This window comes from Musa acuminata, chromosome BXJ1-1 (assembly GCF_036884655.1).
Source record: "Musa acuminata AAA Group cultivar baxijiao chromosome BXJ1-1, Cavendish_Baxijiao_AAA, whole genome shotgun sequence".
Taxonomy (NCBI): Eukaryota; Viridiplantae; Streptophyta; class Magnoliopsida; order Zingiberales; family Musaceae; genus Musa; species Musa acuminata.
The window spans coordinates 19,803,978-19,876,066 of record NC_088327.1 but is presented as its reverse complement, the minus strand read 5'-3'; the positions used below and the strand labels follow the sequence as shown (position 1 = coordinate 19,876,066).

The window sequence follows — 72,089 nt, the reverse complement described above, 5'->3', positions numbered from 1 at the left end:
CTCTTAAACGTCCATCGAGCTCGACTCTGGTATCCTTGCTTTATGTTTTCTGGTTATCGTAGTTAATCCTGCACACTTAACTCAATAATATGGATTAGATCAATTAACCCACCAATTGATTATATCATCAAAATATTTCAGAAAAATATTTTTCACATATAAGTGTATGAGAAAATTCGATTTTTAGGATACCAATTGTTAAGCGATTCCAAACATGAAATGAACACTTTCATGCATTCGGACAAGATTATGCTACAGATTTTCAAATACAATCATGAAGACAAAACATGCTTATTATTATGGAAATTTTTGTATTCAGCACATGATTTCCAATATGTTATTTTGGCATGTAATGGCAATTAAGTGATTTGATCATTCAATAAAGTTCGAAAGATAATTGTAACTAGTTTATGTACTCGGACACATCAACATTCCTAATTCTCTTCTTATGAAATCAAATTGTTCTTCACTTAGAGGTTTTGTAAAAATATCAGCTAGTTGATGTTTAATATAACATGACGCATCAACTGCATTGGTATATCATTTTCACAAATCATATTTATCATAGAAATCAAGACACAAGGTTTTCAAAAAATATTTAGTTTCGATGTAAAATCCGATAGTGAGTAACGAGATTAAACAATGAGTGATGTTTGTAACTCTGCTCACAAATAAATACATCAGGTAACCAGATCAAGGATCAAGGCACAAGGCATTGTGATCATAGTGAGTAACATAAAGAGTTTACAATACACATACAAGCTCATTCAGGAGGTGAAAAATTAAAATGCCTAAATAAGGAGTCAAATTGTCGATGAATTTGCTGCAGCTCAGATAGGATTTGATCTTGTCGATGTTCAAGTCGTTCTTGTCTTTGTTCAAATCGGTCCATCCGAATCCCAATATCTTCGACAGATGATGTATGAGCTGGCTCAAATGAATGTGTTTCCTCAAAGGGACAGATCGGAGGAGATTGAGTACCCCTAAAGACTGGTGTTTCCGGTTCTGGTTCAGGTTGAGGGGGATCGGTTCTTCTAGGCATTCTAACCCAGTTACCGTTTCTATAAACACATCTTAATCGATGAAGTAGATTTTTATTTATTATGCTAAACCTATCTACTTTTATTACTTCTTCTTCCGGTGGTATTAGAATATCGTAGGCTTTCAGTATTCTAGTGATTATACCACCATATGGAAGCATCATGTCTTTCTTAGATAGTTCTAACATGTTTTGCTGGATAAGATAACCAAGACAGATGTCATGTTCTTTCATGATCAAATACATAGTTCCTAATTCTAATTGGCTTACTTCATCATGATGGTATTGTTTAGGGAGAATGATGCTAGTTAGGATATGATGAAGTACCTTAGTGTTTAGTGGCAGTAGATGTTCACAACTTTTAGGAACAAATGTTAAGTTCGGATTGGTGAAAATAGTTGCTAAGGCTTCAACATATGTTGTCCCAACAGTTTCATCATCCCATGATCCTCTAAAGTAAAGTCCTCTACTTTTTATGGGAATGCCTATCATGTCGCAAATGAATTTATCCGTAATGGAGATGTGTTGTCCTAAGAGATACATAGACATTCTTTCTTCTTCATCTACTTGTATGTTGTTGTAAAACAATCTAACAAGTCTTGGATAGATGGGTTCATTAATTTGTAAAATAGGAAGTAGATCTAAGTTTGCAAACCATTGGATTGTCTCTAAGTCTCTTAGTTCATTTAAATCAACATGTTTTTCCTTATTGACACTCCTAAGTTCGAAAGAGGAAAACTTTTCAGCATGATATTTTGAATCGAAAAGGGTAAGATCAAAATCTTCCACTAATCTCCTCTTCCTTTTGTCCCTTGAGGATCTTCTAAACCCCATAACTACTGCTGTTTAGGAGGATAGTAATGAGCAAGAGTAAATGAATCAAAAATAGAATTTAAGGGCTTCTTAGAGAATACCTTAGTGAGATCTTCAAGAGGGGGAAAGATTGTTGATCTTTTACTTCGAAATGAGGAGTATTTGGTATGCTATGAGGGGAGCAATAGAGGTGGAGAAGCTTTGGAAGAGTAACGAGGGGAAGGGAGTGAGTTGGAGTCGGTTCCACCGCCGGCCCTAGCTCGGGTTAAAAAGGGCATAGTTGCGGGCAGTTGCACCTCTGGCTGGGGCGGTGCAATCGCTTGCAACACGTGACAGTCGGAGGTGCTACCTCCAGCTGGGGCGGTGAGCACTTGTTCTGACCGCAGTGTGATCTGATTTGAGAGTTTTTATCTTGAGAAGAATTTTCATTCAGAGCAATCAACTTTACTTACGTAATTGCGTAAGAGTTTTCATTTTAAGATAAGAACTTTTGCACGATCAAGATAGATCTTTTGAGGTGCATACTCTCAATGTCGTACACATGTTTGTGACAGTTTGTTCAAGTTGGTAAGTCTTGTAAGTTCATGACAAACTTAGTCAGTTCATGATATAGAGTTGGATTCGAAGGTTATGAACGGATGAAATCGATGGGTTCGAAAATCCAGAGGATATGTGAATTGAGAATCATGGGTTTCCAATTCTGAGAAATCAAATAGGATTGTATATAAATCGCATTTGTGATTTTAAATTTCTAATCTTCATCTGTTATTTAGGCTAGAGAGCATCGCGAGTTCTTTTTGGATTTCGGGTCATGAATATCGAGAATCCAAGGAGCAGGATATTATTTCTTGCTCCAGCTTATATTTTTTATGTCTTTACAGGAAAGGATGATTTTTAGGTACTCATTTGCTTTTGGGTGTCTCAAAAATAGATCTACATTGTTTATCATGTTGCATAGAATCTATCATGGTTCCTTTAGGAACCCAAATTAATTTGTTTGGACTAATTTTCTTGAATGGATAATAATGCGTTTTGTATCCAAGTTTGCAACAAAAGTTGCATTTGCTTTGGTGTCGAACATGTAAGATGGGGCCTTTTATGAAGATGGTTGGATTTTGGTGAGGACTTCTCACAAATCCGATTCCACTTCTTTTGGGAACGTGGCCCTTGTTTACAAGGATCATGTTCAATAACTTGCTACTAACCTCGAATTTCTTCAAGGTGTCTTTAAGTAGTAAGTTTTCCTTTTGGAGAGTTTCTAGATCATGGCACTTTAAGCATGAACTTAAACTATCATGATATTCAGTTTTTAACTTATCGAAATTATAAGTAAGACTATCATGCTCCTTTTTTAGCAATTTGTATTTTTTACTAATAATCTTGCATTCATCAAATAAGTCATGGAAAGCATTTAATAATTCATCAAATAATAAATCTGCATCTATTAAATTTGTTACCTCCTCTCCGATGGACATTAAGGCGTAATGAGCAACTTGCTCGGTGTTGGACTCCTCTTCTTCGGACGCGCTCGAGTCATCCTATGTTGCTTTGAGCGCCTTCTTCTTTGATGTTCTCTTCTTGACTTGGGGACAATCACTCTTGTAGTGTCCCGGCTTCTTGCACTCATAGCAAATAACTTGTCCTTCTTGGGTTCAAATTTATTTTTTGTTTCATTCTTAAACTTATTTCTTTTAATGAATTTTTTAAATTTTCTTGTTAGAAGTACCAAGTCATCATCACAGTCCTCATCACTTGAGTTTTCTCTCAAGTGGTCTTCTAAAATTTTAAGTGTCATATCCTTCCTGTTCTTTGGAAGGATGTCTTCTTGCTCTTCATGAGCTTTGCAAATCATCTCATAGGTCATTAATGACCCGACTAGTTCTTCAAGAGGGAAGTTATTTAGATCTTTCACCTCTTGAATAGCAGTGACTTTAGGATCCCAACTCTTAGGAAGGGATCTTAGAATCTTTTTACGAGCTCAAAATCCAAAAAACTTTTTCCGAGTCCTTTTAGACCGTTGACGACATCCGTGAAACGGGTAAACATGTCGCCAATAGTCTCACTCGGTTTTGTTGAATCTCGTATTTTGATGATGAAACTACTTGATATATGTTTATGATTTAATCTGCGTTTTGAGTGACGCAAGATGCCTCGATCAGGATGAGACAATTAAAGCAGGAAAATCATGTTGTGCCGGAGGAACATGTCAGAAGATTGGACGTCGGACCAGTGGATCGGTCGACGTATCGACAGAAGGCTTCGGGCCGTGGACTCGGGCATCGGGCCAAGAAGAGCGGGTATTGTGCCAAGGATATCGGAGTTGCGAAGCCAACTGGCCGATTGGGCAATAGGCCGCAGGAAAGGACGATGCGCCGAAGAATCGGATGAAGCGTCGAGGGACCAATGACATGCCGGACAACTTGGTTAATTGCTTAGGATTAATTGTCTCGATCGAAGTTTTGTTTATATGTGCAGGATTAACTATGATGAAAGTAAGACATGCAGTAGGAGTTGCGCCGAAGTCAAGACAATGATCACGTTGGGAGTTCGAGAGTTCGACGGAAGTTCGGACAGTCGTCGGAGGTTCTGCGGGAACAAATCCGAGAAGTCCATAAGCTTGCCAAAGAAGCTCGTCAGAACTCACCAAGTGGATCGTCGCAAGTCTAGGAGTTTGCCGGAAGTCCGTAGGAGCATCACCGAGGGTTCATCGGATGATCGACGGAAGTTCGCCGGAAACTCGCCGGAAGAAGCGATTGACGCACCGGAGCAAGCTGCAGAAATTGTCTTAGGATTTATCGTAGTTAGCACAATTATTAAGTTGGAAATGGGAGGTGATCCCATTAGCTTAATCTTGGGGCAATTGGGCCCCTGAAAAATCCAAATTGGGCCGAATGGATCTACCCATTCGGACCCTGATTGCTGTGGGAGGTGCAACCGCCCAAGCCAGGAGGTAGCACCGCCTGGGCTAAGTCTCCCAGGGAGACTGGGCGGTGCAACCACCCCAGCCAGGAGGTAGCACCGCTTGGGCTCAGTCTCCGAGCGAGACTGGGTAGTGCAACCTCTCCTGACAGGAGGTAGCACCGCTTGAGCTCAGTCTTCGAGCTCTGGCAGGCGGTGCAACCGCCCCAGTCAGGAGGTGCAACCGCCTGAGCTCGGTCTTCGAGCTCTGGCAGAGAGGTGCAACCGCCCCTGACAAAGGTGGCACCGCCCAGAGGCTCAGTCTTCGAGCTCTGCCAGGCGGTGCAACCGCCCCAGTCAGGAGGTGCAACCGCCTGATCCCGGAATTCCGGGAATTGACAGTTTTGAGCTCCAAATTTGAACTGGGTTGGGGCCTATAAATACCCCACCCATTCAGCACTGAAAGAGAACAACTAACACTCGAAATCTTGATCTTTTTCTGTGATTCTTAGAGCTCAAAATTGTTGAAAAAGCCAAAAGTTCTCCTCCCTATGTTCTTCAAGTTTTGAGTTGTAAAGAGAGGAGAGAAAATTTCTGTAAGGGTTGTCTCCTAAGCCCGTCAAAAGGAGTGAAACTGTAAAAGGGTGGTTGGCCTTCGCCTATTGAAGGAAGGCCTCTAGTTGACGTCGGTGACCTCGTCGGTGGAGGAAGCCAAAAGTGGAGTAGGTCAAGATTGACCGAACCACTCTAAATCTCGGTTTGCATTTACTTTGAGCATTTTATCTTTACTGCAAACCTCCTAAATAGCTACTGCCTTCTGCGCTTTTACGAACGAGTTTCTAAGTTCAAAACTTTCCGAATCTGCGTTTAGACGTAAATCGGCTTTTTCGTACGATCATTACATTTCAGTTTATGTTTACGTTTTGATTTCAATCATAACTGCAAACTGTCTTCTGCGCATTTATAAAACATATCTCAAAGTTCAGTATCCTCAAAATTAGCATTTAGACGTAAATCGGTTTTATCGTACGAACGTCGCATTTCAGTTTGCGCTTGCATTCTGATTTTTATCATAAACTGCAAACTGCCTTCGTAGATTTACTTTAACGTCATCTCGCTTAATCTTAAGTTAAAGTAATCTTAGAATCGGCTTTTACATCGAAATCATTTTTATCAAACGAACGTAGCTTTCGATTTTAATAGTGAAAGATTTCTGCTGCAATAATTCACCCCCCCCCCCCCCCCCCACTTAGTGCTCTTGATCCTAACAATTGGTATCAGAGCCCGGTATTTCTCATTTCATATTTACACCCGAGAGAAATGGCTCTTCAAGAGGGCTTATCGGTTGTTCGTCCACCGTTGTTTAACGGATTGGACTACACTTATTGGAAAACTCGAATGAGAGTTTTCTTGATTTCTATGAATCTGGATTTATGGAATATCATTGAAAACGGTTTTCAACTTCCCTCTAAACCGATGAACAAATGGTCGGATTTGGAGAAGAAGTATTTTTCTTTAAACGCAAAGGCTATGAATGCCTTATTTTGCGCTTTGGACAAAAATGAGTTCAATCGGATTTCTACGTGCGAAACGGCTTTTGACATTTGGCGAACACTTAAAATCACGCACGAGGGAACTAGTAGAGTCAAAGACTCGAAAGTTAACCTTTTATTGCATGATTTTGAGCGTTTTCGAATGCAACCAAGCGAGACTATAAGCGACATGTACACGCGTTTCACGGATGTCGTCAATAGTTTAAGAGCTATTGGAAAATGCTTTTCGGATTTTGAACTCGTAAACAAGATTTTGCGTTCTCTTTCTAAGAAGTGGGATTCAAAAGTAACTGCAATACAAGAAGCTAAAAACCTAAACAACTTACCACTTGAAGAATTAATTGGTTCGTTGATGACATATGAAATGGTGCACAATGCACATGATGAACATGTTGAACACAATCACCTTCCAAAGAACAGGAAGGATTTGGAACTCCGGATAAATGAATGCCTCTTGAGCGATGACTCAAGTGATGAGGACAATGATGAACTTGAACTTCAAACACTAAATCTTAATAAGTTTATTAAACAAAAATCTAAAATAGACAATGAACTTGAACGAAGGAAGAGGCCAAAGAAGAGGAAGGCAACCAAGGATGAATCAAGAACTTCCAAAGGTGAAACGGCGAATTGGGCTTTGACGGGCTTCGACTACAAGGTAAGTAACTCAACTCTCTTGAATTATTTCGAAATTACATGATGCTCTTCATAATACATTTTCTTTTTAATATAGAATTAATTTTCTTGAAAATTACATGTTAAAAAAAAATATATGATGAAAATGCAAAATTTATGATCATGCTAGTAGTTTTGAAAATAATCATGAAAAATACATATTTTATGATAAACAAACAAAATGATTTTGATTGAAAATATGAAATCATGCTTGATGATATAATGATGTTTTGATACCATGATTTTATTCTATGCATGAGATTTTAAAAATCGTGTTTATTGGTTTTATAATTATGGATGATGAATCTTGCGATTTTTTATTTTCACGGTAATGAAAGTGCCTTATTGATCTTTGTCGTAATAAAACTTGCACTTTCGATTTTAAAACATGCTACATGTTTGGCATAGATGAAATAAAATCATATGAACTAAAACAACTAAAAAGAGAAAAGTATTTTGTCTTGAAAATTTATTTTTCTCTACCGTATTGACTTTTTCACTAAGAGATCAATAAAATGATCTATGCCATTTTGAATCTCTTGAAAGTAATGTTGAGATTTTGATGATGTGTTCTTATTGAAATTTATTGAAATGAATCGTGATTTCTTGGAATTATAACTTGAGAATTCTTTTTATAAATCAAAATAACTTACCGTGATTCTTTCTTTTTGCTATTTGAGTTATCTGAAAAGAATCATAATATGTCTCTTAATATTCATAATTTGTCTACATGATTCGTAAATCTCATTACCAACTCTTCTTGATATTCCTTATGTGATGATATGAATACATGAAATATTCATTAATTTATTTTGATGTATACAAATGAAAAGTTATGATCATGCATGGTAAGATATAATTTGACAAAATTGATACCATCATGATATGAAGCATTTATTATTTGTAATGATGCATGCAATACTTGAGCTTTTTAATTATGATGTGATGTATTGCATATGATGTAAATCATGATTTAAAATGCTATGAGTTGTTACTAAAATGATGTATGTTGATTTAATGTCATGAATACTCTAAATGATGAATGTTTGGTATCATGATCAAAATGTTGATAAATAGTTAAAAATTTAAGTATCATGTATGATATGCTCATAATATTGATTGAATTATTCAGTATCATGCATGAATGAAATATAAGGTTTTTGAAATTGTGCATGTTCGAATTTGAAAATATAATGATGCACAAATAAGATTGAAACCTTCCCTTGTCATGATTTAGAAATTAATGTAAAGGGTCTTCCCTTCTCTTTCCCAATGACATAGGGGGAGAAAGAGTTGCTAATGTGCATATCTCAAAGAGAAAATTGCTAGCTTACGTATCTTAAAATGTCAAAAAATTTTGCTAGCTTGTATATTGTAAACTTGCTATCGTACTACCATGATAATGAGCATGTCTTATCTTCATGATTGTATTTGAAAAACTATGGCAAAAATACGTCCTAATGATTGAACGTGTTAAAATTATTTTTTGATTGAATGATCAAATCACTTGATTGGCATAATGATTTTACACAATTACATGTTGGAAATTATGTGCTTGAATACAAAACTTCCATGATAACAAGCATGCTTTACCTTCATGATTGTAATTGAATATCTATAGCAAAACCTTGTCCGAATGCAAGAAAGAGTCAAATTTCATTTTCGGATTCTCTTGATCCTAACAATCGGATTTTCTCGATACATTACTCTCTTCCGAACTAAACAAGCATATGTCATATCAAGTTTAATTCATATCATTGATTTTTGACATATGTAATCAACTAACAAATACATCTCTCATACACATATCATGTGAAAAATATTTTTTGAGAAATGGATTTGATGAATATGGATGAAAGTGTTTTTACTTGCAAGGATTTATTTCACATACATATCTTGATCCTTGTAAAAATGAAACATGATTTAATCTCTCATCGATTCTAACTTCACTCGAAGTAAACTCACAAATAGCATGTATCACAAATAGTCTTCCTCCTTCATGAAAAAAGATAATAACAGATAAAAAAAGGAAGAAGTTTTTCAAAGCTATCTACATGTCATGTTTTCCTTGAGATATTTGTATAATTGATATCCTATCACTCACTGTTGGAAAATGACATGAACCTAGTTATGACATGAATAATTACAAGCACTTATGCTTAAAATTTGCTTATATCGTTCTCCATTTTGTTGATAACAAAGGGGGAGAAATATATGAATTGATGCTATGAACACTGATGCTATGCTTGGATCATCAAGAGATATATGAATTGATATGATTGTCATATTTGTAATGCTTGCATCATCAAGAGATATATGAATTGATGCTATGATTGCCAAACTTGCATTATGCCATGCTTGCATCATGCTATAATTGATAAACACTTGAAATGTTTACGTTATGATATCAAAAGCTTACATCGCAATTTTACATATTGATATTTGATAATAGCAAACTTGCATGATAATAAAACTTGATATTATATTTTTCATGCAATGAGTTGAACCAATATCACAAACGCTTGATTGTGGTACTTCTCCTTTTTGTTGATGACAAAGGGGGAGAAGTATGATGTTATGCATAAGTTTATGCATAAGTTCATGATGACGTGTTGCAAGTATTCATGATGAATATTGCAATGACTTGAATTCAGTTTGAATTTAAGGTTTTATCAATATGGCATATTGATAGGGGGAGTTTGTTTAAACTCCGGGAGTTAAGTTTAACTCCGTCATCAAGTGGTTGTCATCATCAAAAAGGGGGAGATTGTTGAATCTCGTATTTTGATGATGAAACTACTTGATATATGTTTATGATTTAATCTGCGTTTTGACTGACGCAGGATGCCTTGATCAGGATGAGACAATTAAAGCAGGAAAATCATGTTGTGCCGGAGGAACATGTCAGAAGATTGGACGTCGGGCCGGTGGATCGGTCGACATATCGATAGAAGGCTTCGGGCCGTGGACTCGGGCATCGGGCCAAGAAGAGCGGGTATTGTGCCAAAGATATCGGAGTTGCGGAGCCAACTGGCCGATTGGGCAATAGGCCGTAGGAAAGGACGATGCGCCGAAGAATCGGACGAAGCGTCGAGGGACCAATGACATGCCGGACAACTTGGTTAATTGCTTAGGAATAATTGTCTCGATCGAAGTTTTGTTTATATGTGCAGGATTAACTATGATAAAAGTAAGACATGCAGTAGGAGTTGCGCCGAAGTCAAGACAATGATCACGTTGGGAGTTCGAGAGTTCGACGGAAGTTCGGACAGTCGTCGGAGGTTCTGCGGGAACAAATCCGAGAAGTCCATAAGCTTGCCAAAGAAGCTCGTTGGAACTCACCAAGTGGATCGTCGCAAGTCCAGGAGTTTGCCGGAAGTCCGCAGGAGCATCACCGAGGGTTCATCGGATGATCGACGGAAGTTCGTTGGAAACTCGCCGGAAGAAGCGATTGACGCACCGGAGCAAGCTGCAGAAATTGTCTTAGGATTTATTGTAGTTAGCACAATGATTAAGTTGGAAATGGGAGGTGATCCCATTAGCTTAATCTTGGGGCAATTGGGCCCCTGAAAAACTCAAATTGGGTCGAATGGATCTACCCATTCGGACCCTGATTGTTGTGGGAGGTGCAACCGCCCAAGCCAGGAGGTAGCACCACCTGGGCTAAGTCTCCCAAGGAGACTGGGCGGTGCAACCGCCCTAGCCAGGAGGTAGCACCGCCTGGGCTTAGTCTCCGAGCGAGACTGGGCGGTGCAACCTCTCCTGACAGGAGGTAGCACCGCTTGAGCTCAGTCTTCGAGCTCTGGCAGGCGGTGCAACCACCCCAGTCAAGAGGTGCAACCGCCTGAGATCGGTCTTCGAGCTCTGGCAGAGAGGTGCAACCGCCCCTGACAAAGGTGGCACCGCCCAGAGGCTCAGTCTTCGAGCTCTGCCAGGCGGTGCAACCGCCCCAGTTAGGAGGTGCAACCGTCTGATCCCGAAATTCCGGGAATTGACAGTTTTGAGCTCCAAATTTGAACTGGGTTGGGGCCTATAAATACCCCACCCATTCAGCACTGAAAGAGAACAACTAACACTCGAAATCTTTATCTTTTTCTGTGATTCTTAGAACTCAAAATTGTTGAAAAAGCCAAAAGTTCTCCTCCCTCTGTTCTTCAAGTTTTGAGTTGTAAAGATAGGAGAGAAATTTTCTGTAAGGGTTGTCTCCTAAGCCTGTCGAAAGGAGTGAAACTGTAAAAGGGTGGTTAGCCTTCGCCTATTGAAGGAAGGCCTCTAGTTGACGTCGGTGACCTCGTCGGTGGAGGAAGCCAAAAGTGGAGTAGGTCAAGATTGACCGAACCACTCTAAATCTCGGTTTGCATTTACTTTGAGCATTTTATCTTTACTGCAAACCTCCTAAATAGCTACTACCTTCTGCGCTTTTATGAACGAGTTTCTAAGTTCAGAACTTTCCGAATCTGCGTTTAGATGTAAATCGACTTTTTCGTACGATCATTACATTTCAGTTTACGTTTACGTTTTGATTTCAATCATAACTACAAACTGCCTTCTGCGCATTTATAAAACGTATCTCAAAGTTCAGTATCCTCAAAATTGGCATTTAGACGTAAACCGGTTTTATCGTACGAACGTCGCATTTCAGTTTGCGCTTGCATTCTGATTTTTATCATAAACTGCAAACTGCCTTCGTAGATTTACTTTAACATCATCTTGCTTAATCTTAAGTTAAAGTAATCTTAGAATCGGCTTTTACATCGAAATCGTTTTTATCAAACGAACGCAGCTTTCGATTTTAATAGTGAAAGATTTCCGCTGCACTAATTCACCCCCCCCCCCTCTTAGTGCTCTTGATCCTAACAGGTTTCATCCGGAAAAGTTCGAAAGAGTGTAGCAAAATGTTGATTTTTGACTCTTTCACTCTACTTGTGCCTTCGTGAGTCACTTCGAGTGTGTGCCAAATATCAAATGCGGTTTCACAAATCGAAACACGGTTGAACTCATTTTTATCAAGTGCACAAAATAAGGCATTCATAGCCTTTGCATTAAGAGCGAAAGTCTTCTTCTCCAATTCATTCCAATCGATCATTGGAAGAGAAGACTTCGAAAATCCATTTTCGACAAGATTCCAAAGTTTAAAATCCATAGAAATAAGAAAGATCCTCATTCGGGTCTTCCAAAAGGTGTAGTCCGTCCCATTAAACATGGGTGGACGTGTAATAGAGTGGCCCTCTTGGTTTCCGGCGTATGTCATCTCTCTTGGGTTTTAATCCATTTGAGAGTTAACCCCGCTCTGATACCAATTGTTAGGATCAAGAGCACTAAGAGGGGGGGGGGGGTGAATTAGTGTAGCGGAAATCTTTTCGATGATAAAAAAAAACGTTCGAACGATAAAAACGATTTTGGTGTGAAAGCCGATTCTAAGATTACTTTAACTTAAGATCAAGCAATATGACGTTAAAGTCAATCTATGAAGGCAGTTTGCAGTTATGATGAAAACCAGAATATAAGCGCAAACTGAAATATGACGTTCGTACGAAGAAACTGATTTACGTCTAAATGCTGATTCGTAAATCACTTGATTAGGCGAGATGTAGCTTAAGCAAGGATATAAAGGCAGTTTGCAGTTAAGATAGAAATCAAAACGTAAACGCAAACTGAAATATGATGATCGTACGAAAAAAACATATTTACGTCTAAACGCTGATTCGAAAAGTGCAAAGCTTGAAACCCAATCGTATATGCACAGAAAGCAATAAGCTTTAGAGGAGGTTTGTAGTAAAGATAATATGCTCAAAGTAAATGCAAACCGAGATTTAGAGTGGTTCGGTCAATCTTGACTTACTCCACTTTTGGCTTCCTCCACCGACGAGGTCACCGATGTCAACTAGGGGCCTTCCTTCAATAGGCGAAGGCCAACCACCCTTTTACAGTTTCACTCCTTTTGACGGGCTTAGGAGACAACCCTTACAGAATTTTCTCTCCTCTCTTTACAGCTCAGAACTTGGAAGAAAAGAGGGAGAAGAACTTTTGGCCTTTACAACAATTTTGAGCTCTAAAAATCATAGAACAAGATCAAGATTTTGGAGTGTATTCTGTGCCCTTTCAGTGCTGAATGGATGGGGTATTTATAGGCCCCAACCCAGTTCAAATTTGGAGCTCAAAACTGTCAATTCCTAGAATTCCGGGATCAGGCGGTTGCACCTCCTGACTGGGGCGGTTGCACCGCCTGGCAGAGCTCGAAGATTGAGCCTCTGGGCGGTGCCACCTCCTACCAGAGCTCGAAGACCGAGCTCAGGCGGTGCAACCTCCTGACTGAGGCGGTTGCACCGCTCAGCCAGTGCTCGAAGACCGAGCCCAAGCGGTGCCACCTCTTGTCAGGGGAGGTTGCACCGCCCAGTCTCGCTCGGAGACTGAGCCCAAGCGGTGCCACCGCCTGGCTGGAGCGGTTGCATCTCCCAGTTTCGCTCGGAGACTGAGCCCAAGCGGTACAACCTCCTGCCTTGGGCGGTTCAACCGCCTGGCAGAAATCAGGGTCCGAATGGGTTGATCCATTCGGCCCAATTTGGGTTTTTCAGGGGCCCAATTGCCCCAAGATTAAGTTAATGGGATCATCTCCCATTTCCAACTTAATCATTGTGCTAACTACGATATTCCCTAAGACATTTACTGTAACTTGCTCCGGTGCGTCAATCGCTTCTTCCGGCGAACTTCCGTCGATCATCCGATGAACCCTCAGTGATGTTCCTGCGGACTTCCGGCAAACTCTTGGACTTGCGATGATCCACTTGGCGAGTTCAGACGAGCTTCTTTGGCAAGCTCATGGACTTCTCGGATTTGTTCCTACAGAACCTCCGACGACTGTTCGAACTTCCGTCGAACTCTCGAACTCCCAACGTGATCATTGTCTTGACTCCGGCACAGCTCCTGCTGCTTGTCTTACTTTTATCGTAGTTAATCCTGCACACTTATCTCAATATATGGATTAGATAACAAATGACAATTGACTTCATCATCAAAATCCGAGATTCAACAAGTGGAAGTTGGGAGCCTTATTGAAGAAGGCTCCGCAAGTGGATGTAGGTCATTTGACCGAACCACTTTAAATTGGTGTGTTCATTGAATCTATGAGTACTTACCTTTCTGCAATCGTTTCCGATTTTTTACTTTACTCAAGTTACAATCAAAGCGAAATCTCCTTGCATTTTATGGAATCATTTTCGAACTTACAAGTTTTAATCCGCTGCACTAATTCACCCCCCCCCCCCCCTCTTAGTGTCGCTCCGATCCTAACAATTGGTATCAGAGCGAGGCTCACTCTCATATTTGGTTTAATACCCAAGAGAGATGGCTTACTCCGGCATGCATGAGGGTCATTCTATCACACGTCCACCTATGTTTAATGGGTCGGATTACACGTATTGGAAGACCCGTATGAGGATCTTCCTCATTTCCATGGATTTTGAGCTTTGGACTATTGTCGAAAATGGATTTCAAAAATCTTCTCTTCCGATGAGCGAATGGAATGAATCGGAGAAGAAGGTTTTTGCTTTAACCACAAAGGCTATGAATGCCTTGTTTTGTGCACTAGACAAAAATGAGTTTAATCGTGTTTCAATTTGTGATTCGGCTTTTGATATTTGTAGAACTCTTGAGGTCACTCATGAAGACACTAGCCGAGTGAAAGAGTCCAAAATCAACATCCTTGTGCACTCTTATGAACTCTTCCGAATGAAACCAAGTGAGTCCATCGGAGACATGTACACCCGTTTCATAGATGTCATCAATGGACTCAAAGCTCTTAGTAAAGATTTTTCTAACTTTGAACTAGTAAATAAAATCTTAAAATCTCTTCCTAAAAGTTGGGATCCAAAAGTTATGGCCATTCAAGAGGCCAAGGACCTTAAAACATTCCCTCTTGAAGAACTTATTGGGTCTCTAATGACCTACGAAATGACGTGTCAAAATCATGACGAATTCGAGAACCCCCTTCCAAAGAACAGGAAGGATATGGCACTCACATCACAAGAAAATCACTTGAAAGGAACATCAAGTGATGAGGACAATGAAAATGAGATTGCACTTTTGACTCAAAAATGTAAAAAAATTTTAAGAAAGAACAAATTTAAAAATAACACCAAAAATAGACTTGAATATAAAGAGGACCAAGTGATATGCTATGAATGCAAGAAGCCGGGGTACTTCAAAAATGAATGCTCCCAAGCCAAGAAGAAGCAATCGAAGAAGAAGAAAGCTCTAAAAGCAACTTAGGACGATTCAAGTGATTCTGAAAGTGAAGAAGCTAGCAACAAAGAGGAGGCAAACTTCGCGCTAATGGCTTTAGGAGAAGAGGTATGTGATTTAATTAATGAAGATTTATTTTTTGAAGAACTCTTTATCGCTTTTCATGAATTATTTGATGAATGTAGAATTATTAGTAAGAAGTTAAATATCTTAAAGAAAGAGCATGTCTTACTACAAAATAAGTTTGATAGTCTCCAAACTCCTCCATGCTCTAAGTGTGAGCATTTAGAAGCAATAAAAAATAAAATTTTGCTACTTAAAGAAACGTTAAACAAGTTTAAGGTCGGTAGCAAAGGATTAGACATGATCCTTGCAAACAAGGGTCACGTCGCAAATAGAAGTGGAATTGGATTTGTAAAAGGATCACATCAAAATCCTACCACTTTCATAACCTACATTGCATGTTTCATCTTATATGAAATGCAACTTTTGTTGCAAATTCGGACATATTGCCTACAAATGTCTATTTAGAAAAATTAGTCCACATAAATTAATATGGGTTCCTAAAGGAACTATAAAAAATTCAATAATGAATAACAAAATTAGTGGATCAATTTTTTAGGCACCCAAAATCAAATGAGTACCTAAAAATCATCCTCTTTTATAGACAAACCCACAAGCTAGGAGCAAGAGATGGTATCTCAATAGTGGATGCTCAAGACATATGACTGGAGATCCATCTCATTTCTCTATGCTCACTAGCAAAGAAGAAGGGTACGTCACCTTCGGAGACAACAACAAAGGCAAAATCATTGGCAAGGGAACCATCGATAACAAATTAAGTTTTTCTATTGATGATGTATTACTAGTTGATGGATTGAAACATAATCTCTTGAGTATTAGTCAATTATACGATAAAGGTTATATCGTTAGATTTGAATCAAATATGTGTATTATTGAAAAACCAAACAATAACATGACTATGATTGCATTAAAACAAAATAATGTCTACACCATCAACCTTGACGAACTAAGTAATGAAATGTGCTTCTCTGCTCTAAATGATAATGCTTGGCTTTGACATAGGAGATTAGGCAATGCAAGTATGAAACTAATATCTAAGATCTCATCTAGAGAATTAGTACGAGGGATTCCAAATATGAAGTTTATTAAGGATAAAGTATGTGATGCATGTCAACTAGGTAAACAAATAAAAACTAGTTTCAAACTAAAAAATCAAATTAGCACCACTAGACCATTACAATTGATCCATTTGGACTTATTTGGACCAATTGACACAACAAGTCTAGGAGGAAGCAAATATGCTTTTGTAATTGTTGATGACTATATTAGGTGATTGTTTTAAGTGATTGTTTTAAGTGTTTCTCAAAATTTTGTAATCTCACTCAAAACGAAAAAGGCATCATGATTTCATCAATTCGGAGTGATCACGATGGCGAATTTCAAAACCGTGATTTCCAAAATCTTTGATTGTGAAGTGAATGGATACAATCACAACTTCTCCACTCCAAGAAATCCTCAACAAAATATAGTAGTTGAAAGAAAAAATAGAAACCTACAAGAAATGGCAAGAACTATGTTAAATGAAAATAGTCTACCCAAGTATTTTTGGGCCGAAGCCGTGAATACGGCTTGCTACATCATGAATAGGGTTCTAATAAGACCGTCTTCATCAAAAACTCCCTATGAATTATGGAATAAAAAAAACCAAATGTTTCTTATTTTAAAGTTTTCGGTTGCAAATGCTTTATTTTGAATGAAAAGGATGCCTTAGGAAAATTTGATGCTAAATCCGATGAAGGCATCTTTCTTGGTTACTCTTCCATTTCTAAGGCTTTTCGTGTTTTTAACAAGAGAACCTTAGTTATAGAAGAGTCTATTCATGTAGTTTTTAATGAAATTTCTGATTTAAAGAAAAATGATTTTGATGATGATCTTGGTTTTGATAATTTGAATTTAAATGAACTCCCTCCTCAAAATAGCAACTTGGATGCATCTTCTTCCGAAATTTTCTTACCCAAGGAATGGAAGTATATGGATGCTCATCCAAAGGAGCTAATTATAGGAGATACATCAAAAGGGGTTCAAACTCGTTCTTCTTTCAAGAATTTTTGTGAAAATGCATTGATGAGGCCTTAAAAGATGATTTTTGGGTATTTACAATGCAAGATGAATTGAACCAATTTGAGAGGAATGAGGTATTGAAGCTTGTTCCTAGACCTAGTGACCATTTAGTCATTGGTACTAAATGGGTCTTTCGAAACAAGCAAGACGAATGTGGTATCGTGGTTAGAAACAAGGCTAGATTAGTGGCCAAAGGTTTCAACCAAGAAGAATGTATCGACTACAAAGAAACATTCGCTCCTGTGGCAAGATTAGAAGCCATTAGGATACTCCTTGCCTATGCTAGTAGTAATAACTTTAAACTATTTCAAATGGATGTCAAAAGTGCCTTCTTTAATGGTTTTATTTCTGAATAAGTATATGTCGAACAACCTCCCGGATTTGAAAACTCTCTTCTTCCTAATCATGTATTCAAATTGACTAAGGCTCTCTATGGCTTGAAACAAGCTCCTAGAGCTTGGTATGAAAGGCTTAGTTCCTTTCTTATTTTAAATAATTTTATCAAAGGCAAGGTTGATACTACATTGTTTATCAAACACTTTGAAAATAATTTTCTTATTGTGCAAATTTATGTTGACGATATTATTTTTGGTTCTTCGGATGAATTACTATGTGAATCATTTGCCAAATGTATGAGTCACGAATTTGAAATGAGTTTAATGGGTGAATTAACTTTCTTTTTAGGATTACAAATCAAACAACTTAGTGATGGTATATTTCTTAACCAATCTAAATATACATTAGAATTATTAAAACGATTTAACATGAATAATTCAAAAGCGATAAACACCCCTATGAGTACTTCGACTAAGTTAGATATGGATGAAAATAGTGAAAGTTTCAATCAAAAAAATATATAGGGGAATGATAGGTAGTCTACTCTACCTCACCGCGACTAGACCGGACATCATGTTTAGTGTAGGACTTTGCGCTAGATTTCAATCTAATCCTAAATTATCTCATCTTAAGAGTGTTAAAAGAATATTTAGATATCTTAAAGGAACTCCAAATTTAGGATTGTGGTATCCAAAATCTGATAAATTCGATTTAAGAGCTTATGCAGATGTCGATTTTAGCGGATGCAGGATAGATAGAAAAAGTACATCCGGAACATGCCAATTTTTAGGACATGCACTTGTTTCTTGGACTTCCATGAAACAAAATTCAATTGCACTATCTATGGCGGAAGCCGAATACATTGCTGCAAGTGCATGCTATGCACAAGTTGTTTGGATGAAAAATACATTAGAAGACTATGGAATTCACTTGAAAAACATTCCTATAAAATGTGATAATACAAGTGTCATATGTCTTACCAAAAATCCAATTCAGCACTCTAGAACTATGCATATAGATATTAGGCATCATTTCATATGCGATCATGTCCTTAACAATAATGTCGTTCTAGAATTTATTGACACAAAGCATCAATTAGAAGACATTTTTACAAAAGCCTTAAATGAAGACCAATTTGAATTCATTAGAAGGGAACTAGGCATGTTAAATTGTCCCTAAAAATAAGCTTGTTTGAATGTATTTTTCAAAAAATGTATCATCCTTGTTCCGTTCTTTTGTGGATTTGATTTCATCCTTCTCTTTCGATTCCAAATGATATATTAATGTATAACCCTATATCTTAACCTATCTTGAGTCAAACACCTCTAAAAAACAAAAGAGGGGAAGAAAGAATTTTTTTCTTCCGCGGCATGCCAGCGGTGGCACCACCAGAACCGACGGTAGCACTGCCTGAGCGCTCGGGTGCCAGGCGGTGGCACCGCTCGTTTTGGCGGTGGCACCACCCGAGAACCCCTTTATAAGCCGAGGGGTTAGGGCTGGCGGTGACACCGCCCCCAACCCGTGAGAAACTGGCTCAAGCTCTCCCACAACCTCTCTAAACTCTCATTCCAACATTTAGAAGCCTTGTAGAGGGATTCTTGTTGGTCTAAACTCTCCATCTTCCAAGAGATTCTCAATAAGGTAAAATCTAAAATCTTTCCTCTCTTCTCATTGTCTTACCTACTCTTTACAGTTTCATCTATCATCTTGTCTAGATAATGGCTCCTAAGAGATCAAAAGGGAAAAGGGTTGAAGGAGATTCATATGACCAAGAACTTTTTAGATCCAAAGAAGTAGCTCTTAGGTTTCCAAACTTCGAAACAAGATGTATCCATAAGGGTAAACACGTTGATCTCAATGAACTAGGAAACGTAGAACCCATTAGGTAGTTTGCACATCTAGATGCCCTACCTCTGCTACAAATAAATGAACCAATTTATCTTAGGTTAGTTAGGCTATTTTATGCAAACTTATATGTGGATAATGATAGCCTAAGTACTTACCTACTAGGAACACAAATTAGAATTTTTGACAGTACTATTTGTGAACTAATTGGAATAACTGAAAAAGATAGGGGCTATTATTTTATAGGTAAATGGGATGTCAATATAATCGAAGCAACTTACTCCAAAGCCGTCAAAACTATTTTTGCAAATCCGGACCTCGGCATAATACCCAAGAGTTGCGAGCACTTACTGCCCTTTAACTCGAAAATCCTTCATCATATCAAAACAAGCATACTATTCCCTAAGCAATTTCATCTTGATGAAATGAGTCAAATAGAAATAAGCACCATGTATTGGATTATGACTGGTCAACATAACTGTTTTGGATACTCAATCCGGCAACACATGCAGGATATTATAGCTAAAGACACTATGTTGCCATATGGAGGGTTAATCACTCGATTCCTACTTGCCCATGACATTTGTATCCCACCCGATGAAGAAACAATTCAAAGTGATCGGTATAACATCATCAATAGAAATCTGCTGAAAATACTTGGGTGCACATTTAGCAACGGTATATGGGTTAGGCAACCTAGAAGGACTGATCCAATTCCCCCACCAGTAAAACACCCTGAAACACCAATTCTTAGGGGAAATGAATCTCCTCCTCCTAGTCCCTTTGGCGCAGCACCTTCGGATCTTGTTTCATCCTCCGAAGAACTCATTATGGCAGAATTGTATCAGATCAAATCGCAGCAAGAACAAATTCAAATCCAGCAAATTGAAATTTTGAAGGAACTACGATAAATGAATCAAAAAATAGATGTCATATATCAGCACTGTGGCTTACCTCCTAAGGATTAATCGATGTAGTTTCTTATTCTGTTCTGATTACTCTCAATGTCAAGTTAGAAGTTTGTCATCTTCTTTTGAACAAAAATTGAACCTTTGTTTGAGATGTATTGTTAAATTCTGGATAATTGTTTATTTGTTTTGGAATCTGAATAAATATTTCTTACGAGATTAATTTTGAATGATGAATTTTGTATGATTAATCTTAATGCTGGATTCTTTTTCTAATGATTTTATGATCACAAACTGTGTGCTTCAAATCTCATCTCCTTTTTTGTTGATGATAAAGGGGGAGAAGTGATGACTTGTTCATATCATGACTTAATAAAAATGACTTATGTACATCGATAGCATGACTTATATGAATTGCAAAAGCTTGTCTTATATGCCTCGCAAAATCTTTGAGTATATCGCAAGTTCTCAGATTGGTTGATCATATGAAATCATGCCTCACATTTATATCATGAAATTCATGTTGAAAATTTTTATCTCTCGTCATAGTGAAAATTGTCTCTTATCATTTGACTTGAAAATGATTTTCAATAGCTGGAAATTATGAGAAATACGAAGTTTTGTATTTGATAAGATAACGATAAGTTCAACAGTTAGAACTTATCGATTCATGCTTGAATTCAAAGGGATGGAATTCAAGTGTTTTTATCTTCTCATAATATGGCATATAGATAGGGGGAGTTATGTTTAAATCCGTCATCAATTGATTGCCATCATCAAAAAGGGGGAGATTGTTGAATCTCGGATTTTGATGATGAAATCAATTGATGGGTTAATTGATCTAATCCATATTATTGAAGTTAAGTATACAGGATTAATTATGATAGCCTAAAAACATAAAGCAAGGATACCAGAGTCAAGTTCGATGGACGTTTGAGAGTCCGAAGATTCGTCGGAGATGCTGTCGGAACCAACCAAGAAAGATCGGAGACTTGTCGAAACTTTCGGAAGTCTGCCGAAAAGATCGTCAGAGGTTCACAGAGATCACCGAGAAGGCTCGGCTACTCGTTGAATTCATCACAAGATCGGGAGCCTGCTGGGAGTCCGCTGGAAGAAACCCGAGGGCGTATCGAAAGTCCGCCGGAAGATCGCCGGAAAGCTCGCCAGAACAAGACTCGACGTTTGCCAGTTAAAAACTTGCTTAGGATTATGTTTTTAGGTACGTAGTTCATATGTAATTAAGGTTAGGATTAAAGGATAATCCTATATCCTGGTTAGGGGCCAACTGGGCCCAAAAGTGACCTAGTTCGGGACGGACTTGAAGCCTAACCAGAGATCAGTAAGGATGGGCGGTGGAACCGTCGGATTGGGCGGTGGCACCACCCAGAGCCCGAAGTGTCAGGCGGTGGCACCGCCAGACTAGGCGGTGGCACCGCCCAGCACCTGAGATTAGGCAGTGGCACCGCCAATACACTATCTAGCAAACATTGATAGGCGGTGGCACTGCCAGTCTCGGAAACCCAAGAGAATTCAAAATTTGGAGCCCAAATTTGAATCCTCTTGGGGCCTATAAATACCCCTCAATTCTCAGTAGAGAACACAACTTTTGCAAAGCAATAGTTTGAGATAAGAGCCTTAGCAAAGTCTTAGCAAGTCTTATTTTCAAATTGCTTGAGTGTTCACCTCCTTCCTTCTTGTTGAAAAAAGTGTAAGAGTGTGAACCACTTGTAAAGGTTGTAAGAGGGGTATTAGTCCTTCCCCTTCAAAGTGATTTGCTAGTGGAAGTTGGGAGCCTCATTGAAGAAGGCTCCGCAAGTGGATGTAGGTCATTTGACCAAACCACTTTAAATTGGCATGTTCATTGAATCTGTGAGTACTTACTTTTCTGCAATCGTTTCCGGTTTTTTACTTTACTCAAGTTAAAATCAAAGCGAAATCTTCTTGCATTTTACGAAATCATTTTCAAACTTATAAGTTTTAATCCGCTGCACTAATTCACCCCCCCCCCCTCTTAGTGCCGCTCCGATCCTAACATCATCATAGTCAACACATTGCTTTTGACGATACCTCTTAGCCACTAGCCTTGTTTTATAGGTCTTCACCTTTCCATCTACTCCAATCTTCTTCTTGAAAATCCATTTGCAACCAATGGATATAATACCCTCGAGTGCTTCAACTAGATTTCAAACCTTATTGGAGTACATAGAATCCATCTTAGAATTTATGACCTCTTGCTACTTCCCGAAGTCTATACTCATAATAGCCTCCTCGTAGGTCTGAGGATTAATATCCTCAACATCCTCTCCTTTGATATGTCCCACTTATCTCTCAAGAGGATACTCTATTGGACATATGTAAAGTTGGAACTTGTGTGTTAAGTACTTGAATAGACTCGGGCTATGGAATGGTGCTTGAGCTAGGTTCTTCATTCTTTGATACCGAACTTACAGGTTTGAAAATTTCAGATTTGGTATAACTAATTCTCGGGAATGGTAGCCAACAAAATCTCTGGTCATGGTCATTCGGATTGAGAAAGAATGAGTTCTCTAGGAGAATCCGATTAGAGCGAGACTCGGATAGGATTCTGTATGAGTCTGACGTTACCATTCTCAATATACGGTCTCTGGGATATTAAATAGATGAGGGACTATAGATACATGGTAACTGAGGACAAACAGGTCCGATAGATTAGATCCCCTGTGTCATCTTGGGACTATGGCATAATGGCCTAGTACATCAATAGTCGATGAGTCAAGTGAATTATTATAGAGATAATAATTTACTATGTCAGAAGGAGTTTTAAGTCAGAAGGAGTCCTGATAGGATCGACTCACGGCCTGCTCGGTATCGAGCCTAGAGAGTCATACACATATGATGAATATTGTGACGAGTATAGGTGCAGATATGAGATATCCACGGAGCCCCTAGTTTGGATCCTATGGATAAGATTCAATAAGATTGGGTAATTAGATAAAGATCTAATATCCAATAAGGATATGATCCATTAAGGGTTAAGTTGCTTACACCTCTATAAATAGGAGGAACCTCACAGTTTCTAGGCTAGAACTTCTGGTGGTCGCCTCTCCTCCTCCTTTGCTCTAGTAACTTTATGGTGTGCGTGGAGAGGGAGATCCTATAGTGATCTGAGGAGCGTCGTTGCTGCGTCTGTTGTGTAGATCACCACTAGAGAGGAGTATGCGAGTTCTCCTTCATCCACTTCATTAGATCTGAAAATTTTAGGGATATATGATCTCCCTAGTAACAATTCTCATATGATATGCAAGGTTTTTAATTTTACGATTTTCTCGCACACCAATCCTCACACAATGACAAGTACTTGACTTTGGAAAATCTAGTTTTGTTTTTGTTTTTCGCTGCGCATGAGATGCCGACCTCCGATTTCCTAGCATATTGTATACCCATCTATATAATAGAGGCGGTTGGTCTCATAACTGCTCGTGTAGGGACACTAGGGATATAATATAGGTGCTCGTTGGAGAATGAGTTCACTTATTGATCCGCTCATAGAATATTGAATAGTTAATTATGTCTCATTATCGGACGGTGATTTCGTCATCCCAATGGTGTATTTGGTCCTTAGACTTGAGACACCAAGGATGTCTTATATGAGTACTCCACTCTTTAATACCAGACTTATAGGTCTGGAAGTTCTAGATCTAACACAGCTAGGCATCGAGAGTGGCAACCAATCTTAAAAGGGTTAATGAGTGTCATAGAGGATCATCTACTCTCTATGTCTTGAGAGGAATATCTCATGCGTCCTTGCTTAGGCAAATCCCTAGTCAGGGTCATTCGGATTAAGAGAGAAAGAGTTCTCCAAGAGAATTCGATTAGAGCGAGACTCAAATAGAAACCATATGGAGTTGACAGCACCATGTCCGGTATATAGTTTCTGGGATATTAGATGGATGATGGACTATAGATATATGATAACTGAGGACAGACATGTCCAAAGGATTGGATTCCCCTATATCATCTTAGGATTGTAACGTAGTAGTCTAGTACGTCCCCAATCGATGAGTCGAGTGAATTATTATGAATATAATAATTTACTAAACTAGAAGAAATTTTGATAATTATGACTCATGGCCAGCTCAATATTGGACCTAGAGGGTCACACATATAGGGTGAGTGTTGCGACGAGTAGAGGTTCGAATATGAGATATCCACTTGAGCCCCTATCTTATTGAATATCCAATAAGTCTCTGAATTATTGGATCCTATAGATGAGATCCAATAAGAGCCAATAAGAGATTATTGGGTAGAGATCCACTAATCTAAGAGGCTTGGGTAATTGGATGGAGATCTAATACCCAATAGGGTAGGATCCATTAAAGTTAAGTTAACATGGGTCTCTATAAATATGAGGGAACCAAAGGGTCATAGACTAAACCCCTTTTGGCTGCCACCTCCTATTCTCCTCTCTCCCTCTCCTCCTCAATCAACAACCCTTTGAGGCATGTGGACAGGTTTTTAGCGATATACGATCTCCCTGGATAATACATCTTTCTTATACACAGTTTTTAGATTATTTTTATGTGAAAAATATAAGATTTTTGTTTTTTTTCTCCAACTACACACTACACATGTGATTGTGATGTTGTCTTCTATCTACACTTCTTTTGGCATTAAGGAGGAAACTACGCATGTCTTATTTGAAAACCTTTATTACCCGAGCACCTTTATTACCCGAGCAGTTTAATAGAAAGCTACCAAAGTAGAATGGTTAATAAGGCTCTTAGTGGGATGAAGGGTTAGAATAGGGGATGCCTCACTCAAGTGGGTAAAATTATTTTTATAAACTCGGTTGTTAGCTCCATCCCCACACACATTTTCCTAAAATCCTGAACTTATGATAAAACCCCTAGGATCATGATCATTAGGAACCTTTTTTTGGAACGATTGTCTTGATCATAATAAATGAAAGCTCATTAGTTGTGATAAGATAATAAATGAAAGCTTATCAGTTGAGATAAGGTCATGAGCCCTAAATGTAAGGGTGGCCTTGGCATTTATGATTTAACCTTGGTCAAATAAATTATCAAGCATATCCTGTCCACTCCTAAACCAAGAGGACAAGTTATAGATTCAAATCCAACATGCCAAATATAGAGAATTAAAACCTTGGGAGCCCCACGATCCCTCTAGAGTATCCTAAGCTTAGAGAAGCTTATCATTACTCCTCTTGAATCTTTGGGTTGGGTTTTGCAAAATCATAAATAGTGGGTTTGGTATCAAATTTTGGATTGACTCGTGGGTAAGTAATTGTCCTCTTAATCACTGGCCTACCTTTATTGTATCTGATTATCTTACTACAAGGACATAAGATTTGGTTAAGCTCAATGCAACCTTCCATCCATTGCTACTTAAACGTTTTCCTGGGTCTGGACCCTCTCTTTAAGAGGATCCTTTCTTACTAGTAGTACTTATAGATACGTGAAAGACAACAAACAGGATGGGAAACAAATTTAGAGTGGTTGGGCAGTTTCCGATTGCTCCGAAGGTGAAAACTTTTATTTCAAAGCTCCTTTGGAATTGCCTCCCCACTACTGATTTATTTGCAAAACTCTTCGATGGACAGCTTGAACCTTGCTCGATCTGTCAATTATTTTTTGACTCTTCACATTTCCTTTTTAAGTGCAATTTTGCCACCTCATTCTGGAATCTGGTCTGAGACCATCTCCTGATCAACATGATGATTGGAATACCGGTTCTTGGTTGCATGAGGACCTTTATCTAGCAAAGCAGGAAAGACTTTGCTTCAGGAGGTTCATTACAAATATTTTTTGGCATCTTTGGCTAAATTGGAACGCTTGCTATCATCACAACCATCATCATCTTTCCTCTATACTGAAAGGAGTTGTAAGTGACAAATGATCTATTTAGCTTATAAGCACTTGAAGGGGTCAACTTGATGCAGCCCAACTAATAGGGGGGAAAAAGCTTAACACCGTCAGCTCCCTCGAGGGATTTGTTCTACCTATCTTGATTTTAAGACCTACTCTTTAATGATACCATAATTGAAGAAATCATGCCCTACATTAATGATCAGCATGCCCCAGTTTCCCTAGTCGTCTCCTAACAGCAGAAGTCATGTCTTTGCATTAATGACTAACAGCATAGTCAAGCTTCACTAGCCTTTCCATCCGAATAGTCGATAGAGGGACTACTCCTTGTCTAATCCAAAATGGTAAGGAAGTCAGTCCAAAGGCGTCTCAACGATCTGCCCAAGATATCAAAGGACACACACCAACAAACCAGCCTCATTAATGCCTCCACCATAAGGGGCCTTGGCTAACGCACCTTCAAACCGCTGGACGCCCAGGTATAAAAGCCAAGCCCCAGACCAAGACGAAGGGGGGAAGGAAAAAAAAACCCCTCTATTCTCTCATTTACACTGCTCATACTATTATCTTCGTCCCTCTCTATTTTTAATTGACTTAAGTATTAGAGGAGTCAAGCTAGGATGCCTCAGCATAGACCAGTTGTGCAGGACCCTCGGTGCTATTCTGAGACGCGGCCAGGAGGAGGCTCATCGGCTTGGAGAATCTAGCTCTCCTGTGTGGCTTCATCATACCAAGGCCAGACCGCTTCTAGCGAACCACCTCCCCCAGCAGGATCTCTATACTGGCTAGCCACGTCAGCTCCGCCGTCACTAAAGAAGAGTCATATGGAAGGATCTACACCTTCAGTGAACCAATTGAACCAACTTACCTGATGATCCCTATATACCAACACCAACAAAAATACAACAGCAAATATTCCATCCATTTAAGATTGGAGTGTTATGACTCAGTTGACCCCATTATTTGTGCTAGGATGGCAGTTTGGTGCTTGACGGAGGCCTTCACCGCCATGCTTCGTCGACCCTAATTGTCGAAGCCTGCACTGTGCCGGAGGGGCTCAAGCAGAAATGCCTCAATCTCCAACATATCAGTGTCTTTTTCGAATCCTCACAACTCATTAACCTCATTAACTCTCCTATTTTGTCATAATGAGCTCTTCAAACTATTGTCCTAGACATTAGGTAGATTACTAATCGGTTGAATGTAACTTACTCTAACCATTTTTATAGATCTCCTAATTTTGTTGCTCACAGCCACACTGTCTTTTTAGGGCAAGTGGTTCCCCGCTTTCGCTATTCCTACAGGCTTCCTGCTCCTTTTTTTTTAACCATGGTTAATCTAATATAGTGTTGTTCTTTCTTTAAAAAATCATAATTATTTACGGTTCGAGATGCTAGTGAAGAATTTATTTTACAATGAACAAATGTCCTTGGAATTTTGAATATATTTCCACCAATTATAATGCACGGAAGCAAAAGAGAACTGACATAATTGAATTGGAAATTAACCCCAATCTCTAAAAACAAGAGAACATAGAAGGGAGAGAGAGAGAGAGAGAGAGAGAGAGAGAGAGAGAGAGAGAGAGAGAGAGAGCATATATTTCTTGAAATTTCAAGCAGCACTTAAGCAAACATAAGAATGATAAGAATATGTATTCACAATCTCCTAGATGGTTAGCCATTAAGAACTGGGTAGTTAATTTAGTATAGGCTTCTTATGGATTTTTGCACAAGTATCAATGATATCACTACATTCACAGAATCAACGTACATTGGAAATTATAATTGCTGGTTGCACACTTTAGACATGCATAATACAGACAGAATAATTACTACCTTCTTCAGTTCAGACCAGGTTCCTGATAAAAGCTCGGCCTTGGTGTTGCCTTGAAAGTAGAACCCTTCCTTATCTTTCTCATCTCAGCCTCCTGTGATTCTCCTATAGTGTATAACTTGCTAGAGAACTTAGCTCAACAGGAAAAACATTCCAGATATATTTAATTCATAAACAAGAAAGATCTTACATTACTGATGTTGCATCAGATTTTGCTAGCAAATTATTCTTTTCTGCTTTCTTTGCATGATTCTTCTCTTCAAGCTTCATGAAAAACTGAGATAAATATTGAAATTATATATTTTCCAGATTGAGTAAGACATTGCTCTTGAAGGGAGAATAAAGAAAAATCTCAAACTATCAACAAACCTCCTTGTGTTTCTCAGCATGCTCCTCCAATCTGAAATTAAACCCAGAAATAGTGTTTCTTCTTGTATGTAGAGCAGAACCACTGAAAAAGGAAAAAAAATAAATGCAAACATAACTATATAGCAAATAAGTGTCTTCCAAGATTATACATGTAGTTAGAAAGCCGAAGGTGTACACAAGATAGTGGAATGGGCTTTATAATTATTTCCAACCGGAAACATGTGCCTCAGGGGTGTTCCATTCTTACTGCATGACTTATTATCACATGTTAATGCTTGCAGTCTAAATGAAAATGGTCTACCGAGGAAACCAGTTTGATTTGACAGTAAACTATCAACTACAGGATAGATAAAAAAGACCCAAACATTGTAGAAGCTATATGACACCAAAACAGTCACAATACTGTACAATGGAGTTATTATTGATGCCAAGTTGGTAGAGATAAAACAAAATGAAAATGTTGCATTCTCATTTTCAGGAATTCATTGCGTACTATGCTTCCTGTGAGGAGACGCATTGCTGTTATTAAATACGTCAATCCTATGTTCTCATACTGTTAATATTCAGATAAAATGCATGCCATCTTTACCTGTGTCCTATGATGAGTATGTGCAGACATCATGTAAGTATATATATACAAGCTGAAAGGTAAAAAACAACAGAACTTGAAAAATACACAAAGCTTACTTTCCAGTTCCATCAGCATACCACTAACAGCTGCACCTCTGGGCCAATCTTTATGGGTTGGTATCAAAAAAGAAAAAAAGAACTTGAAGGTCAATAAACAATACCATAGCATTGACTAAAGCACTAAACTTAAAAGAATTCTGCAGTACAATAGAAAAAATAGAAAACAAAAGACTAATGAGACTTACTAATGACCTCCTGAGAGCTAGGTGCACTAGCCAAGTAGGAGAATGACTGTAAAGAGCACAAGATTTAGCCAAGGAGGTGGGTTTTCATACAATTGATTAGAGACAAAATAAATCAAATCATTTGTAATTGTAGATGCATCTTTAGGTTGCCTAATAACTGTGGTGCTCTTTCTCAAACCACCACCAAGACTACTACCTTTAGAAGGAACTGAGAGACCGTGTGAAAGAACAGGCCTTTTCTTCTGGAGTTCATTTGATTGACCATTCTGACCACCTTGATCTTTCTGTGCTTTCTTCACTGGAATGCCTCCAACAGGTCCTGATTTCTAGACATAAGAGTGTCACCCAAACCATACTCCATAATCCCTATAGAGAAAGAGGGTGCAAAAGATAAATCAGAGCTTCAAGATCTGTAGCAACTACTGAATTGACCTTTCTAGAGGACCATCGTTGGCTTGTATAGCATCAACGCAATTGTCGCTAACTTCGTTCTCGATATTTGACCCAAGTCCATCATCCACCGAATCTTTCTCCAGAGTGCCCTTTACAAACTCCGGTTCAACTCCATTATCAGATTCCATCTTGTAGTAGAACCCCACAACCACCAAGAAGCTGAACTCTGCATCAATTCAAACCAAAAAGATATCTTTCGAGCACTTCACGAACCCTCAAATCAGGCCTTGCCGGAGTAACCCTAAGGCCCTACAAGTACAGGCCCAAATTGCACTTTATCTTGACCTACTTTTAATTACTAGTAACTGAGAACACCAGATCATTCATTGTTTCAAGCTAATCCAACAGAATTAGACCAAAGACGATAAGGACACAAGAAACATATACATTCTCTATAATCTACAAAGACCTCACTAGAACTAGATATCCACGTTTGCAGCATTGAGGTCAGGCATACAAAAGCTCATTTCCCAAATCCCACATCGGAACTCCCCAACATGGGAAACAAACAAAGCGCAAATAGATCAGGAACCAAAGAAGGAATACCCAAAGATCTTAAAGGTCAACTCTGCAGACCTGGACGCCACGGATGATCCTGGAAGCTTTGGGAGAGAGACCATGATACAATGCCACCAGAGAGATCGAGTGCCCTCAAGCCCTACCTGCCGTAAGGATCAACCGATTCCGCCGTCCAAATCGCCGAACCGCCCCCTCCGAAACCCTGGTTCCCTTCGCAGCCCACCTCCAATTAGAAACGTGATCCGACGGTAAGTCGCGCGAGGCCCAAAGAATCCAGTATGCAGGGGAACGGACGGTGGGAGGAAGTCACAGGGAGATCCGAGCCGTCCGATGCTGAGCACCCAACCACAGGAAACACGTCGACAGCTTTGACGTCGGTGCGCATCGTAGCGGCAGATTCGGATCCACCGTCACAATTCCAACAGCAGACTGCACCATTCTCCATGGCCAGCCGTTCGATTAGATATTTGAAGCCACGTGGTCTCGACACCGAAATCCAAGAGAAGCTATCTGATGCATTACACCTTTAAAATTCGTGCCACCAATAATAAGGCTATATTGAACTTTAAATCATTAAATGATGTAGGACAACTACATCAACTTTTTGGCTTGATAACAAAACCCCTTTTCTTAACTGAGTCGATCTTTCCAGTGAACAACTGTGCTAAAATTTGCTGAGGTGTTGTTGCATTACTCCAAGAAGATAGTGACTTCTCTAAGTTAGCATGGCTGATCTTTTTCTTTTTTATGTGTTTTTTTTTTCAGCGTGTCAAAATCATCGAAAGGAATTTTCTTTAATATTTTCACAATTTTACACTTAGATGTAACAAAATATGATCCATATTTGGACCATAATATATCTAAGATTATGATGTGCAGTGCTTGGTTGAAAAAGGCTATGCGCTTGATCATGATGGGGGATGCTGAGTTCCTCCATTGCATTACATTTGAGCTGCAGCAAGCAGGAACAATCCACAAAGCATGGCATAAGCCCCTTCTTCCTTTTGATCCATCAACAGCAACAAGGTTTTACAAGCAAACAATCAAATGATTGATTGATCAGATTCATCGTAAAGTGAAGAATGTTTTCCTGCACATTGTTTACTGCTTGTTTCCTTGTCTTTTTACATGGTCAGGTATTGCTTCACTGCTGGTGTGTATGTACTTCATCTGGTCGTAGGGCAGAAACAATGAACTTTTCCCTGGTGTCGATGGCCTACGTGATCTCCACAGTAGTAATGCAGGATGGTCCCTCTGCAACTCGAGTCAGTCATTATTTGATCCATGGCTCGTGGCAATCATGTCCTGTCCTTCCAATATTAATGGATCCATCAGCTCTCTCTCTCTCTCTCTCTCTCTCTCTCTCTCTCTCTCTCTCTCTCCAATAACTCAATAGTAAACAATGAAAATGATCAGAAGAGAATAAATACTTGCATAAGGAAACTAAAAAGAAGTGAAAGATGCAAAGGAATTGCACTCTGTGATCAATCAATGCTTCCCCGCACCATTATGTCTCTGTGTTAGTTCCCTGTAAAACCAATCTATAATCGTACATTTCTATGTCTTTGCTGTGCTGTTTCCCCATGATTATAAGGTGAAGAAATAAAGAAAGCTACGCTGGTTAGAGATGATGAGTCTTTTGTTTGTTGTTGGTTTCTGACGCTTACTACTTCCTTGATTTGTTCTTGATGACCGTCTTCTGAAGCTAGCCTTGTTAGCCACCGAGGTCGCCTGCCGAGAACCGGGTCTTCTCTGATGCGTTGCCGCCGGCGTGCTGTAGGCCTAGAGTGAGCGACACGTCGCCGGTGGCGCCGAGCCTCACCGGCTGGATGAGGATGCCCTCGCCGCCGCCGCTGCCACTTGACTGGCCGTGGGGCCTTACCGCTGCGTCCGGTGGCGGAATCCCCGGTGTGGTGCCGAAGTGGCGGTGCGAAGATGAGCTCGCGGACGTGCCGCCTTCCTGTTGTGGCGGTTGTGAAGACTGTGCATGGCTAGCTTCGCCCTTCACGCTTTGTCCTGCCTCCCCTTCGAACTCTTGCTGGTACATCTCCTCCACCATGGGCTTCCACAGCCTGACCCGGGCGTTGATAAACCAGTTGGAGACCTGGAATACATATCGTAATTAGATAGATGGCCTCCAATTATACGCATGATCACGTAGTGGATTACGTGATCTCCATGTTGCCATTTGCTCTATGTTCTGTTGCATCAAATGGTATCATGTGGGTGGTGTGCAGTGAGGGCATGGATCAACAGGAAGCTGGAATTTAGCATACAAGAGAGACATGAACAGTGAAGCTTCATTACTGATCATGGATTCCCAGGAAGCTGATGAATCTTTTATGGTCGAGGAGGGGAAGGAAGACAGACCTGGTTCCTGGATAAACCTGTCTGCCGTGACAACAAGAGCTTGTCTGCATCACTTGGGTACCTGAGAACATAAGAAAGATGGTGGAAATACATCAGTACTGACCAAAACACACACAGATCAGCACTGTCAATCACTCATGAACCACCAACAATTTCATTTCTTTTCTTCTTTGAAAAAGAGAAAGCACAAGAGCTACTAAAAGCTACAGTAAAGTCGACAGGGTACACTTGCAGTGGTATCCAAAGGATGGGACAAAGAGACGAGATTTCGATCAGCTTTTTCTCGTGGTAGAGAGTAAAAGGTTATGCAGTGCAGAACTACTGATTAAAGTAAAGCCTAATCATTTGGTTAAAGCAAAATGTTGATCATTGTATGATATTCATGCAGAGAGAGGAGGAGCCTAATCATTTGGTTAAAGCAAAATGTTGATCATTGTATAATATGCATGCAGAGAGAGGAGGAGGAGGACGTACGGGTGAAGGAAGTGCTCGAAGAGCCAAGCTCTCAAAATGTTCACGGAGCGCTCCGGTAAGCCGCGCTGTGGCCTCCATGCTTCCTGATCCATCATCCCCATCTGGTGGAACGCGCGCTGCTGCCGCAGGCTCTGGTCGAGCAGCCGGAGCCTCGGCGTCTCTCCCTTGGTGATGCCGGGGTTGCTCGCGACTTCCTTCTCTCCGAGGGTTTCGCATGTCTGCTTCAGCTGCGCGGCAATCGCGTCCTTGAGGCACCGGAAGTGGCGTGACATGGCCTTCTGAGCCAGAGCTGTGTACGGCGCCGCAGCTCCGAAGCCCACGACGGAATCAAAGGAGTTCACCACCACCTGCATCTGGTCGCAGTAATGAGTGTATCTTCTGTCCACCTGCCATATTACAAGGCCGAAACCACCATGTCTCGTCAATGACTTCCTCCTCCGGTGTAGCTTTTATCCGAAGTGAAAACTATATCATTGAAGATTATAGACAGATAAAAAAAGGTGGATCTGAAAAATGACAACTGCCAAAATCTAGTACAATAATTTATTCTCCCTTTTATGTGATTTGGTTGAGACAGATAGATGGGCAAGAGAAAGGAGATGAGAGAGAGAGAGAGAGAGAGAGAGGAGACTGCTAGCTCCTTTTCTTCTGGAGTGCAAGAAGAGCACAGGATTGGTGATCAGATCCAACATAAGTGGAAATCAATCATATGTTTTCTGCATGTGGGCGTCGTCTCACTGGACTAAACAGTTTCCATGCTTCCCATGAAGGAAAGGTGAGAAAGGTGAGGGAGAAATAAATATAACGTCAGGACTGCCAAAACAGTAAGATCTTTGGTGATCAAAGATGCAGAAGAAATGTAGGGTTGGACATGACGACAGTGCACCCACCGATGCAAGAGGTAAAGGCATTCGCACAGCAATGTAATGACTGCATGCTGAGTTGAGAAGAATAATGTTCATCTCGCAGGTCAACTCCCAAGAATCAATTTGGGATATATTGTGCTTCTATGATGGGCTGATCTCTTGCAACAACACAAACTAGTGATGTGTGCTGCAGGTAAAGAGGGAGATTTCTAACTAGAAACATTAACCCTAGCAGTGATCTACTCAACTTCCTGGCAATTGAGTTTTACCTGAAGTACAACAAACACTATATAGGCAAGTGTCGTTAGATATGACCGTATTGAACACACCCTACCCACTGGTGAAGAGTAGTTTTTTTGTGGGATCTACCGAGCACAGAAAGAATCTGGTGGGTCTAGAGAGAGAAGGCTTCATAAGAGTAAAACAAGAGCTAGAGATAATGAGTCGGAGAAGTAGATTAGTACATGCCTCGTCAAGCATGGAGATAAGCTTGGCCTTCCTCCTCTGGTACTCAAACTTATCAGCGGAAGACAAGGGAGTGGTGTCCAATTTGGGAGATGAAGAACATGCAGCAGCAGCTGAACTGGAACCACCGCCGCCGCTAGGATTTGCGTTGGGGTTGGAGGAGCCACCTCGTTTCCGGCCGAGCTTGGTCCCCGTCAGTTGTCCCCGCCCCACGCTGCAGAACTCCTCCAGGAGCTCCTGCGCCGCCCTCGCGTACTTGGAGTTCCTCAGCACGCTGATCGCGTCGATGGCGCCGTAGCCCATGTGGACCTGCCCGTCGTGACCGTGACCTTGCGAGTGTAATGCTGGATGCAGCTTCGGCTGCTGCTGGTTGAAGTACAACACCCCTTCCCTCACTCGTAGCTCATCGGCTTTGGCCATATCGAATTGCTGCAGAGATGAGGACAGCGACAAAGATAGACCTCGTCCTTCCACCACTCCCCCACCGAACGACGCCTCTCCAAATGATCGGAAGGCTTGACGATGGTGGTCGGGGAGTGTGGGAGGAGGAGCTTGTGAAGGTGATGATGGAGACCTCGGAGGACGCAGCTCCGGAGGTGGTGGCGTCGGTTGTGGCGGATTCGTTAGAAAGAGCTGCATCGCAGCAGCTGAGTCGTCGTTCAAGCCCATCATCGGGTGTTGTTGGGCGTCGTCCCGGTGATGCTTCGACGTCGACTCGCCAATTGAGCTCAAACTCCCAGAAGCTCCAAAGAATCCTCCATGACGGGCTCCGTACCACTCGCCGGAGAAGCCGCCCATGGCTGCTGAACTCTGCGGGAGGCGGTAGCCGCCGGATATCTGGCTAGCGAGAAGCTCGGTGGCCGAAGGTCCGGCCGCCCCGAAACCGAACATGTCCGACAGCATGTTGCTGGCTCCGACGGCAGGCGGCTCGTAGATGCCGGCCTCCTCGCCGGCCCCATCGATGGGGACGAGCGGGTTGCCTGCCGCGTCGAACCCCTGCACCCTCAGCTTATCCCTCCGGCTTTGCTGGGCGACGTGGTGCTGCTGCTGTTGGCTCGTCGGCCGGTCGAACCCATCGGAGAAGCTGAAGATGCTGTGGTGGAACCCTTGGGACATAGACGTGGGAGGAGAAATATGCCCGGGGTGGGCACTCGAGGCGGACTTCGGCAGGCAGAGGAAGGCACAGGCGGGCTGAGACGGCTGCGTCGTTATCCCCATGCCGGTGTCTCTTTCTTCTTCATGGTGGAAGCTCGATTCACCTCACGACAGCTGCACATAGCAGACACAAATCTGGATAAATTTGGAGAATTTGTCTCATGAATCAATCACAGATCACGAAAAGGAAGAAAGGAAGGAAGGAATTCACAGACAGGCTTTGCCATCCATCCTTCTTGTAGAGGCAGAGATTTGTTACCCGCAGTTTGTCGTTGGGTGGAGAGTGGAGATGAGGGCTTCAGACACAAAAGGCATCCGTGTCTTCCTCTGCGACTGAAAGCTTCTCCCACAGCTCTTCCATCTCTATCTCCCTCCTCTCTCTTTCTTCAGCTCTCTGTCTTCCCCACCCTTCCCTCCTTGAAAGAGAAGGAGGGTTAAAGAAATGGAACGGAGGCAGACAGCAGATAGACACAAGATAGAAGGTCGCTGTTCTCCTCCTTCTCTATACACAGTTCCTTATCTTTTCCTCTTCCTACATAAACACCAGTAGTTGAAGAAATAAGAAATAAGAAAAAGGGTTAGAAACGAAAAAAAGGTCTTCTCGTTTCTTCTTCTCCCACTTGACTCCACCTCCAAAACGATAAATGACCACATGAGCCCTCTCCTTTATTAGAACACCCGAGGTGGTTGGCTGCTGCTCTCCTCTCCTTTCTTTTATGGTGCTGTGACTGCAGCCATGAACGCTCCTTCCTCCTTTTCTCTTCTCTTTATTGTGCAGTGGCCATGTCGATTAGAGGAAGGGAGGGCAGTTATGCGATTTGAGCACCAAGATAAGGTGGTGTGAGTCCCAGCCATAAAGGGGGTTTGGCATGGAGCCCAAAAGACGACTCGATCTTGATCGAAGCTGTGGTGCCGTCCGATCGAGGTGGTCCTCGCCAGGTAGTAGTGTGTCGGTCGCGGGACCAAATATGTTCGGCCATGGTGATTCGGACATTGCATCGGGTCACGAACGCCTGTCTTCCTACATCGATCACGACTCGGTCGTGTCAGCGTGCACCTGCAAGTCTCCGGTCAGCCTAATCGTCGAACGGGTCATGTGCAGCCAAATCGCATGCGACTAACATGCGTTCCGAGCCTAATCCCTTGGAAATTAATCGCAGAGATCAAATTGGAAGCCAGCATTAATAATAATGTCTTGAAGCAATCATAACATCAAATATTAAGAGCTTAATCGGAGCCCTAACCGTGGTTACCTCCTTAATCCGGCATGTGAGAGGGTGGGGAGGTGGGAGATGGTAACATCCAACTGCTTGGATGTGGATGCATTCCATAATTTGTGCAGGTGTTTCACACCATAATTAAGTTCATCTACAATTTTTGTATTTTCTTTCTTTGGTACTTATCATTTTTGATGGATTTAACTTTTTGATACAACGGAAAAATTGATCCTCTGTGATCAGAGAAATCTTGATTCGAGTATTATTTGTTCATGTCCGTGGATTAAATTATATGTATAACGATTAAATCTCTCTCTCTCTCTCTCTCTCTCTCTCTCTCTCTCTCACTCACTCGTCTTTTTGGTGTATTCCTAATCTAAACACAACAATTAAACCCAAAAGAGGACCACCACAGCACTACCTCAATTTCCCACCCCCCATCACCATGATCACATCCTCCTCCCTCTAAAGCATCACATAGATCACATGCCAAAGGAACACTAATATGGACCCTCAAAAGCCCTTTTCTTTTTTTGCCCCTTGTCCGGCCGGGCTCACCTCTCCTGTTAAAATTTGATTGGTGGCAATAGTGGAGATGATTGTGTGGAGGGACCAAAATCACTAGTAATTGGCTTTACCGGCGTCCCTTTTTGTTGGGTTGTTATCTTCTCATTTAATTCTTGCAAGAAATTTTCCTTCATCAATTAATTATAAAATCGCTTCAAGATCAGTGTGATAAGAACTATGTGATGGAGAATAGTAGTAAGATTATATGGATTATTTTATAATCCAAGTTTTTTTTTTTTTTTAATTAAGAAAAAAGATAAATCTAAAAATAATAAAAGAAAAGAATCATAGTTTTTAGTGTGATCTTAGGATATGTGACTGATCTCCTCCTAGCTAGGCTAAGGTCTAAGTGCAATGTTTTTTTCATCGACAAAAAAAAGAAAAAGTTTATTGGAAAACCAACCATATTCACACAATAGAGGAAGAGTCTGAGATGTGATCTTGCAAAGATGCTACCTATAAATGACCATATATATTACTAACAAATCAATTATGTTTGCTTAAAGGTGATCTTTCGCAATCAAGTCTCATGCAACCCCATCTGATTGTACTATAAAGTCAAAGCAAAGGAGTGTACTCAAATAGCCAATTTAATTACACCATTAACTAAATTACATGCCTTTTAGTTACATGTCATTACAAAGGTGCCACATGTTTATTGACTCTAACCTCTTAATTTATCTTATCTTATGAAAAGTAATTTAATTAATTGGGTTATGCAAATTAGATGTTTGCCACTCTTTACTGCTTGTTGGTATTTGGATGGTGATTTAGAACAATAGCAGGGAGTAATGGGGAATGCCAATGTAAAGCTTGTGGTGGGATCCAAATGTTTTGGACCCATATGAGGTGCATTCATTTAAAAGGTCTACGTCAAGGTACAATGTGATCTCCAATCAGACCCATCCAACACTCCACAACAACAACAATTGGATGCCCAATTATTTGTTGATTGACAAACCACCATCAACATTAAAATTGTTACTTCGAACAACAATTCATTTTTTTTTCTTTTTTGGTATTCTAGAAATGGGTGACTAATTACGGAGGATGACATGCCAACGTTAGCCCAGTCAAGATGGTGACATCTCATCCTTTGGGATAATCACATTAAAAATGTATGCATATCCGGATTTTTTTTTTTAATCTTATGAGGTCATCTATAAATCAAAATCTTCTGAGGTCAATTGCAAAGACTTTATTACAATCAGGTTGTGTCATTGATGAGTTGATGCTGACATGATGCATACGTCTATTTTTCTTGTAGATGCATGATTCAACAAATTAGGGTTGCAAAAGGATTTTGCAATGAGAAGAGAGATACATGAAGAGGGTATTAGGAAATCATCAACAAATCATATAAGAGAGATAATAGAGAAAAATTATAGAAACTTTAAAAACTAACTAACTGGAAACTTAGTATATCTCATGTTCTTGAGTCTCCTTTATGCTTAAAGCATTATATAAACTGTTTATTTATAGAGGAGTGAATTTAAGACACCAACTACAACTATGATAAGGATTTTCTATCATGAATAAGACTCATAAATAAAAATCTTATATAATCATAAATTTTAATTTAATAATTTAATATTTTTATTTAAATTAAATTTTATAAAAAATATTATGAAAAACCTTGAAGCTTGATGCAATCTCCTTTTATTCTGTGTAGTATTTTTTGAAATATATAAACTCTTAGTCATACAATCTATTTATACGCTCGTCTATCTTATCTATCTTGATCAATAGTAAAATTTTGATTTGTTTGAAATCAATTTTGTTAGATTTCTTAAACCAATCTTCATGCACCAAAATAATCTAATCAACATAATCATATATCTAATTTCTTTATCATTGATTATTTGTTAGTATGTCTTTATAGCTTCTAGATCTTAAATAATGATGATCTTCATATTAGAGTAGCAACATTTTCTTCTGACTCTTTAGTTATTGACTCTATAAATTCTTCTTTTATATAGGAAGATAAAATATCTATTCATAGTACCTATATGGCAATCTAATTCTTACTTTTGTATGTATGATCTTAACGTCTTCAATCTGAGTAAAAATATTATTAGGGAAATCTGCCATATCTAATGAGGTCGTCTCCTTTTTCTTTTTCTATTGAGATATCTTTACTTTCTTATAGTTTTGTATTATATTATTATTTTTTATATGCTTTGAGATGATGTAGGAGGATATATATACCTTTTTCATAAGAATCTTCTAAGATGGATCAAGCTTCTCTTCTTATCTAGCTATAGAGCTATAGATATTCATGAAACAATGCTTTCATCTTATATTAATTGAAAGGTAAGCTTCAGTGCTCTTTTATTTTCTTCTTTGTTAAAAACTAATTCTTTTTTCTCATCTTAAGAGAGAAACTTAATATCTTTATGGTTTCTAACAATCGATTATTTTTTTAAGCCCTTCTACTCGAGAAAAGTTTTTATCATAACTTTTCATCTCCATTATTTTTTTCATCAAATCTAGATAATAATAAGATCCAAAATAATTCATCATCAATTTATTAATCTTTCTCTATCAACTAATCAACATCGCATTGATCTTTTCTATAGATTATCTTTCTTTTACTACAATCTATCAATTATTTTCTTAATCTTAGTATGTTATCTTATTTGATTAATTGTCATAGTTAGATCGACTCGTCGTGGGTGTTGTGAGTATTTCTTCTCACGACAAGATTTTCTCACTTCTTCCATTTTTATCTCCATAGTTATTTTCTCCTTGGATTTTCTCTCTCTATAGTTTCTCTCAATTTCTCTCTATTATTATTTTTATCTCTCTTCAAGAGCCTATTTTTCTTGCTTATCAAACCCGCTTTGATACTATGTTAGAAAATCTCTTGAGAAGATGATGAGCATCAACAAATTATATAAGAGAAACAATAGAGAATATAGAAACTTCAAAAATTAAAAATTCTTATCAAAGATGAAAACTTATAATCTATCAGTTCCTCCATCTTGAACTTTCTTTTGATCTTTATCTCTCATCCTGATTATGTATACTTAAAAGTATTAAATAAGTCTTTTATTTATAGAAGGGTGGACTTAAGACTTTGACTCTAACAATGACAGGGAACTCCAATCTTGACTTAGTCTCCTAAATAAAAATTCTATCTAATCATAAATTTTAGTTTAATATTCTAACAAAGAAAAATAAAAAGTATTATTATTTTCATGGATTTCTACACAAGTTAATTTATGGAGCAATAATATTTTGATTATGACAGATGAGGTGTAACCGTAATATATGATTGATTGAATAAGGAATTATGTTTCAAAGTAGTGATAAAATGAAGAAAAATGGATATTATGATTAAACGAAATTGTGGCAATTAATGGTAAAAAGATAGATAAAAAGAGATAAAATTATATTAAAAACTATAAATAAAGATTTAATCGATGAGGTTCTGCTCTCTCTCTCTCTCTCTCTCTCTCTCTCTCTCTCTCTCTCTCTCTCTCTCGCATGTGGCAATGACCATGGCCGCGGCTGCTGCCGTCATGATCGTCTTCCGGTTGTCGCTGTCGCCGGGGTCTGCAGCCACATGAACTGCGTCTGCTTCATCTCTTGTGAGGTTGCTGCACCTCCGGGGACCATGCAGGTGGAACAAACAAGGCAATCGCCATTAGTTCAGCTGTCTCGTTCATGGCCTACAGACGCACACATCACTGCCTGTCACTACTTTCTTGGCCTCACAAGAAGGCAAAGGCAACACCACCAGCACCAGCTACTTGCCATTCATCAGTTGTTGGTAGCTCACACTGTCCCTACCTTGAATCATAAGAACACACACCACCCTTTGCATCTCTGCCTCTTTTCTGAACTCATATCACTCACCTCCGACAAGTGTTTCGCATCATAAAAAACGATCTCCCTTCTCCTCTACTATTCTAACACAAACCCTCAGTATTTCCTCTTGCGTGAGGCCAGAATTGTCCACTGAATCAGTCCAAGATTCTTTGCTTCTTTCTTATGGTAAGCAATCAGGGCTCTTGTGTGACAACTTAGAATCAAGTGCTTGTTTGCTTGTAAGCATAACATTCCAGTACACCAAGAGGTATACTCGATGTACGTAAAATGTGGTTTTTACTTGGTTCCTAAGGCTTGTGACTTCCCTCCTCACCAAACCTCGCCTCCTTGATTCAGCCTACTCTCTCTCCTACCATTGATTGAGACATCCTTGTTGTTTAATGCCCAATCCATGGAATAGTCAAGATTAGGCGATTTGTTTAAGTGTCAAAGGTGCCAAACATATCATATGAAAGACTTGGGATGTATTCTAGGCTATGTCAGCCATCTATTTCAAAGAGAGAATTTTTCTACTTGCCTTGGTGACATCAAAAGCTTATTTTTATATCTTTTGGAAGCATTCATCAGATCATTTAGTAAGGTTAATCTATCTTCATTTTCATTTTGATCATTTAGATTATTATATATTAGGAAACATTCCAACAATATTACTGATATTAAACTACAAAGATTTACACATTTACCATCTAAAAGCTTAAACGTTATCTATGGTCTTAACAAAGAAATCAAGATCTTTCATCTTTACTTCTTCTTGCAGCTAAACATCCACGCGTTATGTCCATTTTTTTAATGTGATACAGTAGTAGTATGGATGACAAAGCACTGCCAATGATCAAAAGCCTTTCCATGCCACTAATCTATCTGCCACCTTCAGAATAGAAGACAACTAGTTATCACCTCCGCCAAGCTTTTTCACTTGGTAAAGTGAGCCCAAAGAATATGAGAGGAAAATGACTTTGAATCTGTATGTATATATATAGCTCATTCAGTGAATCTTAGTCTAATTGGTGTTGGTGATGAACAGTTTCGATCTTTTTTTCTATGGATAAAAGTCTCAATCAGAAGCTTTCATCCCACAAAAATTGAGGACTGCATGATTGATTAGTGGTTTCAACTTTAGCACTTTATCTAGTCATATCTCGCCCATTTGCCCCTCCTGTCATGGATGGGTCTACTGCACTTGATGTCATACAACACTTGAGAAGGAGAAGGGCAGGTCCATCAATGGCTGTGGTGACACCAACACCCAACTAATCATTGGGTGACTTGAAAGGCAGGTGCACTGTGATGCATGACAGGTAAGATCACATGCAATGTACTTGCATGAATGAATCACTGAGTTGAGAGGAGGTGAAAGTTTCTGAACTCATGCAGATGAGGTCTCCAATTTGGTAGATCTACAAGCTCAATAGTAAACATTACTTATTCAAGACTGTATATGTAATTCTAGTCTTAATCATCAACTGCTTTATCTCACTGGGGTTTACACTCTAAAATTGACATGTAGCAGTGTCCTTCCTAGCTAGTTAGTCACTTTCTTCCCAGAGTACCTCAAAGAGTCGAGCAACATTCTTCTGATGGATGGCCCCCTACTACCTGGTATGCTTGGTGGATTCATCAGCCCCACCCCTCTCCTTTTCATAGCCTATGGTAATAAAAGTGAAACAAAAGGAATAGTGGGGGTAAGAAAAGGAGAGAGAGAGAGAGAGAGAGAGAGAGAGAGATGAAGAATGTTCATTGGTGCAGCCAGAACTTTCATGCAATGGCTAGGTTGATAAAGACACTGGTTAATCCGTATATATTGAGTCTCACATCAAGTCCGAGGAGGATCAGGAGTGCCCTTACTAGCAAGGTCGGTTGCATCAACCTTTGGACAAGACATCTGCCATAAATGTGAAATGGTGCTGTTCGATGCTCATCTTTCAGATATCATCTTATCTTTGTCGATCTTCATGTCGTTTCTGTTCCCATGATTTTGAAAAGCCACCTACATAAATATACATCTTGTAGAACAAGCTAATTGAGTGAGGAAACACATTTAATTTTAATTTTATTTTTTTTAGGTTGCTTTAGTTCCTTTGTTAAATCTTCTCATTCCATGAGCTTGTAGGTGAAGAGATTGAATCAAATCAAACCTCAGGAGAGCAGATCTGTCAGTTGGTCCTCCATAAATATGTTAGGAGATGCCATTGCACTTTGAAGCAGGGTAGAGGAAAGCCCTTAATAGTCGTTTAAAGATGCTAAGACAACGACAGACAGTGATGTAACTCCAGCTTTCCACAGTGGAAGGGTAACTTGTCTTATGATTCTTGTCCTCCAACTCTTAATTCAGCTTTGGCACAAGGAAAGGTAATTTCAAGGGAACAATCACTTTCAAGTTTCGAGCTTTTCCCTTGTGAAGAGTTTGGAAGTTGCCGATGGATGGAATCTTTAATTTTGGTAGGTGAGGTAGGTCTGATCTTTTCTCCACAGACGCAATAAAAATTGCAGCACAGTGGCCTAATCTTGCAATGTCAATTTGTTTTGAAATGCATCGTTGTGACTTCTAAAAGAAATCATATTCACGTGTGATATGAGGATTGAGAGAGGACTAAAAATAGTAACACACCATAAAAGAATTGATAGAATCGGATAACATTTTTAGACTTTTGGGTTGCATTTGTACTGATGTTCATTAAATTCTTAATAACTTGAGTCAGTATCATCATCACCCTCTTCTTCTTATATTAGAAAGGTGGAGGGGAAATAGGAGTTCTATGGATAAGCTGTTAAACCAACATTCACATTTTAGTTTGCATCTGTTGACTAAATATGTTTAATTCGCATAGGTTCCTCAATCGAAATCTTTACAGATGATAGCTGTCTTCGTAAAATCCCATAAATTTAGCATGGATTATGAATTTTTGTATAAGAACACTGCGTAACTTGAAATCTAAGGACTTGTTTGCATGGCACTTTATTGGGTTATTCATGGGCTAGAAAAGGCCTCCAATAACATACACATCACATATAAGTGTTGTTACTGGAGACCCATTCATAAAACTTTGGTCCTTTATTTTTTGTCATGATATGCATCTTTAGTTACAATCTTGTATCTTATTTATTTTGCATTTGCATTTATCAATTCCTAAATATATATATATATATATATATATATATATATATATATGTAGACACACTCGTTCACAGACGTACACTCCACAATTCATACTATTAGTACTGTTCTCTCTCTCTCTAGCAACCACACCCACCTTCAACCCAACGCCAACCCCACGAAAGATGGCGAAGTATCTCGCAATGGCTTCTTGCTCCGAGAAGCAGAAGGCCTGCGTCGGATGGATCAACAAGTACTTCGACGATTGCGTCTGCAACTTGAGCGGCGAGATATCGTTTGGGCTGGGCATGATCAGTCTCTTCTGCTGGGGAATGGCGGAGATCCCTCAGCTCATCACCAACTTCCAAACCAAGTCCGGCCATGGAGTCTCGCTCGCCCTGCTCCTTACTTGGGTCATCGGGTGAGTTCATGTGCAGCAGGTGAGTTCATTACTGACGGACTTGAGGTGAATACTTGCTGTAAGCCTCTTTTTCTCTCCGCAGTGACGTCTTCAACTTGGTCGGTTGCCTTCTCGAACCAGTAACGGTGAGCCTGTTTAGGTTTCAGTCAGCCAGAGCTCGTTCATCTTACTTGGTGTTATCTTGCTAACTGTGGTGTGCATGGTGTTGCAGTTGCCTACCCAGTTCTACACGGCTCTGGTAAGCCATTCTGGTGGAGTGCTCTGATCTCATCAACTTCATGCAACTTAGGCGTACACCTTACATGATAATGGACCAGCTGTACACGTCCACTACCGTGGTGTTGGTGCTGCAGACGCTGTACTACGACTACGGGCTCCGATGGTGGAAGAGCATTTGCTTTGATGCACCCCTAGAAGTAAGTAATCACAAGCCCTTCTTCTATCTACTGTGGATGTTCTTATCGCACCGCTGACCTTCGTATAAGCTCATTCTTCAGGAGGAAGATAACGGGCAACCTCTGAATCCAAAGGTAGAGGATCTGAGCCGTCCCATACCCACCACTGCCGTAGCTAACGCATCACCACGCACCGATGTATACTACACGTATGTGCACATGTATCTCTCGATCAACACAACATGAATGCATGCATGGTTCTCTGAGCTGATCGGGTCGTCGTCAATCATTCACAGGTCAGCGAGGTCATTGGCCAGCAGCGGGACACCGTCGTGTGGGGGAACGTCTTATCTCGGGGTCCGGAGTGGTCCATCGGAGGGCTTGGCCTTCCATGATTCCTCCTCTGAGGACGAGGGCTCGCCAGCTCATCACCACGGGGCCGCTGCAAGGAAGAAGACGACATTCTCACGTTCAGTAAGTACTACGTGCTTATGTGTGTGGATAACGTTCTCATCCGGTTAATAGGGGAAGTGAAGCTGATCTCCTGCTGTCTGGATAAGGATAAGAAGGGGTTGATCGTGGAGGTCCCATGGATCACACCAGCCTCTGTCATTTGCGACAACTGTCCTTAGTTCTCTCTTGGAAAGGCACATATGAGGATAAGCTAACATTCCGACAGCTGAGTGGAGCTAATTGCGATAGTTAGAACCCTACTTGAGAAGATTGAAAAACAGGTTTTAACTTATGGATCTGCATAACTTTGCAATCTTAATTTCTTTTGACATGTTAAACATTATTCCACCTCCATTGATGAAGTAGATGAACTGCTTATCCATTACCTTCTCCTCTTCCTGGTAGTCAACATCTTTTATCGTGCTGTTTCTCCTTTTATCTTGCTTAACCTTTTAGATCGTGATGGCGTCAAAGAGATTCCAAGAAGTAGCATTGAGTCCATTAACAAGAAAAAGCGGCTAAGTATATTGTTTTTACACTAATATAATCAAGCACTGCATAATGCACGCATGAATGAGCTTCTTTTGGCAGGTTAGCTATGGAACATTTGTTGCAGGCTTTATCGGATTACCATATCAAACTAAAGCTTTCAGAGAAATGAACATTATATCATCTGAAAGAAGAACGTTGCAGGTATATATACCAGCAAAAAGCATATAATTACAACATTCATCCTAATTCTTCCTTTTTAATACTGCAGGATTCAGAGGTGAAGTCATTAGAAGGCAACTTTTATGGCCTTCTATTAGGTTGGATTATGGCCGCCATTTATATGGGAGGTCGTTTACCTCAAATATATCTAAATGTGAGTAATTTCACTCAACAGTAATACTAATAATTATTATTGTTATGATTGCTGATTGGAGTTCATGTATGCATGTGAAACAGATGAAGCGTGGAAGCGTCGAGGTAATTAATTAGAGTTATCAATCTTTGTTCTTAATTAGCATGTTAATTAGGTGGAGTTAGAATAACTTGTGTGGTCACTTGGATGCATGTTTTGATAGGGATTAAACCCTCTGATGTTCATGTTTGCACTCGCTGCAAATGCAACCTACGTGGGAAGGTTATCTCTAATCTTAATCATCATCAAACAAAGCAACCTATGGTAAGTAAGCTCTCGAATGGAAATCTTTGGTGTTGCAGCATACTAGTGAGAAGTGTCGAGTGGGAAAAAGTGGGACCTAATGCACCATGGCTGCTGGATGCCATAGTCTGCATTCTTCTGGACTTACTTGTATCCTTCTCTTCCTGCTTCATTATAAGTTCTTGGACGGCAACGTACTTTGTCTCTGCATGCAAACCCTAACACGTATGCCAAACAGATCATGTTGCAGTTTGCCTACTACAAGTTTCTACGAGGAAGAGATGCGTGCACAGAAGATGAACATGAAGGCTTCACACATGAGAGAAGAAAAATCCTTGTCTGAATCCATTTGTGGAGACAAACACTGTTCTACGTTGTTGTTTTTGTTGTCAGTGTGTGACGGATGAGTAACCTTATTGTCTAAGCACTTTGTTTTATGGTGGAAGCCATCTATCTTTATTAGGGCCTCCCTTTTTTCTTTCCTTTACATTGCTAGTGTAATAATGCAATCCGATTAATCTCCTTCTTAAATTTGGCTCGAATATTTATTTTTCTATATATTAATTGCACTAAAAAAATTATAGGAATTTAGCTTTTCTTGAGATGTACTTCTTTAGATTTTCCAAAGATCATCCCATATATATATATATATATATATATATCATAATTCTTGAAATATCTCTTGTCAAAGACAACTGTAAGCCTAACGGATCGATCGATAGGTGAACTTTCTTGATAATAGTATTTTTGAATAGGTTTAATATATTTCAAAACACTGTAAGCCTATTCAAAAATTTTATAGTTTATATAAAAAATTATTCTATTTGGTTATTTTATTTAAAATCTTATTTTTGCATATGAATTTATATTTATTAGATTTTGAGTCTCTTTTGCTTATGTCTTCTCAAATATACTTAATAGTATTTTGGTTGAGGTGTCAAAAATATTATAAATCCTAACACTACTGTGGTATGCATGATGGACTGGATCGGTCCATAGCATACATAGCATGGTGATAACATACTTGCTCTAGTAGTCTTCTTAGAGATATTTTTAAGATCATGATAAATAAGAACGTTTTTTGGGGAAAAAAAAAGAAAATAGGATCCAATGAATTCGCTCAAAAATATAAAAAGATAAGGGATTTATATACAAAATCGAAGAGTAGATGCAACGAATCCAAAGCGAATATATCGTTCGCGATTCCTTTGTACAAACCCGATCTCGAATGAACAGAACCATCTTCTCGTTTTAATCCTTTCTCGTCGCGTTGTCCGTGTCTTGTGCGACGTCAACGTGGCGATCGTTCCCAACATCGTCTGTTTCTTCTATAATTAGACTCCTGGATCTGTCGTTCCTCGGCTTAAAGCCTCAAAACCGAGAGCTTTGTTCCTTCTCCTCCTCCTCGTGGTGTCTGGGTTTCCGGCAATGGCGGCGGAGGGCGGAGAGTTGCCGCCGACTGGGTCCATTCCCAGAGGGAAGGAGGGGAAGGGGCGGCCGCTGTGGAGGAAAGTGAAGTACCAGCTGGTGGAGTACCATTCTCTGCCCGGCTACCTCAAGGACAATGAGTACATACTAGGGTATTACCGCGCCGAGTGGCCGCTGAAGCAAATCTTCCTCAGCATTTTTACCATCCACAACGAGACGCTCAATGTCTGGACGTAAGACTTTCCCCGATGATTCATTCCATAAAGATCTGATCTTTTCTTCCTCTCTGTCTTCGTCTCTCGTTCAATTTTGGTCGTATAGAAATAATACACCCATGCCTGAAGGTATTTTTGGTCCCATTGATCACAAACATGGAATGTGGAATAGAATTCGACTTCGTTCTGATCCTGTCTCACACAGATGATGTGTAATTTGAAGAAAAGATAGTTTGGAGTTATGAAGGACGTATTGATTGATTATTCGGTAGCAGATTAAAGCTCTCATTATTGATTCTGGACTTCCTTGAGAAACGAGTTTATCGATATTAATTCTGTCTGCGTTTGGTGAAATCATGCGAAGAGAAATTGATTAACATTGGTGAAAAGTAGCAGCACCTAACGAATTGGGTCTTATCCCAATTGATGTGATGCTATTTCGGGGTCAACTTCGTGAATCAAGTGACGTTGGCGTTTAATATAAATTGGACATTTTCCTGGCATATTAAGCTTTCGTGATTGATAATTATCCAATCGAAATATTTCTCTATTTTCGAACAACTGGTTGCTACATTAAGAGGGAATTTTGCAATTCTTTTTGTGGATTGTATTTCTGTTTGCTTATAGTGAAGGATTTTGCAATATGAACTGTAATTTTACGCTCGATCGACATTATAGGTTTGTTTTGGTGGTGCCTTTTTACAATTTCTGTTCAAGAAAATAAATGTAATAGATTCAGTCAACTTTTATTTCAAAGAAATTCCTCCATAAGAATGATCTGAATTCTTAATCTTGAAAAAGAGAGAGAAAAAAACTACATTGTTATGAAAGCCTCATTTTATAGCTGAACAAATGGTTGATTTGATATCTTGATGGTTCTATAATCCAAAATATAGCTTGACGAGACAAGCCATTAAATATATCTGGAGGTCAATATATGGTTTTGGCTATACAATGAACATTTGATCACTTTATGCTGTTGATTAAATTCATTTCGCTGCCTTCTGTTCCTTACTATTCTGTTTTGACACCTCGTGCATTAATGTTTCAGGCACTTGATTGGCTTCTTTCTTTTTCTTGCTCTGACCGTATACACCGCAATGAAAGTTCCGAAGGTTGTAGATCTTCAATCGCTGCAGCATTTGCCAGATGTACTGAAGAAAGCTGATCTGCAAAAGATTCAATCAGAACTTGTGGCCTGTCTTCCTTCACTGCCTCACCTATCTCATTTACAAAGATTAAAGAATGAAGTGAAGACATCCTTAGCTTCTCTGGACATGCTTCCATCTCTATCTCACCGGCACATACTGCAACTTCTCTCAAATTGTCTGCCTCACAGATATGCGCATGCAAATTACAGTAATGTTTCAGTTCTGGTAAATTCTCACTTCATTATCTTGAATTTGCTCACAGTCCACTGGAAATAATGTTTGTATTGGACCTAATATTATTATTGACAAGAAAACTTGCAGAATGCGTTCTCCTCTTGCCACCATTGATAGTGAGCATCAGTGTGCTTCTTTTGCAAGGATAACAGTTGTACCATAGGCACTCATCTCACATCAAAACCTCTAGTCTTGATATCAACATGCCTGTCTTAGTAGCAGTTTTTGGTATATCATCAACATGCATTAATTATGCATGCATAAGTAGTTTTCTCTTCAACAATGTCTTGCACTAATCCAAAAGAAAATTTCTATGCGAATACTCACCATAGTTACATGATATGTTGAAAATGCAGTCAGCTATGAAGGATGATGTGGCTAACATGATAGCTCCACTGGTGGTACGACCAATTTCACGGTGGCCATTTTTCGCCTTCTTAGGTGGCGCAATGTTCTGCCTTCTTGCAAGCAGCACATGTCACCTTCTGTCTTGCCACTCCCGTCGCCTTGCATACATCATGCTCCGCATTGACTATGCTGGGATTGCTGCCCTCATTTCCACATCGTTCTACCCCCCAGTGTACTACTCGTTCATGTGTAACCCATTCTTCTGCAATATCTACCTCGGCTTTATCACCACTCTTGGGATTGCCATGATCGCGGTGTCACTTTTTCCGGTGTTTCAGAGCCCCAAGTTTCGAGTTATAAGGGCAAGTCTGTTTTTCGGAATGGGGGTATCCGGGGTGATCCCTGTGTTGCACAAGTTGATTGTTTTCTGGCATCGGCCAGAGGCACTGCACACGACGGGCTATGAAATCTTGATGGGTCTGCTCTATAGCCTTGGTGCATTGGTGTATGCCACGCGAATTCCAGAACGATGGATGCCCGGAAAATTCGACATCGCCGGGCACAGTCACCAGCTCTTCCATGTGTTGGTCGTCGCTGGGGCTTACACGCATTACCATGCAGGGCTGGTGTATTTGAAGTGGAGAGATCTAGAAGGATGCTAGAATTGCCATACATGAGAAGAGCTCTGAAAACATCTGCAGCAGCATGGAGTTGAGCTCTGAACAGGTTTAAGCTTCTGAATAACCATGGCTACTGCTCATTCACCAACTAGAGGCTTTTGCCAACAGAGCAAATGTAATTTTAGCTTTTGCAAGGGAAATATGTGTTGAGAAGTGGATTTTGTTGTATAAGTTGCTTGTAATTCTATAAGCATGACTCCGGTAAATTGATTCAGATTGTGGTGTTTACTTGATCTCGTTCACTGTTTAGCAGTGCTCTATATCTATAGATCAAATAACTTTTGTTATTTTTATATAATTTTAAGAGGCTTTTTTCATTGTTATTTCTGATAGTCTTTCTTGGATGTTTCTCAGTTCCCATTTCAAGTTGAATTGGTGAGGTAGAGTATGAGTTGGAAATTAGTCATTTACTAAGAATTAATTTTTATTTTTTTGGAATTAATTGTAGGAGTATTGAAATCTGTGCTAAGAAAATTTGTGTAATCATAGAGTTGCAGAAGTGTAATCTAATCCGCTAATTTGCTCATTTCTGTTGGTTTGTTACTTTCCAGTAAATTGGATTCTAAGTTTATGAAATGTTTAATATATTGTATTCAGAATTACAGTGGAAAAGTATACATTTGTTTTATCAAAATCAATATAATACTATTTCCATATATTAATTTGCATTCCGAGTTTATCTGAGATGGTTCGACTCGACTCGCTTGTCACATAGACCGAACCGGTTAAAATCGCTAGGTTCAATCAAACAAAAAAAACGACTCGAACCGGGTGACATATATATGGGGTGGTCGGTTGGCCCGCTGGATTATACCTCCGTTCTTGATCTGGCGTGAAAGCGAGACAAAGAAGCAGTCGTCGATCGATTCCATCAGCGTTTCGCTCGCCCCGCCCACTGCTGATTCCGGGACGGAGCTCGGCATGTCATCGCCACCACTGAGCTGATGGTGAATCAAAGATGATTTTGCTATTCTTTCCCGTCTCTTCGACGCTTGATCGGTTGGCGTTCCTTCAAATTCCTCTCGTTGTGTTCGATTCGTGTACTGATCATCGCTAAATGTCTTCTCTTGTTCGGTATGTCAATCTCCCCAGCCCTAATTTTGGAATCGGGACCAAGTTGATGGGCCTCCACGTCCCGGTCCAAGAATTGAGCCGACCCAATTAACCGGATTCGATCATTCTATCTTGTAGCCCTAACAGGAGCCCTAGCTTGGTTCCTCTCCCCTCGTATCCACCTCAGGCGATCGTCGAAGCAAGTCATTGTTACTCCCATCTCCGGGAGAACGAAAAAGGTGCGTTCTTTTCTTCTTCCCGAACTTTGCCCCAAACTATGGTTCTTGTTCCGTTCTCCTCTTTGATTTCTTCGACCTTTATATCACATTTGCTTGGTGTTCTTCTTTTTGATCTGCTAATTAGTTTGGAACGGAAACGTCGTTCCCTTCTCTCTATGGATGGATGTGCGAGAAACAAAACCATTTACCATAGAATTGCAGTAGTCTTAGGTTTAATCTTCTTCTATAGTATAATTTAGCTCCTGTTTCCCCTTCCTGCATAAATTAACCTATTCGACCTTCTTATCATTTTACAATGTTGCTTGAGGGGAATGAATACATATACAACTTCAGTAATCAGATGATTGAAGATAAGAGTGACGACAAGCAAATGGGAAAAATCTGAAATTTTATGGAAAAGAAAAAGACTTTTTTGATGTGTTTGTTTATTCTTGCTGCAAGATTGTGTTGTTGTTGTTGTTGTCGACGATGGCTTCTTTTTACTTCACAGTAGAAGTTAAAAAAGACAGATTTTAAAGTGAATTTGCTGAGCTTATCCTCAGGTGCTTCATCACAACCCAGACAGTGTCACCATCACAACCATGGAGCAAACACTTGCAGATGTTTCGGACATCTTCGATTCGGTGGTGTATCTGGATGAATCCCTGCGCCAAGAGGGTTTCGAGGATGGGTACAAGGATGGTTTGGTTTCTGGCAAGGAGGAGGGGAAAGAAGTGGGGTTGAAGATGGGTTTCCAAGTTGCGGAAGAGCTGGGCTTTTATCAGGGCTGCGTTGATGTGTGGAACTCAGTGATCCAAGTTGACTCAGGAGCATTCTCATCCAGGCTCCAGAAGAGTGTCCAACAACTAGGAGATCTGCTAAGGAAGTATCCACTGTTGGACCCTGAAAATGAGCAAGTTCAGGAGGTGATGGATGGTATCAGACTAAAGTTCAGGATTATTTCGGCAAATATGGGTGTTAAGTTGGAATATAAAGGCTATACGAAATCGTCGGGGATGGAGGATATGTAGGTACTAAGCATATTATTTCCTAATACAAAGAATATTGATGGCTGGTGTCATGTTGATATTGCTTCTGCTTAATTGATGTTTGGAGATTGTGAACTAGTAGTTACCATTCTTTTTATAAGCATCAGGTGGATGATTGGATGTGACTTATTCTATCCTGTCGATTGTGCCTGGGAGATCAACATTTAAATTAGGAATTTAAATATTACGAATGACAATTTATGATATAAAATATTGCGTATTCGCGCTGTTGGCATTTGATTTTCCCTACGACTACATATAATTCCCGGAATTTCCGGTTACAGGCAACCAAGTAATAGATTCTCTCCAATTCCAATTTTCAAGTATAATCTTCGGATCTCACATCTTGACCGTTATTACCCAAGCGGCCCGATCACCTCCTCGAAAGATGGTCCGTTCGATCGGATCAATCCCCATAATGGTTGCAGAGGATCCTAACCACGAACGGCGTGCGTGCCACCCGATCCCGCTTCCTCGGTCAAGAAAGCCGCCGCCACCGTCCGCCTCGTTAACGTGCCGTAAGTGGTGACAGACGTCTCACGCACGCAAACGAAACGGCAACGGGAAGCGGGTGATGGTGACACGTCGTAGTCGTTCTTTCGATGCGTCACGTGCGGATCACGTGGTGCACGTGTTATTAGTAATACAGTTCTGGATGCTGGCGTCGGATAACCCGAGCCTGGTGGGATGATGCACATCTGATACGCGGAGACGCCTTCTGTCTCACTCCCGCCGTCATAACCGTGCTTTGATGAGGGAGCTGCTGACTCGTGCAACGTCATCCATGAATCACTTGGAAATTAATAGGACATAAAACTTCTTTCTTCATGCATCCATGTTACCGAAAATTAATAGAAATAGTTTCGTTGGGTTACGAGTTGCAGCGACTCCTATAATTAATTATATGTACTATATTTTTTTTATTTTCTAACAATTAGTAATATGATGTCCTTGAATTGTAAGTGTTTTTCATTTATACACAATTATTATGTTCGTTCATCACAAGTGTGTACGATATGAAATCGTCGCTACTCCAAATCCTTCTGTGATGACAACAGGAGCGTTGTAACGCCGAGACGGACGACTCACCTACTCGCGTTTGCTCGGCTTACCTGATAAAACAAAGGTGAGTCCCAACGTGGAGCCTAACTCTTCCATCTAATCACCACCAGGGTGTAGCCGATTGGGGTGAGTACCGGGGCGGACAAAGGATGACGTCACTGCTGCCCCCAAATAGCCGAGTCTATATATTTCGATTCCCCTCCCTAAAACGGTTTTACCAGCCGCTTCGCTTCCCTCCTCCCCTCCAAGTGCAGATGAAGAACACAGGAAACGGGAAGGAGAACGCATCGCCGCCGCCGCCATCTCCGCCCTACACCGTGCCGCTCCGCATCATCCGCCAGCCCCTGGCCAAGCCGTGGCGGCGGCCCGTGCCGCCGCCGCCGCGAGTGTATCACGTGCATCCTCGAGGCTTCCGGCAGCTGGTCCAGAGCCTCACCGGCGCCCCGCGGCCGCACTCTTCCGAGCCAGCGACCGAATCCGCGACGACGCCTTCGGCCCCTCTGATGCCAGCGTCTCCGACGCTGCTCTCACCACCGACATTCGCTGCTCTCACCAGCGTCATGGAGGACAACAGCGCAAAGCTGGAGTTCTCATTGCCTTCGCTGTATCCGGAGGCGTACACAGCGTGGAGTTCATCTCCCATCTGGGGAACGATGGTGGATGATGACGACCATGTCTACTTCTAATTAGTAGCCTCCGTCTCGGCTCCTCTGTTCTTGGATCAATCAATCACTCAGACTAGACATGCCCGAAAATAAAAGCAGAGGAACAGAGAAGTGTGTTCTGTTCATGGGTTATGAGGATTAGATATAATTACATAAAGAATAAAATATGGAAGAAAAATATAATTAGATGTCGATACAAAACAAGAAAGCCGACAATTGTGAATTAAGTTATTATACGAAATATATCATATAATATTTGATCATAAACATGACGGTCTTTTTTTTAATTTAAGCTTTTGAGATGGTTTGTATCCCCAAAAATGAATATTTATTGATGTTCATACAATGTTCATCTCCCAGTTTGATTTGCAACGTACACTATTAAGTGCAATAGTCTTTTTCCGATATGCTTTGCTATGTATTTAAGTTTAATTTAATAGTTCTTTTTTTATTTGGTTTGCTATGTATTTTGAGTTTATTTTCTTGGAGGTGAAAATGAGTGTAAGATTTCATTAAATATATCAGGTTTTTTCTTGATAGCTAAAACTTTTGGGATTACTAATATTCCAGTTAAAATTATTAGTGTAATAAAAAATAATTGTTAAATTAACTAATTCTTATAAGTTTAATATAAATGGGTATACATAGACATGATGACTCCTTAAGAGCTTAGGTTTATTTTGATCTACTACATAATTGTCCTTGTTCTTCACCTCGTTTTAACTTCTTAAGGGTGTTATGCTATATGCATTATCCTTACATAATCTATTGCGAGTGATTGCATATATATATATATATATATATATATATATATATATATATATATATAGTATCAATTATAAGATGATTATTAGGCTTAGAAATAAATATTAAAACTTTATTTCTCTTAAATTAGCTTAGTTGTTTGTGTCTAGACAAATGAATAATCTTTAATAATATCATTATTGTATTTAGGCTCAATTTGAGATAAAAATAATCTTTATATAAATATTTTTTTTAAAAAATAAGTTTAAACACCTTTTCATATATCCCAATAATTGACTCATTAGAATATGTTTCTATATACTTCTATTCCTTTGTTAAAGTTTCTATATACCTCTATTCCTTTGTTAAAGTTACTTCGGAGGAAGTAGATATATCAAAGTTATTTTTAGAATAAAATCATTATTCAAATTTAATTTTTTTAAGTTCAAAATAATCATTATCAAAATTAATTTTCTTAATTAAAGAGATACATAAAAAAAATGAATATATTTTATAACAAGTAAAGATATTTTATTAAAAAATTATAAGATTTAGAATTAAAAGAGTATTAAAAAAAATACTTTCATCAGATTTAGCATCAAAATTTTCTAAGGCATCATCAAAATTAATTTTCTTAATTGAGGAGATTCATAAAAATCAACATGAATCGATTTTTTAATAACTAAAGATCTTTTGTTGAAAATTCTATAAGCTTTAGAATAAAAAGAATATCTAATACCTTCATCGAATTTAGTATCAATTTTTTTAAAGCATCCTTATCATTCATGATAAAATATTTCTAATAAAAAATTTTAAAATATCAAATATTGATTCTTTTGTTATTCTATAACTCATAAAATGTTTTAGATAAATGCAATCTTACAAAATCTTATTTATAATTTGATAACCTATGTTAACTACTTCAATCTACAAATATTTGGGTAAGTAATGTTTATTGAGCATTGTTTATTGAGCATGGTCCTGATCATCTTTTGTAAACTCCAATTTTGTTTCTCGACAATTTTATTTTGTTATGAGTTTTTTTTGGAGTGGAGAAGTTTGGGTCATACCTATTTAAATCATAAAACTTTTAAAAATTATAATTTTTAAATTCATCACTACAAATATATAAAATCATAAAACCCTTTTCATTTAAACTTATTTATAAAACTTGATAAAATATTTAAAATAATTTTTTTTATATGTTAAGAAGTATGTGAAAGTGTTTCTAATATGATCATCAATAATCATAGATGCATAGTTACTATTTACAAAACTTGTGATATTAATAAATCCAAATAAGTTTATATGAATTAGTTGTAGTTGTCTAGTGATATTTACTTGATTTTTAGATTTAAAACTACTCTTTATATATTTTTATAATTGATATATATTTTAATTTTATTTTTAATAAATTTGATATTAGACATTTCTTTTACAAGTTTTTTAGTTTTGATTTAAAAAATTAATTTCTAGTTTCCTATACTAAAACTATGTATTATTTCAAAGTTGAAAAACAAGTTATATCATGAAAATCATTAAGATCAATACTATAAATATTATAATTATTAAATCTCAAATTTTGATGATGAAATCAATTGATGAAGTTATGATCTAATATATGTTTTGAGTAACGCATGACTAACTTCGATTAAAAAAGATAAATCGATGAAAGTAGGAGAATTAGACGTTGGGCTGAAGTGAACATTATTGAATTTCAAACTATGATGATGAAATCGATCGATGAGTTTGTGATCTAATCTGCGTTTTGAGTAACGCAGGACTAGCTTTGATCAAGGAGAGACAAATTGATTGAAGTAAGAAGAATCAGATGTTGGGTCGGAGTTGAACATGTAAGGAGATTCGACGTCGAGCCGGAGGATCGGTCGACGTGTTGGCAGAAGGACTTCGTGCCGTGAGTTCGAGCATCGAGCTGAAGGATTGGACATTACGCCAAGGAGATCGAAAGTTGTGGGAGTCAACATGCCAATTAGGCAATACGTTGAAGGAGAGGACTATGCACCGAAAGAACCAATGACATGCCAAACAATATATGATTTGTGCTTTGAAATAATTTATTTAGATTAAGTTATTCTAGATCTAATTGAGTCGGTATTGGGGTGAAACAATGCCAACTCAATTACAGGCTAATTAGGCCTGAATCATGGCTGAATTGAGCATGTTGTTTGGCCCATTCAGTGTCCTATAGTAGGATTTGGCGATGGTACCGCCTAAACACAATCTTCAATATTGTGTTAAACGGTGGTATCCCCAGACTGGGCAATGGTACTGTCCAGTGTTAGTGTGTCAGGTGATGGTACTACTAGATTAAGTGATAGTATCACCCAGTGTTAGATTGATAGGCGATGGTACCGCCCAATACTGGCGGTGGTACCGCCGGTACCTCGAAAACCCAGGATGAGATCGTTTTGACTCCAAATTTGAATCCATTTGGGGCCTATAAAAACCCCACTCATCCGTACTCGGTGAAAACATCAATTGAGAGCAAAAAGGAAGAAAAATGTTATTGTAATATTGTGAGAACTCCTCTCAAGCTCTAAGTGTTGGGTGAAGTTTAATAGAGGGGTGAGTGGTTATAAAGGTTATATCTGTGAAAAGGAGAAAATGGGTCTAAAAGGGTAGTTGGTATTCGCCCATTGAAACAAAATCAGGTAGTGAAAGTTGGTGGCCTCAAGTGAAGAGGAATCGAGAGTAGATGTAGGTCACAACGACCGAACCACTATAAACTCAATGTGCAATTTTCTTTCTGCTTTTCATTATCATTGCCATTGCTTTCTAAGTTAATTACTTAGTTCACTTACTCTAAGTCAAGCGTACTTTCATTATTGGATTTCATCGAATGAGTTTTCAAACCGACGTAATTTTTCGTAAGCACTAATTCACCCCCCACTCTCTTAGTGCCGATATGGTCCTAACAGTTGGTATTAGAGCCAGCTTTTCTTGATTAGATTGACACCTAAGAGAGATGTATTTTTTTGGCTTTCAAGAGGGTCTTTCTATTACTCGTCCTCCTATATTCAATAGGATAGACTATAGTTATTGGAAAACTCGGATGAGAGTTTTCTTGCTTTCTTTGAACTTTGATTTATAGAATATCATTGAACTTAGTTTTTAAACCCCCTCTAAACCTGTGAATGAATAGAATGACTTTGAAAAAAAATTATTTTATCTAAATGCAAAAGCTATGAATGCTTTATTTTATGCTTTGGATAAAAACGAGTTTAATTGTATTTTGACTTATGAAACTGCACATGACATTTGACACACTCTTGAAGTCACACACGAAGGTACAAGTAGGGCTAAAGATTCTAAAGTTAATTTTTTGATACATGATTTTGAATTGTTTCGTATGAAACCAAGTGAAACCATTAGAGACATGTACACCGTTTTTACGGATGTTTTCAATGGTTTAAAAGCACTTGGTAAAAGTTTTTCGAATCTTGAACTTGTGAATAAAATTTTATGTTATCTTTCTAAAAACCAGGATTCAAAAATAACTGTCATTCAAGAAGCAAAGGACCTAAATAAATTTTCACTTAAAAAACTTATCAGGTCTTTAATGACTTATGAAATAAGTTATATGGTACAAGATGAACAAGAGAATAACCTTTCAAAGTACAAGAAAAATATGATACTAAGAACCAAAGAATACCACTTGAGTGATAACTCAAAGTGATGATGATGATGACATAAAAATTTTGATGAGAAAATTTAAAAAATTCATAAAACAAGAAACTAAGAACAAAATCGAGCTCAAAAGGAACACAATAACTTGCTATGAATGCAATCGGCTGGGGCACCTCAAAAGCAAATGTCTGCAACAAAAGAAGAAGGCATTCAAGGCGACATGAGATGAATCGAGTACATTCAAAGATAAGGAGCAAACCGATAAATAAGAGGTGGCGAACTACGCCTTGGTGGCTTTCGACAATGAGGTAAGTGACTTAACCAAAACCCCTTTACTTTACTATAAAATTACTTGATGCATTTCTTGAGTTATTTTAAATTAGTATATAAAATATAAAAATAAATAAATAGGGGGATCATGCTTTTCTTTCTAGTGATTTTAAAAAATAAAAAATTGAGTATGACAATTACATGTTAACTCCTAGCACTAAGTATGAAGATTAGATTCACTTAAAAAAAGAAAAAAAAATATTATTACAATAAACAAAATAATTTTGATTGAAAATACTTTATATTTAGTGAAATCATGCTTGATGATTTAATGATGCATGATGATTTTTTTTTGTGTTATACTATTGATCTTTGTCATGATGAACTTTGCTTTTTTAGTTTTAAATGATGATGCATATTTTTATTTGACATAAAAGATAAAGACATGCTTGTATGAAATAAATAAGGAATATAATTTTCTTAAAAAATTCTCTATCTTATCAATTTTTCAAAAAGAGATTAATGAATCGATTTGTGTTATTTTTTATAAATCTCATGAACTATAAAAGTAATTTTGATGATTTGATGATTTAAATTTAAATAAAATTTTAGATTATTCGAATCATATTTAATTATTTCAGATTAAATAATTATGAGATCGAATTGGATCAAATTAAAGACATGATTCATTTGGATCTCCCTTTTAAAAAAGGAGAAAGAAATCTTATGAGATCGAATAGGAAAATCATGAATTCCGAAAAAGATATTCTCTTAAGTAAATCAAGATAATTGATTCAAATTTAAATAATCAAAAAATCTAAAAAAGATTTTATTAGCAAGAACCCCCAATTCCTTAATTATTTTTATTAGCAAGAACCCCTCATTCCTTCCTTGTCATGTACATGACCTTTATTAGCAAGAATCATATTTAATTATTTATTTTTAATTTTAATTTTTTCTAATATTTGTTGTGATAACATATTCTCCTTTTTGTATGAATCTAACTCACATTTAGTGTAAGATGTTAATAAGCATTTATCATACTCATTTTTTAATTTATCAAATTTATGAGAGAGAGATACATGATCCTTTTTTAACAATTTATATTTATTACCAACTATTTTAAGTTCATCATATAAGTCATGAAATGCATCAAATAATTTATTGTAAAGTAAAGAAGTTTTAGTTGACTCATATACCTCATTGTTGAAAGCCATCAATGTGTAGTTCGCTACTTCGTCTTCAATGGTTTGCTCTTCGTCTTCTGATGCACTTAATTCGTCCCAAGTCGTTCTGAGTGCTTTTTTCTTCTTTTGTATGAGTAGTTTCTTCTTCAGTCGTGGACACTCATTTTTGAAGTATCTCGGCTTCTTACATTCATAACGAATGATTGTGTCCTTTTTAAGTTCATTTTTAGATTCTTATTTTTGTAGAATTAGTCATATTCTTTTTTATAAACTTTTTAAATTTTCTTGTTAAAAGTTCTATGTCATCATCATCACTTAAGCTTTGGCTTGAGCGATCTTCTTTAGTTCTAAGTGTAATATCATTTCTGTTCTTTGGAAGATTGTCCTCATGTTCATCATATGTCTTCCAAGTTATTTCATAGGTCATTAATGATCCCATGAGTTCTTCAAGAGGAAAGTTGTTCAAGTCGTTTGATTCTTGAATTACAATTTCCTTTGGATCCCAACTTTTTGGAAGAGATCTTAGAATTTTATTAACAAGTTCAAGATTAGTAAAACTTTTACTAATGACTTTCAAACCATTGACAACATCCGTAAAATAGGTGTACATATCACCAATAGCTTCATTTGGTTTCATTCTAAATAATTCATAACTATGCACTAAGAGATTAATCTTATATTTTTAAACTCTACTTGTGCCTTCATGGGTAACTTCAAGTGTGTGCCAAATATCATGTATAGTTTCACATATAGAAATACGATTAAACTCATTTTATCTAAAGCATAAAACAAAGCATTCATAGCTTTAGCATTTAAGGAAAACATTTTTTTCTCAAAATCATTCTATTTATTCATTGGTTTAGAGAGTTTTTGAAAACCAAACTCAATAACGTTCTATAGATCAAATCCATAGAAAGCAAGAAAATCTACATTCATGTTTTTCAATACGTCATCCCATTGAACATAAGAGGACGAGTGATAGAGTGATCCTCTTGATTGCCAAAAAAGTCATTTAATCCCTCTTGGGTGTTAAAACCAAATGATAGAACTAGGCTCTGATACCAATTGTTAGGATCGTAAAGGCACTAAGAGGGGGGGGGGGGGGGGGTGAATTAGTATTTTCGAAAAACTTTGAAAACTTTTATTTGATAAAACCCATATCGAAAATGCATTTAACTTAAAATGTGAATAAGAATAGTGAGTAAGTAAATCAATTAATAATAGAAATAAAAATATAAAAGAAAATATAAATCAATTTATAGTGGTTCGGTCGTTCCGATCTACATCCACTCCTTAATGATCAACTAACAACTTTCACTGTCGATCTTCTTTTCAATGGGTGATGGTCAACTATCCTTGTTACAACTCTAGGAGAAAGAGACATAACACTTTAAGAGAGTATATAACGCTTTTATCCTTAAAAATTCTTTCCTATCTTTTACTTATTTTCTTGCTATCCTAAGAAAGAATAAGTGAAATATTTATAGATCCTAAATAACTTAAACAATAGAACTAAAAATTTAAATATCTAAGTTTTTGAGATATCGACGGTACCACCACCTACATTAGGCAGTACCACAACCTGATATAGTCTAAGAGACTATGTCCTAGTAGCACTACTTGTTGAATCTCGTATTTTGATGATGAAACCACTTGATATGTGTTTATGATTTAAACTGCATTTTGAGCGATGCAGGTCTACTCGATCAGGTTTAGACAGTTGATGCAGGAGGAATTGACGTTGCGCCGGAAGAGATCACGTCAGGATATTGGATGGCTGAATGCTTCGAACGTCGGGCATCGGGCCAAGGAGAGCGAAATTGCACCAAGGATATCGGGGTTGCGGAGGTCAACCGTCGATTGGGCAACAAGCCGCAAGAGAGGACGATGCACCGAAGAATCGGACGAAGCGCCAACCAATGACGTGCCGGGCAACAGAATGTCAATTCGCGTTGTAATAATTGTCTAGATCGGAGTTGAGTTTTGGTTTGTGTGTGCAGGATTAACTACGATAACGATGAAGACATAAAGCGAAACAAAGTGCTGGAGTCAAGCGCGAAGGATTTGTTGCGAGTTCGAGAGTTCGACGGAAGTCCGAAGGTTCGTCGGGAATGCTGTCGGAACTAGCCGAGAATGAGTAGGGAGCTTGCCGAAGGTTTTTCGGAAGCTCGCCGGAAGGTTCGTTGGAAGTTCGCGGAGCTCACCGAGAAAGATCGGAGCTTGCCGAAGAAGCTCGTTGGAACTCGCCAAGATCAAATCGTGAAGTCTAGGAGCTTGCCGGGAGTCCGCAGAATGGTTTTCGAGAGTTTATCGGAAGACCGTCGGAAGTTCGCCGGAAGCTCGCCGGAAGCTCGCCGGAAGAAGTCTTGACTTACGGACTTTGTAATAGCTTAGAAAATGTCTTTAAATTTGTAGTTAGCATGTTAATTAGGGTTAGGATTAGGTATTAATCTTATAACCCAAGTAGGGGCCAATTGGGCCCGAGTTCGGACTGGTTTGGGCCAAGTTTGAAGCCCAACCAGTGAGCTGAATTTGCCTAGGCGGTGGCACCGCCCAGCACCCGAGAGCTGGGCGGTGACACCTCCTGGGCTGGGCGGTTGCACCGCCCATCACCCGAGCGCTGGGCGGTGGCACCGCCAACATCGGGAACATAAGAGAATTCAAATTTTTGGAGCCCAAATTTGAATCCTCTTGAGGCCTATAAATACCCCTCAAGTCTCAGCTGAGAATACAACTTTTGTGCAGCAAGTGATTGAGAGAAAAGTCTTAGAAGAGTCTTTGCCTTTCTTGTTTTCAATTTGCTAGAGTTCTCCTCATTCTTTCTTGCTGAAAATTTGTAAGAGGTTGAACTGCTTATAAAAGGTTGTAAGAGGGGTATTTGCCCTTCCATTTCAAGAGATTTGCTAGTGGAAGGTGGGAGCCTCATCGAAGAGGGGCCTCGCAAGTGGATGTAGGTCATTTGACCGAACCACTCTAAAATCGACGTAATCTCTGGTTTGCATTTCATTATTGCTATTTACATTACTGCAAACCTTCTTACATGCTTTAGTTCCTTATTACCTTTGCTGCACAACTTTAAGAATACGCTTTCAAGTTTAGCTTTTCAAGTTCCATTCTTATCGTACGAAAGATTTATCGAAACCGAAGTTTTAATCCGCTGCATTAATTCACCCCCCCCCTCTTAGTACCGCTCCGATCCTAACAATTGGTATCAGAGCCACGTTTTTCTACCTTGGTTTAACACCCAAATAGAAATGGCTCTTTACGGCTTTCAAGATGGTCACTCTCTCATTTGTCCTCCCTTTTTCAATGGGACAGACTACACTTATTGGAAAACTCGAATGAGAGTTTTCTTACTTTCTTTGGATTTGAATTTATGGCACATAGTTGAAAATGGATTTGAAATGTCTTCTCTTCCAATGAACCATTGGAATGATTTGGAGAAGAAGATGTTTTCTTTAAACGCAAAGGCTATGAATGCCTTATTTTGTGCTTTGGATAAAAATGAGTTCAATCGGATTTCAACGTGCGAAACGGCTTTTGATATTTGGCAAAACACTTGAAATCACGCACGAGGGAACTAGTAGAGTCAAAGACTCGAAAGTTAACATTTTAATACATGATTTCGAGCTTTTTCGAATGAAGCCGAGCGAGACCATTGTTGACATGTACACCCGTTTTACGGATGTCGTCAATGGTTTACAAGCTCTTGGCAAATGTTTCTCAAATTTTGAACTTGTTAGTAAAGTTTTACGATCACTTTCTAAAGCTTGGGAATCAAAAGTAACTGCAATACAAGAAACAAAAGATTTAAATATTTTTCCACTTGAAGAACTTATCGGCTCATTGATGACATATGAAATTGTGCGCAATGCATATGATGAACACAATGAACACTTGAACCACCTTCCAAAGAATAGGAAGGATTTGGAACTCCGGACAAATGAATACCACTTGAGCGATGACTCAAGTGATGAGGACAATGATGAACTTGAACTTCGAACACTAAATATTAATAAGTTTATTAAACAAAAATCTAAAATAAACAATGAACTTGAATGGAGGAAGAGACCAAAGAAGAGGAAGGCAACCAAGGATGAATCAAAAACTTCCAAAGATGAAACGGCGAATTGGGCTTTGACGAGCTTCAACTACAAGGTAAGTAACTCAACTCTCTTGAATTGTTTTGAAATTACTTGAAGTCTTTCATGAGTGCTTACTTTAGAATAGGAAATAAAAAAATTATTTTTCAAAAATTATATCATGTTTTTCTTTTTAGCATCTTTGAAAAATTAAAAAATTTGATCATGAAAAGTATATTGCTAAGGTTTCATGCATGTTATGTTTTTGAAATGTTGAATGATGTATGCAACATTATGGATGATAGTTATATGATATGTGTTAATGCTTAGGATTAATCCATGTGTATTTTGATGATTTTATGTCATGCATGAGTTTTTTAAGTGAATATTGATTTGATACTCTCATTTTGGATTAACATGTTTTTGGTTTAATCATTTTTATGATGAATTAAGATGACATTCTCATGACATATTAAGATGACAAAGTGTATGTACATCTATGTATGAATTTCTTGATAGTCTTTTGATGATAGAAGTGATATCATGATGTTTTATTTTTGATGTGTTTGGTCTTGACGGTTTTATGACGAAACTTTTGTTTTGATTTTAAATGATGATACATGTTTTCACAAAAAGATTTGAACACCCTCACATGAAATCAATTATATGAAATGGAAATAAATTTTATATCCTATTGAGATTAATGAATTTAGTTTACCAATCTTGTGAATCTCATGAAAATAAACATGATGAATATTTTAAAAATAAATGAGTGTATCATGTATTTGGTCTTAATGATTTCTCTTAAACATATTTTTTTGAAATCATACTTGATGATGAATATCAAGATATTAAAAGGATGTTATCATGGAATTATACTTGATGATTTGTTCTATGAAATTTACCTTTCCGTCTTAAATATTGACACTTGTTTTATTAAAGGTAAAGGAATGCTTATAAGAAGCAAATCACATGAATAGAAATTTATAAAAACGAAATACGATCCTCTATCTTATCGATTTTTCAATAAATCTATGCTTGTCATGTATGAATTTATTGAATGTGATTTTGAGGATGATTTCGGATTTCACAAATGCTTGATTCATACTTATGACATGAGATACATTTTAAATATGAATCATGTTCAATGCTTCAATCATATTATATCTCCCTTAATTCATTTTGTTCTCCTAGATTTATTTACGAAAGAGGAGAATCTTTCAAAAATAAAATGATGCAAATGAATCACTTATCGATATGTCTTTTTGAAATATCTTTTTAATGTGATGTTGCTAATTTGAGATGCCTATTGGAATTCATGACATAAGATAATTGAATTCTTGACTTACTCTAGCTTGAAAATAGATGTTTAAAATCTTGCTTGATTAGCTGTTTTATAAGATTTTGCCTTTATGTCTTGAACTTTCATGCTTATCTTGATTTGGCATATAATGACTAAGGCATGCTTAGATAAAAAAGAATCACTTCAAAAATGCTTTTCCCATCGGATCAAGATTAATGATTTCATGATATTTTGTGAATCTCGAAATTGATTTTGATGACTTGATTATGAGTTTCAAGTTACCGATTTGATTTGAATAAGTTTTATTTAAATCATAATCTTGATCTTGTAAAATTGGAATCACAAATAATATCTTTTGGTATTCATGAATTGATACTCACAATATGAAAGTATTGGTATTCATGACTTGAATTTAATTGAAACATTGCATGCTTAAATTAATCATTCTCCTATGTTTCAAAAATTCCTTAAAAGCCTTATGAGATGATTGAAAATTAATTTGCTTTATGATGAATCACGAATCATGACTTGATCTATGATATTGATATATTTTAATCATGATCCTTGGTTGTATAATCCTTTTGCTCTATTAAAAGGATTTATTGAATGAATCATGTCCTTCTTGAATTTTCTTGATATCATGATATGATTTTGTAAGTTGGCTTGTATAATGATTAAAATCTTTTGGCCATCCATTTCTTCCTTCTTTTCGGTAATGACAAAGGGGGAGAAATATATGAATTGATACTATAAGTGCCATATTTAAATTTGAATTATGTTGAGATATCAAAAGAAGCTTGCATCGAAATATATGGTAAATTGATAATCGAAATGCTATGATTGCCATATGCCATATTTGCATCATATTAAGATATCAAGAACTAGCATTGTAATTTTACTTGCTGATATCTTGTCATATGATGAAATGCTACGAATTGTTGCTAAAATGATGCATGCAACACTTATGCTTTTTATGTGATGTATTGCATATGATGTGTATCATGAATGCTTTAAATGATGAATGTTTGGTATCATGATCAACATGTTGATAAATGCTTGAAAATTTTAATGTTTGAGTATCATGTATGATATGCTTATTAATGATGATTGATTTATTTTTCGGTATCGTGCATGAAAAATAAGGTTATTGAAATTGTGTATGTTTTAATTTGAATATATAATGATGCACAAATAAGAATGATACTTACCTTTGTCATAAAAATTGATATAAGGGTCTTCCCTTCTTTTTGACAATGACAAAGGGGAGCAAGAATTTCTAGCGTGGACATCATGAAAAGAGGCAAATTAACTAGCTTGCACAATTCAAGATGAAAGCAAAAATTGCACTTCTCAAAAGAGAAGATGCAAATGTAACATTTGCCAAATTGTTTGCTTGCCTCATGTAAAACATTATCTCTTGCTAGTTTGACATTTTTGCTAGCTTGTATGTTGCAAAACTTGATCACTTTTTCAAACATTTTGCTAGCTTGCATGATGTAGAACTTGCTATCTTGAACATTACCAAAAGTGCTATCTTGTATGCTATAAAGCTTGCATATCTAAAACTTGATAGCCTGAATGTCCTAAGCATGATGCAATACTTGCTAAATTTTCTAGCTTCAAAACTGCATGATGATAAAACTTGATATTATGTTTTCCATACAATGAGTTGAACTTATATTAAAAACATAAAGAATAGTTGTACTTCTCCTTTTTGTTGATGACAAAGGGGGAGAAGTATGTTGATGACATGATATGCATAAGTTTATGCATATGTTCATGATGATGTGTTGCAAGTATTCATGATGAATATTGCAATGACTTGAATTCAGTTTGAATTCAATGTTCTATCAATATGGCATATTGATAGGGGGAGTTTGTTTAAACTCCCGGAGTTAAGGTTAACTCCGTTATCAAGTGGTTGTCATCATCAAAAAGGGGGAGATTATTGAATCTCGTATTTTGATGATGAAACCACTTGATATGTGTTTATGATTTAAACTGCATTTTGAGCGATGCAGGTCTACTCGATCAGGTTTAGACAGTTGACGCAGGAGGAATTGACGTTGCGCTAGAAGAGATCACGTTAGGATATTGGATGGCTGAATGCTTCGAACGTCGGGCATCGGGCCAAGGAGAGCGAAATTGCGCCAAGGATATCGGGGTTGCGGAGGTCAACCGTCGATTGGGCAACAAGCCGCAAGAGAGGACGATGCACCGAAGAATCGGACGAAGCGCCAACCAATGACGTGCCGAGCAACAGAATGTCAATTCGCGTTGTAATAATTGTCTAGATCGGAGTTGAGTTTTGGTTTGTGTGTGCAGGATTAACTACGATAACGATGAAGACATAAAGCGAAACAAAGTGCTGGAGTCAAGCGCGAAGGATTTGTTGCGAGTTCGAGAGTTCGACGGAAGTCCGAAGGTTCGTCGGGAATGCTGTCGGAACTAGCCGAGAATGAGTAGGGAGCTTGCCAAAGGGTTTTTTGGAAGCTCGCCGGAAGGTTCGTTGGAAGTTCACGGAGCTCACCGAGAAAGATCGGAGCTTGCCGAAGAAGCTCGTTGGAACTCGCCAAGATCAAATCGTGAAGTCTAGGAGCTTGCCGGGAGTTCGCAGAATGGTTTTCGAGAGTTTATCGGAAGACCGTCGGAAGTTCGCCGGAAGCTCACCGGAAGAAGTCTTGACTTACAGACTTTGTAATAGCTTAGAAAATGTCTTTAAATTCGTAGTTAGCACGTTAATTAGGGTTAGGATTAGGTGTTAATCTTATAACCCAAGTAGGGGCCAATTGGGCCCGAGTTCGGACTGGTTTGGGCCAAGTTTGAAGCCCAACCAGTGAGCTGAATTTGCCTAGGCGGTGGCACCGCCAACATCGGGAACATAAGAGAATTCAAATTTTTAGAGCCCAAATTTGAATCCTCTTGAGGCCTATAAATACCCCTCAAGTCTCAGCTGAGAATACAACTTTTGTGCAGCAAGTGATTGAGAGAAAAGTCTTAGAAGAGTCTTTGCCTTTCTTGTTTTCAATTTGCTAGAGTTCTCCTCATTCTTTCTTGCTGAAAATTTGTAAGAGGTTGAACTGCTTGTAAAAGGTTGTAAGAGGGGTATTTGCCCTTCCATTTCAAGAGATTTGCTAGTGGAAGGTGGGAGCCTCATCGAAGAGGGGCCTCGCAAGTGGATGTAGGTCATTTGACCGAACCACTCTAAAATCGACGTAATCTCTGGTTTGTATTTCATTATTGCTATTTACATTACTGCAAACCTTCTTACATGCTTTAGTTCCTTATTACCTTTGCTGCACAACTTTAAGAATACGCTTTCAAGTTTAGCTTTTCAAGTTCCATTCTTATCGTACGAAAGATTTGTCGAAACCGAAGTTTTAATCCGCTGCACTAATTCACCCCCCCCCCCCCCCCTCTTAGTGCCGCTCCGATCCTAACACTACTACCAATTTGGGTAGTACCATTGCCTGACACTGGGTAGTACTACCGCTGACCCTGATGGTGCCACCATCGGGTTTTTCAAAAAAGTATATTTTATACTTTCCAACTTACAAGTGGTTCCACCGCTTGGCTTGGCAGTGCTACTACTTGGCCTAACTTTAGGTCACTGAAGTGGCCTTCTGATAGGCCCAATTTAACCCTAATTCAAGCTCAATGGACCCGTAATTAAGTTAGCATGATTACACCCAAAATTAACTCAATTAAAACCTAAACTACTTTTTAATCAAAACACAAATAATTACAAACATGAATATTAAATTGTCCGACATGTCATTGGTTCATCTGGTACTTCGTACGAACCTTTGGCGTATTATCCTCTCCTTCAATGTATTGCTTGATCCATTAGCATGTTGACCTTCTGTAACATTCGATCTTCTTGGCATAATACCCGATCCTTCTAGCCTGATGCTTGAACTCATGATACGAAGTCCATCTTTCGACACATCGACCAATCCTCCGGCTCGACGCCCAATCTCTAACATAATACTCTCCGGCCCAACGTTTAATTCTCCTTCTTTAATTGATTTATCTTTTCATGATCGAAGTTAGTCCTGCGTCACTCAAATGCTCATTAGATCATAAATTCATCAATTAATTTTATCATCAAAATATGAGATTCAATAATCGAAATACTATGAAATACCATATATATTTTCTCATTGATCAATTATATAATTAATAACCTTTATATGTTCCAAGACTGATTGTGCTATATTCCTTTAAAGTTTTCAAACATTTGCATTTTGTATTACTTTGTCATTCTCCTAGAAACACATGAAGCATTATGGATTGGAAGATTCAAAATTTTATGAAAAATATGATTGTTAGTTTGTATACATGTCCTTTATACAGAGTTTGTGAACTCTGAAATTGTACAAATAAAACACTATTAATTTATTATAAATGTTGTACAAATGAGAACAATTTTATACAGGTAAAGAAGAGCATATGTTGTATTGTATACATGAACAATCTGTACCATGCATTTTATAATTTCTACAAAATAGAACATTTTTTCTAAGTTACAAAGCAATTCTCCAATATGAATCCCTTTGTCTATTACGCTTTGTCGTGAAAAATAGAGTATTTTTTTTTAATTTCTCAAAGTATTTTTAATTTCCGCCGAAATATGATGGATTCATGTAATTTTTTTTATAGTTGTGCTTCTAAATAGGTGAGAAAACTATGGCAAAAATTTGATCTACAAAAGACAGGTCTTGATATATGATATAATATTTTTGCGGTTAAATAAAAAATAATATATAACATATAAGGATGGACTAAAATGCTCCAAAATTTTCTTGAAAGCTTTACATTGTCCTCAAATGGACATCTATCACACTTATTTCTAGTTTAGAGAATTTATTCGATATTTTTAAAAGATTTATTCAACATCTAAATAGTTTGTTATTTTCTTTTTTTCTCATATTTTTTCATTTCCATCAAAGTAGGATGGATCCATATAATAATTTTTAACATTTAAGCTTCTACGATTAAAAATTGGTTCAGAAAACTTTAAGTCCTAACATACGATACATTATTTTTAAGGTAAAGGAAAAAAACTATCATAGACAAGGATTGGTCCAAATCATTTAGAATTTTCATGAAAGCTTTGCATTGCACCCACATGGTATCATTTAGAATTTTCATGAATACTTTTCCTAATTTAGAGAATTTTTGATATTTTTCTGATTTATTCAACACATGAACAGTTTGTCATTTTCTAATTTTCTCCATGTTTTTTTTTCTATTTTCACCAAAATAGGATGGGTCCATATAATATTTTTTGACATTTGACCTTCTAAATAGGTGGACAACCTATAGTAAAAATTTGGTCCAAAAATCTCAAGTCTTTGTATACAATATATTATTTTTGAATCAAATATAAAATAATATATCACATAAGAAAGATTGGTCCAAATCATTAGAAATTTTTATGAAAGCTTTTCATTGCACCCAAATGAACATCTAGCATACTTTTTCTAATATAGAGATTTTTTTTGATATTTTTTTTATTCAGCAATTGAATAGTTTATTATTTTCTTTTTTTTATTTTTACTAAAATAGAATGGAACCACATAATGTTTTTTGATATTTGATCTTTTAAATAATTGGACAACCTATGATAAAATATTCATCTAGAAAACTCAAGTCTTGCTATACGATAACTATTTTTTGTGTCAAATAAAAAAATAATATATCACATATAAAAATTGGTCAAAATGCTCTAAAAATTTTATGAAAGCTTTGCATTGCGCCCACATAGACATCTAAAACACTTTTTTTTAATTTAGAGTATTTTATTTATTTATTTGGCATCTGAACAATTTATCATTTTTTTTTTGTTTCTTCCAAAATAGGATGGATCCTTGAAATGTATTTTATCATTTGAGCTTCTAAATAGGTGGACATCTAATCCTG

The 72,089-nt window shown here is 38.2% G+C and overlaps 4 protein-coding genes across 8 annotated transcripts; 3 read left to right on the top strand and 1 right to left on the bottom strand.

Moving 5' to 3' along the window:
- Window positions 1-31,778: 31,778 nt before the first annotated feature.
- On the bottom strand, window positions 31,779-36,462 carry LOC103999337 (BEL1-like homeodomain protein 4). 4 transcript variants are annotated; one of them, XM_009421078.3, is made up of 6 exons: window positions 36,330-36,462; window positions 35,959-36,231; window positions 34,548-35,813; window positions 33,214-33,599; window positions 32,740-32,800; window positions 31,779-32,473 (listed from the first exon to the last, which is right to left on the bottom strand). In XM_009421078.3, the coding sequence occupies exons 3-6, from the start codon at window positions 35,760-35,762 to the stop codon at window positions 32,084-32,086; spliced, it is 2,052 nt and encodes a 683-aa protein (XP_009419353.2). In that variant the 5' UTR covers window positions 35,763-35,813; window positions 35,959-36,231; window positions 36,330-36,462; the 3' UTR covers window positions 31,779-32,083. The 4 variants fall into 4 exon arrangements, with proteins under 4 accessions (XP_009419353.2, XP_018684237.2, XP_065044769.1 ...); XM_018828692.2 differs by having other exon boundaries at window positions 35,915-36,393; XM_065188697.1 differs by having other exon boundaries at window positions 34,548-35,834; window positions 35,959-36,393.
- An 8,044-nt stretch (window positions 36,463-44,506) lies between these two features.
- Window positions 44,507-47,312, top strand: LOC135676935 (probable vacuolar amino acid transporter YPQ1). Of its 2 annotated transcripts, none has more exons than XM_065188674.1 (12): window positions 44,507-44,832; window positions 44,915-44,957; window positions 45,044-45,070; window positions 45,186-45,248; window positions 45,330-45,436; window positions 45,524-45,701; window positions 46,272-46,373; window positions 46,441-46,545; window positions 46,629-46,649; window positions 46,748-46,806; window positions 46,887-46,977; window positions 47,066-47,312. In XM_065188674.1, the coding sequence occupies exons 1-12, from the start codon at window positions 44,597-44,599 to the stop codon at window positions 47,168-47,170; spliced, it is 1,137 nt and encodes a 378-aa protein (XP_065044746.1). In that variant the 5' UTR covers window positions 44,507-44,596; the 3' UTR covers window positions 47,171-47,312. The 2 variants fall into 2 exon arrangements, with proteins under 2 accessions (XP_065044746.1, XP_065044742.1); XM_065188670.1 differs by having other exon boundaries at window positions 45,150-45,248.
- Window positions 47,313-48,078: 766 nt separating this feature from the next.
- On the top strand, window positions 48,079-51,111 carry LOC135587410 (heptahelical transmembrane protein ADIPOR3-like). The gene is made up of 3 exons (XM_065078794.1): window positions 48,079-48,488; window positions 49,522-49,846; window positions 50,212-51,111. Exons 1-3 carry the CDS (start codon window positions 48,256-48,258, stop codon window positions 50,863-50,865), a joined length of 1,212 nt encoding a protein of 403 aa, XP_064934866.1. The 5' UTR covers window positions 48,079-48,255; the 3' UTR covers window positions 50,866-51,111.
- Window positions 51,112-51,700: 589 nt separating this feature from the next.
- LOC103999308 (uncharacterized) lies at window positions 51,701-53,330 on the top strand. The gene is made up of 3 exons (XM_065188663.1): window positions 51,701-51,957; window positions 52,075-52,173; window positions 52,717-53,330. The coding sequence occupies exons 1-3, from the start codon at window positions 51,941-51,943 to the stop codon at window positions 53,183-53,185; spliced, it is 585 nt and encodes a 194-aa protein (XP_065044735.1). The 5' UTR covers window positions 51,701-51,940; the 3' UTR covers window positions 53,186-53,330.
- Window positions 53,331-72,089: the final 18,759 nt, after the last annotated feature.

Coding starts and splice junctions, on each gene's coding strand:
- LOC103999337 (XM_009421078.3), bottom strand. CDS start 35,762: ATGGGGATAACGACGCAGCCGTCTCAGCCCGCCTGTGCCTTCCTCTGC. Junction 33,600..34,547: donor TTATCTCCATGCTTGACGAG/GCATGTACTAAT, acceptor GTAATATGGCAG/GTGGACAGAAGATACACTCA. Junction 32,474..32,739: donor CAGGTTTATCCAGGAACCAG/GTCTGTCTTCCT, acceptor TATGTATTCCAG/GTCTCCAACTGGTTTATCAA.
- LOC103999308 (XM_065188663.1), top strand. Junction 52,174..52,716: donor CATCTCCGGGAGAACGAAAA/AGGTGCGTTCTT, acceptor AGCTTATCCTCA/GGTGCTTCATCACAACCCAG.
- LOC135587410 (XM_065078794.1), top strand. CDS start 48,256: ATGGCGGCGGAGGGCGGAGAGTTGCCGCCGACTGGGTCCATTCCCAGA. Junction 48,489..49,521: donor GAGACGCTCAATGTCTGGAC/GTAAGACTTTCC, acceptor TTAATGTTTCAG/GCACTTGATTGGCTTCTTTC. Junction 49,847..50,211: donor ACAGTAATGTTTCAGTTCTG/GTAAATTCTCAC, acceptor TTGAAAATGCAG/TCAGCTATGAAGGATGATGT.
- LOC135676935 (XM_065188670.1), top strand. CDS start 44,597: ATGGCGAAGTATCTCGCAATGGCTTCTTGCTCCGAGAAGCAGAAGGCC. Junction 45,071..45,149: donor CCCAGTTCTACACGGCTCTG/GTAAGCCATTCT, acceptor ATAATGGACCAG/CTGTACACGTCCACTACCGT. Junction 46,374..46,440: donor CTGAAAGAAGAACGTTGCAG/GTATATATACCA, acceptor TTAATACTGCAG/GATTCAGAGGTGAAGTCATT.